The sequence below is a fragment of the Pinus tabuliformis genome, chromosome 1_1 (assembly GCF_031772625.1).
Source record: "Pinus tabuliformis cultivar Carrire ecotype Pingquan chromosome 1_1, CPIR1, whole genome shotgun sequence".
NCBI classification, from domain to species: Eukaryota; Viridiplantae; Streptophyta; class Pinopsida; order Pinales; family Pinaceae; genus Pinus; species Pinus tabuliformis.
The window spans coordinates 409,010,804-409,082,892 of NC_142297.1; the positions used below are offsets into that span (position 1 = coordinate 409,010,804).

A 72,089-nucleotide genomic window follows, 5' to 3' on the forward strand; every position below is an offset into this window, starting at 1 on the left:
TCTCTCTCCTTCCCTCTCTTTCCCCCTCCATCGGTATGATAGAGAATTTTCACTCTATGCAATCAACGCTATATGTAATGTCTAAAATATTTTACATTTTAATTTTTTATTGTGAAATGACTTATGTTTTTTCTCACATATAGTATTGGTAAGTCATAGTACTGACCCATTGTATTGTAACAAAACTTGTTTACAAGTTAATAATATTCATGGTAAAGTGGGGGTGGATATACATGGTGAAGAAACTTGTTATATTGTATGTTTATTATAAGTATTGATTTTTGTGTGCTTATTAATTAAATCTAAAGATGACTATGGAATCATTATTAGATATTTGTGCAGTTATTTTTTATTCTTATGTTTTGCAGAAGACTATCCAAAAACAAAATACTTGGAAATAACTTATACTCAAGTAAATAACATATCTATCATCAATTACTTCCCACCATAATTTACGCAAGTCTTCCCATAAAAAATGGATAGAATGAGATGTAAAAAATATACTTATAAAAGCTACTTCCCACCATTACTTTTGTTTTCCTCATAACTTATGTAGGAGTAAAATTGTGTGTGTAGACTTATAAGTGGTTACTACCCTCCATCACTATGTCACTCTATGTCTCTTTCCTTTCTCTCCCTCTCTCTCTCCACTTCTCTCTGTCTTCCCTTTATTTCCCTCTCTCTCTCCACTTCTCTTTGTCTTCCCTTCTCTCTTCTCTCCCTCTCTCTCCATCTCTCCTTTGTCACTCTCTCTCTCTACCTCTATCTCTTTGAATTTTTTCTCCTTCCCTCTCTCTCCCCCTCTAACTCCATATCTCCCTCCCCTCCTCTCTCTCTTCATTCTTGTATCTCCCTCTCTTTTACACATCCCTCTCTCTCTCTCCCCACCTTTGTCACTTACTATAAATACTAAGTTTTTATATGCTTATTAATTAAATTTAAATATGGTTATGGATTTGTGTAGTGGTTTTTTATTCTTAAACTTTACAAGAAAACTATCTAAAAATAAAATACTTGAAAATAACTTACGGTAAATAACATATCTATGACCCATTACTAATACTAACTATACCCATTTTCAATTTTTAAGAAGAAAAAAAAAAAAAAAAAAACACCCAAATTTTTAATTACATGCATACGAACTATGCCCATTTTCAATTTTTAAGCAAAAACACACAAATTTTTAATCACATGCAAACGAAATATACGTTTAGGTGGCCTTTAAAATAAAATATTTGGTAGCATTATATGTTGCACATTAACAAGAGGCATTCTTATGTCTGTTTTATGCCCAAAATCCACTTTTGCGAAAAAATAGTGACATGCCCAGGTGGATCCTGTTATTATTATTCTTCATCATCCGTTGATAAGCATACTTCTTCATCATCCGTTAATGAGCATAAGCGTTGAAGATGCGAAGGCACGCTCAACATAGTTGAATGGTTGCAACCACTTAAATCAAAATATTGAAGTCCTCTCAGATTCTCGAAGGTATCTGGAAGCTGCTTTAAAAGCGAGTAGTTTGACAGGCTAATGTCTCGCAGATTTGTTAGATGTCGGAAGGTATCTGGAAGGTGCTCTAATCCCGAGCAGTCTGACAGGTAAATCCTTTGCAGATTTGTCAGATTACCGAACGTATCTGGAAGCCGCTTTAATTCCGTAGAGCCTGATAGGCAAATGTGTTGCAGATTTGCTAGATTGCCGAAGGTATCTGGAAGCTGCTCCAAATGCCAGCAGTTTGACAGGTGAAGGTATTGCAAATTTGCTAAATTGCCGAAGGTATCTGGAAGCCCTAAGACCAAGCAATCTGAAAATATAATGCGTTGCAGATTCGCTAGATTGCCGAAGGTATCTGGAAGCTGCTCTAATCCCAAACAGCCCGACATGTCAATGTGTTGCAGATTTGCTAGATTGCCGAAGCCATCTGGAAGCTGCTCTAATCCCGAACAGCCCGACATGTCAATGTGTTGCAGATTTGCTAGATTGCAGAAGCCATCTGGCAGTTGCTTTAATCCCGAACAGACCGACATGTCAATGTGTTGCAGATTTGCTAGATTGCCGAAGCCATCTGGAAGCTGCGTTAATCCCGAACAGCCCGACATGTCAATGTGTTGCAGATTTGCTAGATTGCCGAAGCCATCTGGAAGCTGCTTTAATCCCGAACAGCCCGACATGTAAATGTGTTGCAGATTTGCTAGATTGCCGAAGCCATCTGGAAGCTGCTTTAATACCGAACAGCCCGACATGTCAATGTGTTGCACATTTGCTAGATTGCCGAAGCCATCTGGAAGCTGCTTTAATACCCAACAGCCCGACATGTCAATGTGTTGCAGATTTGCTAGATTGCCGAAGCCATCTGGCAGCTGCTTTAATACCGAACAGCCCGAAATGTCAATGTGTTGCAGATTTGCTAGATTGCCGAAGCCATCTGGAAGCTGCTTTAATTCCCAACAGCCCGACATGTTAACGTGTTGTAGATTTGCTAGATTGCAGAAGCCATCTGGAAGCTGCTTTAATGCCGAACAGCCCGACATGTCAACGTGTTGTAGATTTGCTAGATTGACGAAGTCATCTGGAAGCTGCTTTAATTCCCAACAGCGCGACATGTTAATGTGTTGCAGATTTGCTAGATTGCCGAAGGGCTCTGACAGAGATCTTATTCCAGAGAACGAAATCTGCAACTATTTCAACGAAAGGAGATTATAAAAGTCTTCTAGCGCGTTTTCTAAATTCCAATCTGGAGATATCACAAGCCGTTCCAGATGTTTCAACAGCATTATCCACTAACTGGAGATATCACAAGCCGTTTCACATGTTTCAAATATCTAAACATAGGAGTTTTGTAGCGAGGCGACCGCAAAAATGTTCACATGTTTCAAATATCTTAACGGAGGAGTGGTGCAGCGAGCCGACAAGGAGGGGCATAGGAGGGGCATCCTTAATTCGATTGCTGATTTTTTTGAATATTTGGGCATCTTTTCTGATTTTTTTGAATATTTGGGATATTTAAAGGATATTTGAGATCTTTAAAGGAGGGGCATCCTTAAGTCGATTGCTGATTTTTTTTTGAATATTTGAGCATCTTTAAGTCCAAAAAAAATTTCATTTGGAGAATCAGCAATCTACTTAAACTCACTAGATATGGAGTGGTCCAGGTTAAGCTAACTTTTTTTATTGAAATTGGATGTTTTTTTATTTTGCAAAATTATGATAAAACTGTATAGTTTAACTTAAATTTTCCATTTATTTTTCCAAAAACTAACTGAAAAAATCTATATTTTCATAGCAAAATTTTCTCCAACTTAATCTACTGTCTATAGATATGGATGATTGTCATCTCATTTGTTACACGAAGTATTAAAAATAAATAAATAAATACCTTAAATACCTTTTTCGAATTCATTGGAAACTTGTTGTGCTATAATTCGATTTCAATTTACCTGCGATTCCTCCTGCACCAACGCTGACCAGATCAGGGAGAGTGAATGGTAGCTGTCCACTTCTAAAACCGTCAACTTCATTGATGGAATCCGTGGAGGCAATGAAAAGAAACGATGGCCCTCTAAGCGAAGCCATATGAGATTCGATGACTGTAGTGCATTCATAATTACTTCCCTGCTATCATATGACTGGATAGCACCTCGAACATCAAGAAGTTGCAAGTTATTCATTATGCAGCCTGAAAATGATGGAGCCATCCAATTTGTCCAGCGCATGCTAATTCCCCGCACTTGGGTTACTCCCTGCACATGTTTGAAAAACAACAAACAATCAAAAGCTGTACACAGATTCTATTTAACAAATCATGTTGGAATTTAATTCCAACTGCAACAATGAACAGCTGCACAGGAATCTGATTTGCAGTAAATGTTAAAGGTGTTCGGTGCAGCCAAGTCGCCTTTGATATTTTTGCACATAAATATGCATTAAAGTTTCAGCTGATTTCCCCTGCAGACAGCCGACTTGATTTTGATAAAGGCATCACCGCCTTGCTGCAATAAATTCTGAGATAAACATTAGAAGATATTTTGTAATAGTTTATTGTTTTAATCAGATATTTTTCAGCATATAAATACCGCACAGCAGTTCTGTTTTTAAGGTTAGAGAGAAGAAGCAGCAGCTACAACAGTAGAGTGATACACAGCAGAGAAGAGCACGCAGCAGCGTGAAGATAAATTCTTCCAGAAAGGCACGGCAGTGCACAGCAGTGTAAACGCAACAGTATAGCAGAGAGCGGAAAGGCAAAAATGCACAGCAGTGCAGATTTGTATGTAATTTGTTTTATGTTTGTTTACTAAGAGAGAATACAGATCTTATTTGTATAAAACAGCGGCGTTTTTTTTTAAGCACAATCTCTTATGAAATTCCTGTAACAGTTAGTTTACTTTTAATAAACGCAAGTTATTTTTCCTGTTGCTGTTACACTGTCACCGTTGCTGAAACACGACGATCAGCGTTGCTGAAACAGCACGTAACTCAAAATACTTGACGTCAAAATTTTTACGTTGCTGAAACACCGTTGCTGAAACACCTGTTTCAGCAACTGAAAAAAAACTGTGTTGCTGAAACACCGTTTCCAGCAAGCGAATTTTTCTGTTTTTCTGTGTAAAAACAGAGTGCGATTTTTGTCTGTTTGTTATGGGATTTATCAGAAAATTCCAACATGGTATCAGAGCCAGTCTAGGCACTCAGTGAGTCAAAAACAGAGATTGTTTTTCACTGTAGGAGCTGTAAGAAGTTTGTTAAGCAGATTTTTCTAGCAGAGAAAGTTTTTACTTGTTTTTCAAAATACAGTCAGTATCTTTTCTTTACCAGTACAGGTTAAGATGGCAGATGCTGGAACAGGTTTGACAAATCCCCAACTGCCTCAGTTTAATGGGAAAAATTACAGTTATTGGTCCATAACAATGAAAGCATTGTTTGCTTCTCAAGGAATATGGGAGCTGGTTGAAACAGGTTATGCTGAACCTGCAGATGCAACAGCACTGGCTGCTTTGACAGCAGCAGAAAGAGACCAATTGAAGGGTGACAGAAAGAAGGATGCCAAAGCCCTCTTTTTCCTCTTCCAATCAGTACATGAAAGTGTTTTTCCGCGGATTGCAGCAGCAAAAAAGTCCAAAGAGGCATGGGATATTCTCCAAACTGTCTATCAAGGCATGGAGAAGGTGAAGACTGCAAAGTTGCAGATGTTGAGGAGAGACTTTGAAAATCTCAGCATGAAGGAATCTGATACAATAGATTCATTCTTCACTCAGGTTATTGGATTGATAACCCAGATAAGATCTCATGGTGAGATTCTTGAAGATAGAAGGGTTGTAGAGAAAATCTTGAGATGTTTACCCTCAAGGTTTGAATCTATTGTGGTGGCAATAGAAGAAACAAAAGATCTCTCACAGTTCACGGTAGATGAGCTGAGTGCTTCTCTGTTGTCTCATGAACACAGACTGAGTAGAGGAACAGATTCCTCTTTTGAGCAAGCATTCAAGACTCAGATGTCTTTTGGCCAAAGAAGAGGTAGAGGCAGAGCAAATTACAGAGGTCGTGGAAGAAGCCAAAACAGAGGCAGAAATTATCCAGCTAGCACAAGCGGAAGGAGCTGCAATCAGAACCAAGCTGAAGGTTCAAGCAAACAGCAAGCTCATGGACAAAGGTATGACAAATCCCAAGTCCAATGTCATTATTGTAAAAAATTTGGGCACTATGCCAATGAATGCAAGAAAAAACAAAATGACATGAACAATAGGCAGAATGTTAATTTTGCAAATGAAGAAGATAAGAACCCAAAGAATGTGCTGTTAACATGTAACATAGCACAAGACAAACAAGATGATTTTTGGTTCTTAGACTCAGGTTGTAGTAATCACATGACTGGAAATATTGCAATGTTTGCCAATCTGGATGAAAATGTGAAATCTGAGGTAACAACAGGGACTGATGATAAGATAACTGTCAAGGGTAAGGGCAGTGTCAATATCCGAGCAAAAAATGGAGAACAGATGACAGTGCAAGCTGTATACTATGTACCTGGTCTGAAATGTAATCTTTTGAGCATTGGACAGCTCATGAACAAAGGTTACAACGTGTTCTTCAAAGATGATTTGTGTACTATCAGAGACATACCTCCAAGTAAAAAGATCATTGCACAGGTGCAGATGACCAGCAATAGAATGTTTCCTCTCAAACTCAGGGCAGATTTGAAGGAAGGCAGAACTATTGCGGCTGTAACACAAGAAGTCTTTCAAGAACAGGTGAAAGATGTGAATTGGTTGTGGCATTTGAGATTTGGACATCTCAATTTCGGAGGCCTGAATCTGTTGCACAGAAAGGGCATGGTAAAGGGATTGTCGTTGATTGAGAAACCGGACAGCCTTTGTGAAGGCTGCATCTTGGGCAAGCAACATAAGGAAAGCTTTCCAGCAGGAAAGAGTATAAGGGCAAAAGCACCCTTGGAAATAGTTCACTCTGATGTGTGTGGACCGATGCAAATACCATCATTTGCTGGAAATAGATATGTTTTAACTTTTATTGATGATTACACCAGAAAGACATGGGTGTATATGCTGAAACAGAAGAGTGAAGTGTTTGAGAAATTCCGCCACTTCAAAACTCTTGTTGAAAAGCAGAGTGGGCATTATATCAAAGTGCTCAGAACAGATAGAGGAGGAGAGTACATCTCCCAAGAATTTCTGCGTTTTTGCAGAGAAAATGGCATACAAAAGCAGTTCACAGCAAGGTATACACCTCAGCAAAACGGTGTTGCTGAAAGAAAGAATAGGACCATTCTTGACATGGTCAGAAGTATGCTGAAGGCAAAACATTTGCCGTATGAGTATTGGGCAGAAGCTGTTACTTGCACAGTTTACATCTTGAATAGATGCCCAACTAAAGCTGTTATGAACAGAATACCATAAGAGGCATGGAGTGGTCAAAAGCAAACTGTCACTCACATGAGAGTATTCGGTTGTGTGGCATATGCACATGTACCGGATCAGCTAAGGAAAAAGCTTGATAGTAAGGGGGAGAAGTGTGTCTTTATTGGCTATTGTGATGAGTCAAAAGCATACAAACTCTATAATCCATCCACCAAGAAGTTAATAGTAAGCAGAGATGTGCAGTTCATTGAAGATGAAGCTTGGGATGGAAGCTTGGATAAAACAGTGAATGTGAAGACAATAGTGTCTCATGAAGAAGAAGAGGAAGGGACAGCAGCAAATAATCCTTCCTTGGTGGCTCCTCCTACACCACAGCAAGTACAACAAACCACACCACAAGCTGGAATCCGAACAGCCTTGAGAAGTCAAGGAAGAACAGTTGCTGTTACACCACAAACAGCAACTGCTGAAACAACATAGGGATCAAATACACCCTCAAGTTCGGATGGAACTCCAAGCACACCAAGAAGACCAAGATTCAGAAATCTGAGTGAGATTTATGAACAAGGAGAGGTAAGTAACAATACTGGTCTGAATTCATTATTCGCTTTGTATTGTCATATTGATGACCCAATCCATTTTGAAGATGCTGTAAATGAAGATAAATGGATTGAAGCAATGAATGAAGAAATTGGTGCAATAGAGAAGAGTAAAACATGGGAGTTAGTGGATCTCCCTAAAGGCAAAGATGCCATTGGAGTTAAGTGGGTTTATAAGACCAAGAGTAATGCCGAAGGTAAGATTGACAGGCACAAAGCAAGGCTTGTTGTGAAAGGCTACAAGCAGCAACAAGGCAGAGACTATGATGAAACCTTTGCACCAGTAGCAAGGATGGAAACAGTCAGAACAGTGTTGTCTATTGCAGCACAACACAAATGGAAGATTTATCAGATGGATGTTAAATCTGCATTCCTGAATGGAGTGTTAAAAGAAGAGGTTTATGTTGATCAACCTCTGGGCTATGAAGTTGAAGGACAAGAGCATAAAGTTTGTAAACTGAAGAAGGCTCTTTATGGGCTGAAGCAAGCTCCAAGAGCATGGTATAGCAGAATTGATGCTTATCTGATTGAGAATGGGTTTGATAAGTGTGATGGTGAACCCACACTCTACATAAAGCAGAATGACGGTAAGATTATTATTGTTGTTTTATATGTAGATGATCTGATTTTTACTAGCAATGATGCTTCTCTCATTGCTGATTTTAAAGCAGTCATGAAGAGTGAATTTGAAATGACTGACTTAGGCTTCTTAAGATATTTTCTTGGAATTGAAGTAGACCAAAGTGAAAATGGTGTTTTCATTTCTCAAGATAAATATGTAGAAGCTGTTTTGAAGAGATTTAACATGCAGAACAGCAAGGCTGCTGTGACTCCAACAGTAGTGGGGCTGAAATTAACCAAAGAAGACAGCAGCAAATATTTTGATCCAAAATTGTACAAGAGCATAGTTGGCAGCCTTATGTACTTGACTGCAACTAGGCCGGACATTATGCACGCTGTGAGTTTAATCTCCAGATTTATGGAAAGACCGAAAGAGACTCATTGGCAGGCAGCCAAGAGAATTCTAAGGTATGTGAATGGAACGAAGGGGTTTGGTATTTTATACTCCTCTTCTGAAAGTTTCATGTTGACAGGTTACACTGACAGTGACTGGGCTGGAAGTGTTGATGATAGGAAAAGCACATCGGGATATGTGTTTCATATGGGATCGGGAGCCATCTCATGGGCTTCCAAGAAGCAACCAGTTGTGGCTTTATCAACAGCAGAGGCAGAGTATGTGGCAGCAACAGCAGCAGCATGCCAAGCAGTATGGCTGAGAAGAGTTCTCAAAGATTTGTGTCATGAACAAGAAAATGGCACAACCATTTACTGTGACAATAGCTCAGCAATAGCATTGTCTAAAAACTCTGTTTTTCATAAAAGAACAAAGCACATAGACACCAAATATCACTTCATACGTGAATTGGTTAACAATGGTGAGATTGTTTTGCAGCACTGCAGAACAGAGGATCAGCTTGCAGACATCTTGACAAAACCATTAGCAAAGAAAGGTTTTGATCATTTCAGAAAATGTTTGGGTATGCAGCAGTTGAAATTAAGGGGGAGTGTTGGAATTTAATTCCAACTGCAACAATGAACAGCTGCACAGGAATCTGATTTGCAGTAAATGTTAAAGGTGTTCGGTGCAGCCAAGTCGCCTTTGATATTTTTGCACATAAATATGCATTAAAGTTTCAGCTGATTTCCCCTGCAGACAGCCGACTTGATTTTGATAAAGGCATCACCGCCTTGCTGCAATAAATTCTGAGATAAACATTAGAAGATATTTTGTAATAGTTTATTGTTTTAATCAGATATTTTTCAGCATATAAATACCGCACAGCAGTTCTGTTTTTAAGGTTAGAGAGAAGAAGCAGCAGCTACAGCAGTAGAGTGATACACAGCAGAGAAGAGCACGCAGCAGCGTGAAGATAAATTCTTCCAGAAAGGCACGGCAGTGCACAGCAGTGTAAACGCAACAGTATAGCAGAGAGCGGAAAGGCAAAAATGCACAGCAGTGCAGATTTGTATGTAATTTGTTTTATGTTTGTTTACTAAGAGAGAATACAGATCTTATTTGTATAAAACAACAACGTTTTTTTTTAAGCACAATCTCTTATGAAATTCCTGTAACAGTTAGTTTACTTTTAATAAACGCAAGTTATTTTTCCTGTTGCTGTTACACCGTCACCGTTGCTGAAACATGACGATCAGCGTTGCTGAAACAGCACGTAACTCAAAATACTTGACGTCAAAATTTTTACGTTGCTGAAACACCGTTGCTGAAACACCTGTTTCAGCAACTGAAAAAAAACTGTGTTGCTGAAACACCGTTGCTGAAACACCTGTTTCAGCAACTGAAAAAAAACTGTGTTGTTGAAACACCGTTTCCAGCAAGCGAATTTTTTTGTTTTTCTGTGTAAAAACAGAGTGCGATTTTTGTTTGTTTGTTATGGGATTTATCAGAAAATTCCAACAAATCACTGCAAATATAATGATTGACTACTTACAGATTGTTGTCGCAACAAATCGTCAAGATCCTCATTCCGCCAAATTCGACGAGGCAGAGTTGGATTCTTGGCAAGATCTCTTCCCAGATCTCTGAGATGATCATGCATTATAATCCTAATTTGAGTCCTATCATAACGACTCACCGACCACAACGGGTCTTTCCAGTCTACCTCCACAAGACTCTTATTCTGCAGACATCGAAACCCCAGCGAGCCTTTCCAACCCGATCTGTCCCATATTCTTATTGCAGTATCTCTGCTCTCGCCGATGAAAAAACATGCAATATCTAGGAATATTTGTTTTTCGTCATCTTCAAGAAGATCGTAACTAACTTGTAGACGCATTTTTATGTCTTTCGGGAGTATTTGTTCAAGTCTTTTCAGTTGGTCTTCCCAAAAGGGCTTCTCATGATTTCCATAGAGAAGAGCTCCAAACACCTTCAAAGACAAAGGCAGTCGATCGCACGCTGTTAAAAACTTATCAACGAGATGCTCAAATCCTGGGAGTGGATGTGGCTGGGTGAAGGCATGCAAGCAAAAGAGCTCCTGGGACTGTTGTGGATTAAGGCCAGTTAAGGTATAAATTGATGACTCTTCCACTCTCGACCCTTTGAGAACACCTGTGTCTCGAGATGTAATCAATATTAAACTGTTGGATTGAAGAACATCTCGAACTGGCCTGAGAAGTGCATCTAACTGATTTACATGATCTACATCATCTAAAATTACCAACGCCTGAGAACATAAGAGACGGGATTTAAGCAGTTGTATTCTTTCACTAACATCTTCTATCTTTTCTTTTTTTCCAGTTAAGCTCTCAAGAAGCTTTTCTGCAGTGATTTTAAAGTTTTTTTACGTGCATTCTCTCTTACATCAAATAACATGTAAGATCTATTGTACTGTGAACTCTTCCTATTGAAAAGTTCTTTAGCCAACGTTGTCTTTCCTATACCACCCATCCCTACAATCCTGATAACCTGAGGTTTGTCAGTCTGCTGCCGCTGCAACGCTAAGAGTTTATTTTCAAAATCGTTAATCTTTTCATCTAAACCAATTGGATATTCTGCCACTTCGAAGCGGGGTTTTATCATCTTTTGCCACACAGAATCAATGACATTCTCGAGCAGCTCCCCCTCGTCCCTAGTGAGTCACAAGAAAATAAATAAATTAATAATTAGAAAACAAATGAAACAATAGGTAAAAAAATCTTACATATTGCATCAGTAGAGCGGAAGTTCGACTTCTTACCCGTTAAACTTCTGCAGCTCTAGCCCGCTCATTCCTGCAACAGTAGAGAGAGCAGTCCTCCAATTTTCAATGGTAATGGAGCTGTAACGCGGTTGAGAGTCACGCATTCTTTTTTTTTGGAGGGTGCGTAGGGCTTGACCATACACTCCTTCCCCATGTGTCTGTCGAACCTCAGTGGGCTGGACACGGAAAAACACGGGAATAATGGGAGCCTTTGACTCCACCATCTGGAGGAGCTCATTGAGACACCATTCTGACCCTGCAAATCCGGGAGAAAAGATAACCACGTGGACGGATGCTGTTTTAATAGCGTCTTGTATCTGAGAAGTTAAAGAATCACCCACTTGCATTTCCTCCTTGTCCCAAAAGACTCGGATTCCATGTAAAACCAGGCGACGGTATAGATGGCTGGCAAAATTATTTTTTGTATCAGGGCCACGATGACTTATGAAGACATCGTAGCTAGATTTGGTGGGGGAATCAAAAGCAGTAGAGGTGGAGGCAGATGCCATTGGCAATTGCAATTGAAGTGTATAGATAGAAATGGGGGCCAATGGAAAGGTATGCAAATTGCCTGCTATTATATGAATTTAGGAGTTTGAGAAGCGCAGAGAAACCATGGAAAGATTCCAATGAAAAATATTGGAGTGCAGAGATATAATGTATATATATAAGCTAAACCCTTCAGCCCTAGTTTCTGCAACTTCTGTGAAAGGGTGATACATTCATGATTCCCTAAAAGCTGCTACAACCCATCCCGACGGTCACTTTAAGGAGTGGAAATTGCTTACGAAAAGACGAGATGTTCAAATGTAAAGCAGTGGTCTTGGTAGGCCATTGCCTAATAAAATAGTTGTTTGCGCCGTGAACACCCACATTCCTGTGGAAATTGCATACGAAGACGAGATGTCCAACTATAAAGTAATAGTCTTGGTAGGCCATTTCATAGAAAAGAGTGCCAATTGCAAATTGCATACAAAAGACAAGATGTCCAACTATAAAGAAGTGGTCTTGGTAGGCCATTGCCCAATGAAAAAGTTGTTTGTGCAGTGAACACCCACCTTCCTATGGAAACACGTATTTAAATATGCCCCTTTTTAACATGTCTGGTGACTCAATTCTTTCTTCCCAAAGAATAAATATCTTATCAAAACCAAAAGATTATTGACTTGCAAACTTTATAAGTCACTAAATAATTCATATTACACCAATATCTTCCACACGGCATTAAATGTAATGCAGTTTTGTCATTTCTTTGCATTGCATTGAAGATATCACTAATAATAAATTTATAAAAATCAAGAAGAAGATTTCGAGATGTGACGCGGCACTGTCAACACATTTTAAATTGATTTTTTTTAAATTAATTTTTTTTAATACGTAAAATTATTATATTTATTTCTTAATATGTATATTAAAAGGAATGGGTTTAACGATTAAAAGTTATAAAAATATATTAATTATGCACAATTAAAACATATAGAGTAAGCGAGATAATAATTATTGTACAAGTTTTTATTATGGGAAAATTTAATTTATAATTTTTTTCGTTGTTGAGTAGTTTATCTATTTCTTATATTTAATTAGCTAATTAAAAGTTATTTATTTTTTATATTAAAGTAAAATGAGCTCTTAACCAAGTAAAAACAGCTCTAAAACATAGTCTAAAGTAAAATGAGCTTTTAACCAAGCAAAAACAACTCTAAAACATAGTCTAAAACAAAAATTTGTTTATATGTATACTTATAATTATTAAAATAAAAATTAAATTAATTATAAAACATTCAAATTTTGTAATAATGAATTAATTATGTATATAAAATTTGGCATAATCATTTTTAGAAAAAAAAAATAGTAAAGTTGTTTTGTGAAAAAGCATGGAAAATTAGCCCACCTACCAATAATAGGCACTGAATTTTGGAGTGATCTACTTTTTGGAAAAACCAGAGATGTGATATCATCCATCACGAGTCTAAACCCTTCATCCCACCCTTCATCCCATACCATACACTACAACACAAAGGGGGGTTTTAAGACAATATTTAAGACGCTTTTTGGGTAAATTGTTCTAACTTGAAACAAAAGAAAACTTATGCATTGTCTTAAATATTGTCTTTAAGCCGGTGTCTTAAATTAAATTGTCTTAAAATATTGTCTCTATAAACTTTTGTCTCTCCGTAGAGAATTTCAGTTTTGTCTCTCTAGAGAGAATAGTTGGGGTTAAAGACATATTACCTTTAAACGGACAATGTCTTTGACCCTAACTATTGTCTCTCTAAATACAATAAAAAATTACATTCAAAATAATACAAAATCACTTTTTTCTCTATAGAGACTGTATAAAATAATGAATCAAGAAAAATATCTCACCATTGAAATAAACCAATATTAAAAGTATTTAATTAAAAATAAACCACAATATCATTGATTAATTCATATTAGGACACAGTGGAATCAAACCACCAAGTGCTTTTCCATTAAGCTAACACCCTTTAAAGAACTATGTGAGAGATATTAAATAGTTAAAATAAAAATGCATCTAAATTAAAATCACAACAACTCAAATTATATCAAAATCACTCTCAAAATAAATTTAATAAAAGCACTTTACAAAGCAGTCACAAATATCAGTAAATTGAAAATAATACTTTTGAATGGAATGGTTGAAAACACAATAGCTAGATTTACATTAAAGTTGGACCAAAAATAATAAAACAATAAAAACCCTTGAAACACAAATATGCCAATAACTTTGCAAATAATATAGGCATGATGATCCTTTATTTTTGATGGCTCCTTTGCACTAATGGTGAAGAAAAACATCATCAACATCTAAAACCTAACTCAAGGTGGAAGAGAATAATACCTACTCTTGCTACTAGGTATTTGGCATCACCAAGCTCATGTTATACTACTTAGTCTTGTGAGGAGTTTCCCGAATCAATTCAGTACTGGGATTTAGTCGAGGTTCATACTGCAAGCAGCTTGATGCCAGTCCAACTAGTTCAGTTGCATCTTCATTTTCATACTATCCATCTAAGGACGATTCCATCAACATCATCACATTCTTCCCTTGCATCAAATCTGAAGTCTGCAACAACAGTTCCCATATCATAATTTCTGACAGAATTTCAAATAACCATGGAGATTGGAATCGATAAGTATCATCAGAGAAACTTCAACCTATACTAGACATATATGAAAATGAGGGTAAAAGATACCTGCTTTTCTATCTGTCCCCAAGTATTTGAGATGGAAACCAACAAAGGGAAGGAAATGAGTTTCTGTAAACAAGAACACTCAGGATAGATAGTTTTAGGAAACTACAAGGTAATGGGAGGAAACAATTTTGAAAAAGGTGAAGAGAAATTTTTTTCATTGAAGTTATTTCCCTTCACCTCCCATAAAATATCTTATTTGTTTTACTTGAGCTTTCATGTTTTAGAGATATTGCTTTTGATTTAGTGAGCTAGGGAAGGATTAGAAAACCCTTTATTTCCTTCTTTCTAATTTTTCAACTACAACCTCTAAAAAATTAATGCAAAAACATCGGAAGCTAACAGGAAAATGCAAGAAACCGTTGATGCAATTCCAGGCTTTTGGAAACAATTTCTCGTATCAAGATGTATTTCAAAAATCAAAATACTTTTAGTATTGGCCATAAACAGTTCTCAGAATGCACTGCCGCTTTCAAATACAGTGAAAAAAAGGATATTAAGACCAAATAGATGTTGAAGAACTCCTTAACAGTGAAACATAATAAAGCAAAGCAATCACAGATTGCAAGCTAAGATGTTATAGATTATAGCATATAGAAAATGTTTCATATCCATTATGATTATAAATGACCATGCTACCAGACTAGTAGCAATAAGGAGAGTTTAGAAAATTATCAGAGAAACAATTTATAATTTTAATTTATGATTCTCTTGTAATGGTGATGATCAGAACAATAAATGTATAACATAGGCTGGAAAGTGCTAGTTGACAACATGATCCGGTGGACAACAATAAAAAGTGGAATAGAGTATTGTGAAGACCTGTGTAGGCTGGAAGAGGAGAAAATATTTGACCCTCGAGAATGTCAAAAGAGGAGTAGGGCACTTTTTCATGCCTCAGGAATATGTGGTTTCGAGCGGGCAGCTTAGGGTGGGTAAGTCCACTGGATAACATGAGAAATCACATGGATGGATTAGTGTAAATTTTTTTTTTATTTTTTTTTTCAAAAAGAGTATGAAAAAGTTTGTATATATATATATATATATATATATATATATATATATATATATATATATATATATATATATATATATATATATATATATATATATATATTGATTGGTGTTTTTGGCTTATTATATAATAAGGTTACATTAATTTTAGATGTCTCTTGAGATGGTTTAATTTTCTCAAAAATGGTTTTCATTTTCAATCTCTTCCCATAATTTAATTCCCCAAAAATGGCTTCTATCTTCAACCTCTTCCCATAAGTTAATATTTTGTATTGCCTCAAAACATGAAGTACGATGGAGTTTTGGGTTGCTCTATCACTGACTAGACCCACAATGAGAATGGTGTATGGATGAGCTTATACTTATGATCGAATCTGGGTCAATTATTATCCCCGTCTTTTACCATGTGAACCATACAAACATGTGGTGGAATCCTTTGGACAAAATAAATGGACTCTATGTTGAGGCTCTGCACATCCTCGAAAAGTAAAAAATATTTGACCATGAAACTCATCAAGAGAAGGTGCGATACGAGTTCGATAGTATTGAAAAATGGAAAAAGGCTCTGATGGAAGTTACAGGGAGAGAGGGTTTGAACCTTGAGACATATGATGGGTGAGACATTGACATCCCTCTTCATTTTATCCCTTTCAATTTTTTTGGAATGAGTGGTATATCACAATTTAACTTGGTAAGCGTTTCTTACTGGTAATTTCTTTGTCAATGTTCTTTTTTTAGTGACGAGGGGCAATTGGTCAACAATATCGTGCGAGAAGCTATTAAAACTGTTATGCTCTTAACCTGCAAAATGATACCCAAATATAGAATATGCGAAGAAAAAATACCCAGAACACAGAATAGCAATGATTTTATTATTCAGAGAGTAATGTTCACTTACCTCTTCGAGGGGGCAACCTCCAATAGAGCAGAGCTCGATTACAAAATAAGACACGATGCTCCTCGCAGGGAGTCTCTATCCTTTATATATGACTCATACATGCAATACCACAAATCAATACCATGGGTTTTATTAATACCATCTATCTAAAACTACGACCCATTTGCAACTAACTGTGGTCCCGTCATTAATTGTGGGTTAACCACTTACAAATATTAATATGGGCTTTATTGACTCTTGACTATGACGTGATCCCATTACATAAATAAGGGGGTTAGGGTGGGACCCTAACATGCCCTCCCCCTTAAGACTAGCCTTGTCCTCAAGGCTGAAGTTGCGGAAACTGCTGAAGAATAGTGGTTGGTTCCCAAGTTGCATCTTCCGGAGAGGTGTCTTTCCATTTGACGAGGACTTCCTTAATCATACGGTCACGCAGGTGCTTGTCTCGTGTGTCTAGTACCTATTCGGGTTGAAGCCAGATTGACCCTTCTTCGTCCAATTCAGGTAGACTGGTTTGAATTCTGCAATTGTTCCCAATCACTTTCTTGAGGCACGAGACATGGAAAACTGGATGGATTTTTGCAGTAGGTGGCAAAGCCAACTTGTAAGCCACTTCTCCAATGCGCTGAAGTACTTGGTATGGTCCGTAGAATTTTGGAGATAGTTTCTGACAACCCTTGTCTTTGAGTGATGTTTGCTTATATGGTTGCAGCCTCAAAAATACCTGATCCCCTTCTTGAAATTGGCACTCTGAGCGATGCTGGTCTACCTGTTGCTTCATGCGGTTCTGAGCTTGATAAAGATTCTCTCTAAGATGGGCGAGCATGGTTGCGCGGTGTTGTAGGAGTTGATCCACTGCTTATACTTTTGAGCACCCCTTGAGATAAGAAGTAGGGGAAGGTGGGAGTTGACCATATACTACTTCATAGGGCGTCATTTTGGTGGTGGCATGATAGTTGGTGTTATACCACCATTCAGCCAGAAGTAACCACTATACCCAAAGGTGTTGCTTTTCTGAAGTGAAACACCTAAGGTAGGTTTCTAGACATTTGTTGACGGCTTCGGTTTGACCATCCATTTGCGGATGATAGGAAGTATTGAGTTTTAGTTGAGTGCCTTGTATCCTGAAGAATTCCTGCCAAAAATTACTGGTGAAGATCGGGTCGCGATCAGACACAATAGAAGTGGGCATTCCATGCAATTTGAAGATCTGATCCATGAAAGATTGAGCGACCAAAGTTGGTGTAAATGGGTGGGGTAGGGCACAAAAATGAGCATAATTCGACAGGTGGTCCACAACCACCATGATGATTGACTTGTTCCCTGACTTTGGAAGACCTGTAATGAAATCCATAGAAACCTTCGTCCAAATTGATGTCGGAATAGGCAATGGTTGTAATGTGCCTGGTGTGTTGACTGTTTCCCCTTTGTGGTGTTGACAGACATCGCATTCTGCTACGAAAGTAAGGATGTTCTTTTTCATTCCTGTCCAAAAAAATGATCTTTTGGTGTGAGCATACGTCTTCTGAATGCCCGCATGTCCTGCAATGGGAGATGAGTGCAATTCTGCCAAAATGTGACTTTTGAGGGTGGATGTAGGTGATATTACGACTCTGTCCCTATAGCGAAGAATATCATCTTGCCACGAGTATCCCTTGGTAGAATTTGGATCTACCTGCAATTGAGAAATGAGTTGGGAGAGCCCTGGGTGTGAAAACCATTCCCCGCGAGCCTCTTCAATCCATTCTGGAATGGGGAGGGAAATTGCTAGCAAAGTACTTTCCTCCTCAAGTTGGCGAGATAATACATCTGCTACACTATTGTCTTTCCCTTTCTTGTAAATGATCTCATAATCATATCCCAGCATTTTGGCGAGCCATGTATTTTTTTTTGGGGAGGATAAGCATTGCTCCAAAAAATATTTAAGACTGTGATGATCTGTGCGGATTTGGAAACGTCGCCCCAATAAGTAAGGTCGCCAGGTCTCGACTGCATGTAAGATGGCCATCATTTCCTTCTCGTAGGTAGATTGGCCCAGATGCCTCCCACTTAGTTGTTGGCTTGTGAAGGCCAAAGGTCGCCCTTCCTGCATTAAGACCGCCCCAATACCTGTACCCGAAGCATCACATTCAATGACAAAAGATTTGGTGAAGTCAGGTAGTGGTAAGACTGGAGTGGAACACATGGCATTTTTTAGAGCTGTAAATGCCTGTTGTGCTTCCTCATTCCAGAAGAATGAATTTTTCTTTAGGAGTTGAGTGAGGGGCTTCGCTATGTGACCATAGTTGCGGACAAATTTACGATAATAGCCTGTGAGACCCAAAAATCCTCTCAAGCTCTTCAAGGTCTTAGGTTGAGGCCATTCCTGCATTGCCTGGATCTTTTTGGGGTCCACCTTGACACCTTCACTCCCCACAATGTGGCCCAAATACTCAACTTCTTCCATGCCAAACGAACACTTGGACATCTTGACAAATAATTTATGCTTGCAGAGAAGTTGCAAGAGTAGATCTACATGCTGAAGATGTGCAGCCCAAGTGCAACTATAGATGAGGATTTCATCGAAGAAGACAAGGACAAATTTCCTGAGATATGGTTTGAGAATGTGGTTCATAAGGCTCTGAAAAGTAGAGGGGGCCTTACAAAGACCAAATGGCATGACCAAGAGCTCATAATGGCCTTCATGAGTTCTGAAAGCAGTCTTGGGAATGTTGACTTCCTTCATGCGAATTTGGTGGTAGCCTGAGCGAAGATCCAGCTTAGTGAAGAATTTAGCCCCATTGAGTTCATCCAGCAAATTGTCAAACACTGGGATGGGAAATTTATCTTTGACTGTCAACTTATTGAGGGCCCTCAAGTCGGGACACATCTGCCACTCCCCATCTTTCTTGAGCACCATGACCCCTGGGGATGAATAAGGACTAATGCTGGGACGAATGACACATGCTTCCAAAAGTTCCTTGATTATTTTTTCTATTTCATTCTTTTGGGTGAATGGATATCTGTATGGGCGCACATTTGGGGGTTGGGCCCCTGGAACCAAGGTGATGCTATGATCATGTTCCCCTTGCGAGGGTGGAAGCTCATGAGGCTTCTCAAAGATCGGCAGATGGTTATTTAAAATCTGTTGCATCTCAGGATGAATTGGGAGAGACTTGGTTTCGACTGCCTGGATGGCATTAAATTGAGCTACAACTCCATGATTGCCCTTTTTTAACAATTTTTCCATCCTATGCGAGTTGATGATATTGGGAGCTCCCGCGTGGATTCCACGGAGGGTATGTGTGTAGTTGTTCTGCTTAAAACTCATATATAACTCCTGGAAATCCATTGTGATTGGCCCAAGAGTGCGGAGCCATTCAGCGCCGAGGACAATGTCGCAACCCCCCATGTGTATGGAAAACATGTGGGTTTTCAACTGATAATCCCCCATTTGAAGTTTGACATTTTCACAGCGGCCTCCACATTTCATTATGCCCACATCCGCAATTTGGACTTGGAAGTTAGAAACTGCTCGTACAAAACAATGCACTGCTTCTGCGACTTTTGATGGATGAAATTATGTGTACTTCCACTATCAATCAAGACTACTACTGGGCGATGTTTAATAAAACCTTTGATTTTGAGAGTTTGAGGGAAGAAATCCCTACCAACACATGCAGCGAAATAACTGGTTCGTCAGAGACATTGGCCTTTTGGTTGTCTTCTTCTAACGCCTCATGTTCCTCAAGTGGTGGATCTTCCTCTGTTGAACTGTAGTCAGTGGCATCAATTTGAAAAAATTTGGGCTCTTTGAATTTATGACCTGGGGAGTATTTTTCATCACAGTAGTAACATAGTCCTTGCTTTCTTCTTTCGGCCATTTCCACAGGTGACACCTTTTGGACCTTAAGTGTTTGAGTCGTGTTGTGAGCCTGTGGGGGGCGACCTTTAGCGGAGAAATTTGGGCGACTGTATTGGGCTGCTAATGCGCGTTCCACGTTACGAGCTACCTTGCAAGCCTCCGTCCATGTGGGAGGGTCGTGCAGTAGGACTTGAGTTTTGATGGCTTCTTTAAGACCGCTGATAAAACATTCCGTGTAGAATGCATCTGAGAGACCCCAAGTGCGGAAGGCTAAGGCTTCAAAAGCTATAATATATTCATCCACTGTACCAGTCTGTCGGATCTTAGTAAGATGACCCAAAAAAGAAGATTCATGGTCAAAGCAGTCTTGAAGAGCTTTTGTAAATTTGGTCCAAGTCCTAAAAGGTCCATTGCAACGTTGATGCCATTCCCACCATTGCCACCTTTCATTGTCCAAGTACATGCTCCCCACCATAAGCTAAGTTACATCATCTAAGATGTGATTCAGATTGAAATACTGTTCCATTTGTGCTATCCATGCCGACGGGTGAGAACCGTCAAATTTATGCATATCCAACTTGGGAGGTCACTGACTGGGTTGTTGGTGGGTGTGCCAGACGTGAGGAGAGTGGCTAGATTCATCCTCATTGTGTCCATTGCCATTATACGCCTCCTCATGGGCTTGCTCCTTGCCCTTCGGGAGTATGCTCTCGACCATGCTACATAGTCTGTTAAGCTGAATGTGGAGGGTTTGCATGGATTCTTCAAGTTTGTCCATCCTGTCATTGGCCATCGCTTGAGCTCTAGTTTCTACCATACACCAACCTGATTTTTTTGAAAATTGGGACCGCCTAAAAAATTTTCACTAAGAATTGAATGGTACCACCATGCTCAGCTCGTCGTCCTCATTCTGATGGGATAGATCACCAGTAAGCGCCCCGGAATATCTCAGACTTTTTTTTTCTTCTAAAAACTCCTAACGGAGTTTTACTCCTTCCTTATCAATACTACAGTCTCCAAATCCTCAAAATGTCAATGCGGCCAAAAGTCCTGCGAAAATTATACCCCGGTATAGGAACCCTTCACAACGACTCCGATCTGGTGGATCTGAGAGATCTGAATGGCGGATCTGATAGCTCTGGGCGGTGGAACAGACTGCTGCTGCGGATCTGATGGATCTAATAGATCGGAATGGCTGATTTGCGAACTCGAGACTGCGGGACTGATGTCTGCTGCTGCTGCACCCCTTTGCACCAGCGGATCTGGAAGAGATGATGTGTGATCCCCCGATAGAAAAGGGAACTATGGTCTTGAGGAGTGTCAGGTGCTACAGATCGCAATATACATAAGGGTCTGGCAGTAGTACTCGGCCCAATGTTTCAGGGCTTTAACTAAGGAGGATCGACCGTACCCTTAGCCGTACAACCCGACTACCCTATTGTACGGGCGAGTAATCTCTCTGAGTTCTGTTCTCAGTGTACTATAGCCGCAAGACGGCCGACGGTTTATCTATGGCGAGGTTTCAAGGGAGCCTAGGTGCCTTCCGATATACCCAGAGGGTACGTGGAAGACAGTCCATGCGCGGTTCTGTCTAATGCGCTACTACTTGAAGGGGTACCCACAGGGGTTGCAAGGGAGTCCAACAGATGTGACCACCTCTTGTATTTCATGTGTGCATGCCTTCCCAAATCCGCAGGTTTATGCGCTCAACGACAGATCCCGTGGTTTAAAGACGCCGAAACACATCTCTAGCCAAAAAAAAAAATTTGCTAAGAAATGGAGATCCCACCGGCCCTGGAAAGTGCTCTGATACCACTTGTTATGCTCTTAACCTGCAAAATGATACCCAAATACAGACTATGCGAAGAAAATATACCCAGAACACAGAATAGCAATGATTTTATTATCAGAGAGTAATGTTCACTTGCCTCTTCGAGGGGGCAACCTCCAATAGAGCAGAGCTCGATTACAAAATAAGACACGATGCTCCTCCCAAGGAGTCTCTATCCTTTATATATGACTCATACATGCAATACCACGAATCAATACCGTGGGTTTTATTAATACCATCTATCTAAAACTACGGCCCATTTGTAACTAACTGTGGTCCCGTCATTAATTGCGGGTTAACCACTTACAAATATTAATATGGGCTTTATTGACTCTTGATTATGACGTGATCCCGTTACATAAATAAGGGGGTTAGGGTGGGACCCTAACAAAAACAAAAGTGAAGGATGATGAACCAAAAATTTCAAGAGAACAATGTTAGCAGCAACTAATGGCAACGCTATATAGTTGTGGATGATAGCAACGCCATATGCAGACAGTCCAGTTATTAATTACCAAAAAAAAAAGAACATTTTTTTGTTATTTATGGAAGAGCTTTGTAAAAAACACACTTTTAGAGGTTTTTTATTTTTTATTTTTTCAAATTAAATTTATTGGGGTGTCTCCTAACATACTGGGTTAGACAGGGTGGTTCCCAATATCACAATCTTGTTTTTATGGAAAAGCCATTGGGTTTCCAATTTCTGATTCTAGTTATTAATGGGAGATATCATTGTGTTATAAAAGTTTTTATTTCTTTGTCAACTAATGCTTCTGCACTTTATGGAAATGTTTCTCTATGTGTTTCATTGTCGAGTCTGCTCCATTGGCCACATGCAAGCAACACACACTTCTTGTACAACTCTTCAACGTTTCATGGCCCTGTATCTCCCTTAATATATTCAGAAAGGTATGGCTTCTGGTTCATTTTCTCTCAGTGTATCCATGTATGAAGCTACATGAACTTCAAATATATCAAATATATAGTTTAGATGAAGCTCACCATTGAGGTTTTAGTTTTCTTTGATTTTTATGTGTTGTAATCAAAGTTACAGTTTTCTTTGAGTTTTATGTGTTACCAAGTTTGAATCAATTTTTTTTATTTTATATGAAAAAATGAAAAAGGTATGTTTCCAGTAGCTCGTGGACATCAGAATTTTATATGAATAAATCATGTTTAGACAATTTTATATGAAAAGATGAAAAAATTATGTTCTGAGTAGCTCGTAGACATCAGAATTTTATATGAAGAAATCATGTTTACATGAAGCTCAACATCATAATTTTATATGAAGAAATAGTTTAAAGGAAGCTCAACCTCAAACCTTAGTCTTTTCTTTGTTGTTTTTTGCTGTAATCATAGTTACCAAACTCGAAATAAAATTTTATATGAAAAAATCATGTTTTGAGTAGCTCGCAAACATCAACATCAGAATTTTATATGAACAAATGAAGAAATCATGTTCAGGATTTTATATGAAGAAATGAAGAAATCATGTTTTGCGTAGCTCACATACCTACATAATCCTGTTTAGGAAGGATTGGACCACATTACCTATTCCTTCAATAACATATTTTGCATTGTTAGGGTCCCACCCTAACCCCCTTATTTATGTAATAGGATCGAGTCATAGTTATAGTTAAGTCAAGAGTCAATAAAGCCCATATTAATAATTGTAAGTGGTTAACCCGCATTTAATGATGGGACCACAGTTTGTTGCAAATGGGCCATGGTATTTGATAGATGGTATTAATAAGAACCATGGTATTGCCCCATGGTATTGCATGTATGAATCCTATATAAAGGATAGAGACTCCTTGCGAGGAGAATGGTGTCTTATTTTGTAATTGAGCTCAGCTCTATTGGAGGTTGCCCCCTCGAAGAGGCAAGTGAACTTTACTTTCTGAAAAATAAAATACTTGTTGTTATTGCTCTTGTTCTATGCTCTGGGTATATTTTTTTGCATAGCTGGTATTCTGGTATCGTCTTGTAGGATTAAGTGCATAACAAATGGTATCAAAGCGCTTTCAAGGGCCGGTGGGATCTCCATTTTTTAGCAATTTTTTTTTTTGGCTAGAGACATGTTCTGGTGTCTTTAAACCACGGGATCTGTCATTGAGCGCATAAACCTGGGAGGCATGCATGCAGGAAATACAAGAGGTGGTCATGCCTATTGGACTTCCTTGTAACCCTTGTGGGTACCCCTTCGAGTAGTAGCACATTAGACAGAACCACACACGGACTGTCTTCCAAGTACCTTCTCGGTATATCGGAAGCCCCCTAGCTCCCTTGAAACCTAGCCATAGATAAACCGCCAGCCGTCTTGCTACTACAGTACACTGAGAACAGCACTCGAAGAGATTACTCACCCGTATGATAGGGTAGTCGGGTTGTACGGCTAAGGGTACGATTGATCCTCCTTGGTTAGTGCCCTGAAAAATTGGGCCGAGTACTACTATCAGACCCTTATGTATATTGCGATATATAGCACCTGACACTCCTTGAGACCATAGTTCCCTGATCTCTCTCTAGATCATACATAATCTTTGCTAGATCAGATCTTGCAAGTGGGGTTTTTTGCCGCCGCAACAACAATCAGTTTCGCAGTTCAAATCTATCAGATCAGCCATCCAGATCTCTCAGATCCATCAGATCCACAGCAGTAATCATTTTCGCTGTTCAGATCCATCAAATCCACCATCCATACCCGAGTAGTTGTGTGGGTTCCTATACTTGGGTGTGATTTTCACAGGACTTTTGGCAGCATTGACATTTCAGGGATTTGGCAATTGCAGTATTCCTAAGAAACGAGTAAAACTCCATTAGGAGCAAAAGAAAAATAAAATAAAAAAAGTCTGAGACCCCCCTGGGGTGCTTATTAGTGACTTAGCCCATAAGAACCAGGATGAAGAGTAGAGCAAGGTGGTACCATTCAATTGTTAGTGCCAAAGAAATTGGGTGGTCGATGCATGGTAAAAACTAGAAATCAAGCTATGGCGAATGAAAGGATGGACAAACTTGAAGCATCCTTGCAAAAAATCCAAGATCGGCTAACGAAGTTAACTACAACACTCTCTATGGGCAAGGTGGAAGCCTGCGAGGAGGCATATATTGGCAATGAACATAGTGAGGGTGAGTCTAGCCACTCTCTTCACCTCTAGGGCACCCACCAACAATCCCGTCCGCGACCACCCAAGCTAGACATGCATAAATTTGATGGCTCTCACCCGGCAGCATGGATAGCACAAATGGAGCAATATTTCAATCTGAATTACATCGTGGATAATGACACTCAGCTTAGTGTGGGGATCATGCACTTGGACAATGAAAGATGGCAATGGTGGCAATGGCATCAACGTTGCTCGTTAGATTGGAACAGTGGATGAATATATTACAGCCTTTGAAGCCTTAGCTTTCCGCACTTTAGGTCTATAAGATCAATTCTACATGGAATGTTTTATCAGTGGTCTTAAAGAGGCCATACAAGCCCACGTCCGACTGCACCACCCTCCCTCATGGCTGGAGGCTTGCAAGATAGCTCATGAAGTAGAACGTGCATTAGCATCCCAGTCCAATCACTCAAATTTCACCGCCAAGGGTTGCCCCCCACAGGCCCACAGCACTACCCAAACACTCAAGGTTCAAAAGGTGTCACTTGCAGAAATGGAGAAAAGAAGAAAGCAAAGATTATGTTACTACTGTGATGAAAAATACTTCCCGGGCATAAATGCAAGGAACCCAATTTTTTTCAAATTGATGCTACTAATCACAACTCATTGGAGGAAGCCCCACCACTTGAGGAACCAGAGGAGGAAGAAGAGGACAACTAGAAGGACAATGTACCTGAAGAACTAGTTATTTCGCTGCATGCTTTGGCAGGGATTTCTTCACCTCAAACTCTCAAAATCAGAGGTTTTATTAAGCATCGCCAAGTAGTAGTCTTGATTGATAGTGGAAGTACACATAATTTTATTCATCAAAGAGTCATGGAATCAATGCATTGTTTTGTACGAGTAGTTTCTAACTTCCAAGTCCAAATTGCTGATGGGGGCACAATGAAATGTGAAGGCTGCTGTGAAAATGTCAAACTTCAAATGGGGGATTATCAGCTAAAGACCCACATGTTTGCCATACACATGGGAGGGTGCGACATTGTCCTAGGTGCTGAATGGCTTCATACACTTGGCCCAATCACAATGGATTTCTAGGAGTTATATATGACCTTGAAGCAGAACAACCACACACATACCCTCCGCGGACTTCAGGCGGGAGCTCCCTCTATCATCAGCTCACATCAGATGGAGTTATTGTTAAAAAAGGGCCACGATGGAGTTATAGCTCAATTTAATGCCATCCAGTCCTTCGAACCCAATTCTCCTCTGATTCATCCTGAGATGCAATAGATCTTAAATACCCATCAGCCAGTCTTTGACAAGCCTCATGAGCTTCCACCCTCGAGAGGGGAACATGATCATAGTATCACTTTGGTCCCAGGGGTACAACCACCAACTGTGTGCCCATATAGATATTCGTTCGCTCAAAAGAATGAAATAGAAAAATAATCAAGGAACTTTTGGAAGCAGGTGTTATTCATCCCAGCATTAGTCCTTATTCATCACCGGTGGTCATGGTGCTCAAGAAAGATGAGGAATGGCGTATGTGTCCAAACTTCAGGGCCCTCAATAAGTTGACAGTCAAAGATAAATTTCCCATCCCGGTTGTTGATGATTTACTGGATGAACTAAATTGGGCTCAATTCTTCACTAAGCTTGATCTTCACTCACGCTACCACCAAATTCGCATGAAAGAAGTCGACATGCCAAACACTGCTTTCAGAACTTATGAAGGCCATTATGAGTTCCTGGTCATGCCATTCGGTCTTTGTAATGGCCCATCCACTTTTCAGAGCCTTATGAACCACCTGCTCAAACCATATCTCGGAAAATGTGTTCTTGTTTTCTTTGATGACATCCTCATTTACAGTCGCACTTGGGGCGCACATCTTCAGCATGTAGATCTGCTCTTGAACTGCTCCGCGAGCATAAATTTTTTGTTAAGATGTCCAAGTGTTCTTTTGGCATGGAAGAAGTTGAGTATTTGGGCCACATTGTGGGGCGTGAAGGTGTGAAGGTGGACCCCAAAAAGATCCAGGAAATGCAGGATTGGCCTCAACCTAAGACCTTGAAGAGCCTGAGAGGATTTTTGGGTCTCACGAGCTACTATCGCAAAATTTGTCCGCAATTATGGTCGTATTTCAAGGCCCCTCACTCAACTCCTCAAGAAAAATTCATTCCTCTAGAATGATGAGGCACAATAGGCCTTTACAGCTCTAAAAAATGCCATGTGTTCTACTCCATTCTTAGCACTACCTGACTTCACCAAATATTTTTTCATTGAATGTGATGCTTCAGGTACAGGTATTGGGGCGGTCTTAATGTAGGAAGATCGATCCTTGGCCTTCACAAGCCAAGAACTAAGTGGAAAGAATCTGGGACAATCTACCTATGAGAAGGAGATGATGGCCATCTTACATGCAGTAGATACCTGGTGACCTTACTTATTGGGGCGACGCTTCCAAATCCGCACAGACCATCAAAGCCTTAAATATTTTTTGGAGCAATGCCTATCCTCACCACAACAAAATAAATGGCTCGCCAAAATGCTGGGATATGATTATGAGATAATTTACAAGAAAGGGCGCGAAAATATTGTAGCAGATGCATTATCTCGCCAATTTGAGGAGGAAAGTACCCTGCTCGCCATTTCCCTTCCCATTCCAGAATGGATTGAAGAGGCTTGCAAGGAATGGTTTTCACATCCCTGGCTCTCCCAACTCATTACTCAATTGCAGGTGGATCCAAATTCCACCGAGGGCTACTCATGGCAGGATGAGATTCTTCGCTACAAAGACAGAGTCGTAATATCACCAACATCCACCCTCAAAAGCCGCATTTTGGCGGAGTTGCACTCATCTCCCACTGCAGGACACTCAAGCTTTCAAAAGATGTATGCTCGCACTCGAAGATCATTTTTTTGGACAGGCATGAAAAAGGACATTCTTACTTTTGTAGCTGAATACGATGTCTATCAACACAACAAAGGAGAGACAGTCAAAGCACCAGGCACATTACAACCATTGCCCATCCCACCATCAATATGGACAGAGGTTTCTATGGATTTCATTGCAAGTCTTCCAAAGTCAGGAAACAAGTCAGTCATCATGGTGGTTGTGGACAGACTTTCTAAGTATGCTCATTTTTGCACCCTACCCCACTCTTTTACACCGACTTTAGTCACTCAATATTTCATAGATCAGATATTCAAATTGTGTGGCATGCCCAGTTCCATTGTGTCTGATCGTGACCCAGTCTTCACTAGTAATTTTTGGCAGGAACTCTTCCAGCTACAAGGTACCCAACTAAAACTCAGTACTTCCTATCATCCACAAATTGATGGTAAAATTGAAGTAGACAACAAATGTCTTGAAACCTACCTTAGGTGTTTCACTTCAGAAAAGCAACATCTCTGAGTACAGTGGTTACCTCTAGCTGAATGGTGGTATAACACCAACTATAATGCACCACCAAAATGACTCCATATGAAGCAGTTTATGTTCAACTCCCTCCTTCCCCTACTTCTTATATCAAGGGGTGCTCAAAGGTACAAGCAGTGGATCAACTCCTTCAAAACCGCACAACCATGCTCGCCCATCTTAGAGAGAATCTTCATCAAGCTCAAAACCGCATGAAGCAACAGGTAGATCAGCATCGCTCAGAACGCCAATTTCAAGAAGGGGATCAGGTATTTTTGAGGTTGCAACCATATAAGCAAACATCACTCAAAGACAAGGGTTTTCAGAAACTATCTCCAAAATTCTATAGACCATATCAAGTACTTTAGTGCATTGGAGAAGTGGCCTACAAGCTAGCTTTTCCACCCACTGCAAAAATCCATCCAGTTTTCCATGTCTCATGCCTCAAGAAAGTGATTGGGAACAATTTCAAAATTCAAACCAGTCTACCTGAACTGGATGAAGAAGGGTCAATCTAGCTCCAACTTGAACAGGTCCTAGACACACGAGAATGGCACCTGCGTGGCCGCCTGATCAAGGAAGTCCTCGTCAAGTGGAAAGACAACTCTCTGGAAGATGCAACCTGGTAACCAGCAACTATTCTCCAGCAGTTTCCGTAGCTTCAGCCTTGAGGACAAGGCTATTCTTATGGGGGAGGGCATGTTAGGGTCCCACCCTAACCCCCTTATTTATGTAATAGGATCGAGTCATAGTTATAGTTAAGTGAAGAGTCAATAAATCCCATATTAATAATTGTAAGTGGTTAACCCGCATTTAATTGTGGGACCACAGTTTGCTGCAAATGGACCATGGTATTAGATAGATGGTATTAATAAGAACCATGGTATTGCCCCATGGTATTGCATGTATGAATCCTATATAAAGGATAGAGACTCCCTGTGAGGAACATGGTGTCTTATTTTGTAATCAAGCTCAGCTCTATTGGAGGTTGCCCCATCGAAGAGGCAAGTGAATTTTGCTTTCTGAATAATAAAATACTTGTTGTTATTGCTCTTGTTCTATGCTTTGGTTATATTTTTCACATATTTGGTATTCTGGTATCATCTTGCAGGATTAAGTGCATAACATGCGTCTAGAAAGTCATGGATCTGCAAAAAGAAAATAATATTGATAGCAAGATAATCAACATATTTGGTAGCAACCGGAGATGCCGAAGATGAAATGGCTCATGACATGGTACTGAAGGGCTACCATGGGAGACGGGGCATAGGAATGTCTACACACACTTGTGTAAATGGATAATTCTTCAAGCACCACATGAAAACACGAGTTAATCTGGACGAATCCATGATTACCAACAGATTTCTTGGTGCCCTTTTGGAAAGGAAGAGGAGACAAAGCACAAATAATTCACACATAAAACACGAGCTATAGCTCTTCTATTGATCACACAAAACATGATGATTACAATGAACCTGATGAAGGGTATTTAACCTTCACCAACTATCTAATTGCCTAAAATATCTTGACATGCAACCACATGCAATCACACACTCAAAGTCATCTATCACTTCACTCGACTTGACTCAACACTCAAACACTCAACCGCTCAATCACTCAGTTAACTGACTCTCTATGTATAGCTAACTCCACATGTAGGAGTAATTATCTTATTTTAACATTCCCCCTTAATTGCGACTGCTAAACTAAAGCATGACTCATGACAGCTCAAACATGCCTTCTGGTCTATACCTTAGCTAGACTTACAACACCCAAGTTTCTTTTATGGTAACTCAAACACATCTTGTGCTAATGACTTAGCAAATATATCCGCCAATTAATCACTAGATTTACAAGGCTTCAAGTGAACTTCTTCATTGCTCACAAGTTCTCGAATAAAGTGATATCTAGTATCAATACGATTTCTCTTCTGATGAAACACACTATTCTTGGATAGTGCAATCGTTGAGGTGTTGTCACAATATATTACTGTTGATCCTTGTTGTTTCTACTTGAGTCCATCGAATACTCTTCTTGACCACATTGCTTGACATGATGTTGATGTTGCTACTACATATTCTACTTCTGCTGACGAAGGTATCACAATGGGCTACTTATTAGATGCCAATGAAATCACACTTGAACCAAGGTGGAACACAAAACCATAAGTTCTCTTCCTATCATCCAAACTTCCTGCAAAATCGCTATCTGTGTATCCAATCAAATCCTTCTTTAATGTGCTTGCATACATAATGCCACAATCTCTAGTTCCTGCTATGTATCTCATAGTTCTTTTTCCTGCACTCCAATGTGTGTCTCTTGGAGTCTCCATAAATCTGGAAATCAAACTCACTCCTTGCATGATATCCAGTCTTTTAGCTATGAGATACATGAGGCTCTCAACCAATCTTTTAAATAGAGTTGGATTGACATTATAGATCCTTCATCATCCTTGCTTAACTTTATACCTGTTGCAACTAGTGTAGGGACAGGTTTGCAATTTTCCATCATGAATCTTTTCAATAAATATTTGGCATATTTATTTTGACAAATAAAAATTCCCTTTTCAGATTTCTCAACTTCTATGCGAAGAAAATATTTCATGAGACCAAGATCTATCGTCTCAAATTATTTCATCATGGCTGCTTTAAATTCATCTATCTCAAAATCACCTGTAAAAATCATGTCATCAACATATAAGCAAACAATCAAAATTTGTACATGCTCATATACCTTTGTGTATAACTTAGGCTCAATGTTGCTTATGCAAAATCCATTCTTAATCATGTAGTTGTCAATTCTGCTATACCAAGCTCTAGGTGCTTGCTTCAGTCCATAGAGCGCTTTCTTCAACTTGTAAACTTCCTCTTCATTAATCTCAACTTCATATCCTAGAGGCCGCTACACATAAATTTCTTCTTCTAGAATTCCATTCAAGAAGGCTAATTTCACATCCATGTGATATACTTTCCACTTATTTTGAGTTGTTGTGGCTAGAACTGCTCCTACAGTATCCAATCTGGCTACCAGAGAAAACGTTTCTCCAAAGTATATTCCCAGGTGCTGCGAGAATCCTTTTGCTACAAGTCTTATTTTAAATCTATCAATTTCACATTTTTCATTCAACTTTGTCTTGTAGACCCACTCCACACCATTGAGATTTTTGTCCTTTGGAAAATCAACCAAATCTCATGTATCATTCTTTATAATAGCTTCAATTTCTTCATCCATGGCTTGCACAACAATGCAAAATTCGAACTAACAACCAAATCATCATAAATATCTTTCAAACTTCTCATCTTTCTCTTACCATTTCAGCTTGATTCATCACCTGATTGATTGTTGGGAGAATCTTGATCTATTGATCTGCTTGAGGATCCATGTTGCTCTGAAAATTTTGGATTCCTTGTTGGTGTGTCTCTGTTTGGTGTCTTTACCTGTGATTCTTGCTGCTTCTTTTCTGCTACATCATCTTCTTCCATCAGTGGCAGTTGTTCATCAACTGTTTTGTCTATAGTTCAATTCCGTGACTCTTTTTCCTTGAATACAACATCTCTGCTAATTATGGTCTTCTTTGTGACAGGGTTATAGAATTTGTAAGATTTTTATTGCTCACTATAACCAATGAATACACATTTTTCATTTTTATCATCCAATTTGCCTCTTCATTCCTTAGGCACATGTGCATAAGCTACACATCCAAATACTATGAGATGAGATACCCTGCAATACATACCTGACCATGCTTGTTCTAGTACTCTGTTAATTACACTCTTTGTAGGAGATATGTTGATCACATAAATAGCACATGAAACTGCTTTTGCCTGATACTCATTGGACAAGTTTCTACCTTTCAACATGCTTCATAATTGTCCTATTCTTTCTCTCTGCTACACCATTCTACTGCGGTGTGTACCTGGTTGTAAATTGTCTTCTAATCCCATGTTGTTTACAGTAATCATGGAATTCCTTTGAGTTATATTCTCCACCACGATCTGAACTTAATACCTTGATCTATCGATCACTTTGGTTCTCTACTAAGGCTTTGAATTCTTTTAACTTTGTAAAAGTTTCAGACTTATGCTTCAAGAAGTAAACCCAAGTATTCCTGCTGTAGTCATTAATGAAAGTGAGCAAGTAGCAACTTTCACCAATTGACTGTGTCCTCATAGGTCCACACAAGTCTGTATGCACTAGCTCAAGAGGTTGCTTTGCTCTGTATGCAACTCCCTTTGGAAAACTTTCACGATGTTTTTTTCCCAAGATGCAACACTCACAAGTACTAGCAGGCTCTTTGATGGGAGGTAATCCTCTGACCATCTATTTCTGCTGCAACAATCTTAAACCAAAAAAGTGCAAGTGTCCAAATCAAAAGTGCCATAACCAATAATCATCAGAACATGCAACTGTAAAAGAACTCACCTGACCACTATAATTCAAAATTAGAGGAAAGAGTATGTTCCTCGTCATCTGCACCTTTGCTATCAGCTGCTTATTTGGGGGCTTTTCATATATAACACATTCTTAACCTTAAAAGATAACTATGTATCCTTTATGTGTCAATTGAGCAACACTTAACACATTATGTCAGAATGTTGACCACTCCTTTCCCATCTACTTCCATAGTCTTATCAGTCCCCAACTTTACCTCTGTTTTCACAGATTGATCGGAATTTGCAAACCAATCTATGTTGCCTGTCATGTGGTTACTACAACTACTGTCTAAAAACCACACACTAGCATAAGGTTCATGCATGGTATGGAAAGTTAAGAAGATGGAGTTATAACTCTTTGTAGTGACTTTAGCTCTTTGGTTCCTTTGATGATCTATCTTCTTCCTGCAATCATGAGCATAGTGACCAAATTTATTGCAATAATAACATCTCACCTTTGATTTGTCAACTCTCTGATTATTGTTGAAGCTTCTGTAGTTGCTTCCACTTGCATGTTCATGCTCTTCTCAGCCATATTTCTAACTTCCATATCTTCCACTTCATCCTCTGCCTCTCGATCTACTTCTATCTCGACCTCTATCTCTTGAAATAGAAACGTGGCTTTTGAAAGTGGTCTCTAAAGTGGAATCCTTATTTCTGTCTATGCTTGCCTCATGCGATAGAAGTGATCCCATCAACTCATCAATTGTCAATGATGTCAAATCCTTGACTTCTTCTATCGCTGCTACCACAACATCAAATTTGGTAGAGAAAGATCGGAGGACCTTCTCATCCACTCTTTGATATTTTATATCTTCACCATAAATCTTTAACTGATTTATGATTGTTATGACTCGATTCATGAAAGAATCGATGTCCTTTGTCTCCTTCATCTACAGACCATCAAAATCCTTCCTAGTATTCTGCAACTTAACAATATTGACCTTCTTATACCTTTATAGTTTGTCGCCAAAGTATCCCATGCTACTTTTGTTGAAGACGTGATCATAATATTCTAGAACACTACTCGGTCCACTCCCTACTGAATAAGCTGCAACACATGTGCATTCTTCTTCTTGTTTTTCTTCCATTGTTCCCTCTCTGTATTATTGAGAGCTTTCTCTTCTTCTTCGTTCTTAGGTTCTGAAAACCCAAACTTGACATAATCCCAAACATCATGTGCCTGCAACGTGGTCACCATCTTAATGGCCCACACATAATAATCCTTCCTTGTAAACGGTGTGAACTAGAGCTGGAAATTTGAGAAAGCCATCTTTCTCCAAAAATACCTTTTTGAAAAAAAACCTTAAATTTCTCCTTTGTAAAGCTCTTTAAAAAAAAAAAAAAAAACCCTCCCAATAAAACCCTAAATTTTTTATTAAAAAAAAACTTTTTGCAAAATACCTTTTTGAAAAACTCTTAATTATACAATTTTTTTATATAAAAAAGAAATAAAAAAGAAATATTTATATATAAAAACAATAACCTTTGTATAACACACCCTTCATGAAACTCTTTTTCAAAAAATTAACGTTCTTCAACCGAGCCAAAAAACCTCCATGTACAGGAGTCCAGGTATCGTAGGAAATTGATGGCTATTGAGTGGGGGCTCTACAAGCTACTATGGCGATGGGTGTTCATGGAAGCTGCAGTTGCTTTTTCAAAACAAGTGAGTTTTCTATGCGATCTGCGGACCAAACGAGCTCGACAACTGAGAAAATTTTGATTCTCTTATAACTCACACAATGCGACTCTTAAAGCTGCAGCTGCAGATTTTCTCTGTCTCAAATCTTGCTCACCTTGCTCTGATACTAATTTTTTGGAAAGGTAGAGGAGACAAAACAAAAATAATTCACACATAAAGCATGAGTTGTTGTTCTTCTATTGATTGCACAAAACATGATGATTACAATGAACCCAATGAAGTGTATTTAACCTTTTCCAACTAGCTAATTTCCTAAATATCTTGACATGAAACCACATGCAACCACACACTCAAAGTCATCTATCACTTAACTCGACTTGACTCAACACTCAAACACTCAACCACTCAACCACTCAGTTAACTAACTCTCTATGTTTAGCCAACCCCACATACAGGAGTAATTATCTTATTTTAAGATGCCCAACGAAATTCCAAACGAAACGGGTAGGCAATTGAGATCAATTCAATTCATTGAATATGTGTGAAGATATTTGAAGATATGTGAGGATATTTTTTAGTCTGGCAGTAGTATTCAACCTAAAGTGTGGAGGGAGGCTTTGCAATGTTCTCATAGTATGTCGACATCTAGTTGACATACCTTTCACTCGAAATGAATAAGCTTGGAAGGGAATAATATATTACAAATCTTGGCATGTAGCATAAATCGATATCAACTGTCACTCAAAATGAATAAGATTTTGAAGAGAATATATTAGAAATCTTGACATGTAAAATAAACCGTTAGCATAAGATAATGCCATCCATAATAAAAATGTTTATTAGTGTTAGAGTCCTATATTAATAAGATTCATAATTTTGAATGGGCTATAATTAGTCTTGTAATATTGTACATACCTTTTCTTTTCTACAAATGTTTTCCATATTAAAAAATTAATGAAAGGAAAGAGGGTATGTGCCAAAAGAAATATCAAAGGACAAAAAGAATAAGAAAAGTGAAAAAAAGTGAAAAAATATGAACCCCAAACAAAAACAAATCATGAAAGTGTGCAAGTCTAAGTGCCACTACTTTTTAGTTTACTGTACAAAATAATGGTTGTGTGAAGCTTTTCATAAATGTCACAATTAATGATAATCAATCTGTTTAATCTTGACTACTTCATGCTTTAAATTTCATGTTTATTGTTAGAGAATAAAAGATCTTTCCAAACTATTTAATCTTGGCAGAGCAGTAATTAGGTAAAGAAATAAAATGTGCTCATAAGCTTAATCTGAGCCATTCGAAGATATAAGGTTAGAATTAGATAGTTTACTTTTCAAAAGAAAAAGGAAATAAAGGGTCTGCTAGCTTAAATGCACCCAATAAAGTGAAGAAAAAATGTTAAGGTAAGTAAAGGGTAAGTAGAAGAAAGGTTGCAGAAGTACAAAGATGATTGAAGCAAAAGCACATTTATTATGCTTAATCATATGTTGTACTGTGCAGGAGCAGTTATGAAAGTGAAAGGATGTTCACAAGTTGATTTGGCTAACTTCCCCTCATTCCATTTCACCTGCCACCACATACTTACTAATTTCCCATTATCCCAACATTTCCTAAGAAAATACCCTTTTTCCCTTCATTTTCACCCTTGCCCCATGGTTTCACACTTTTCCCTAGAAAATTACCCTCCAAAATTAATTCCAATACCCAAAAACCCTTTTCACTAGTGTGAAACCCATTCCCCTTTGAAAAGATCATTTTCCCCTTATTAATTTCCCTTGAAAACCCATAAAACCCCCTTTATACTAAGTTTTATTCTCCCCCCGTGCATTATTTAACTAACTCCACAATTCACATTTTCTCCGATTATAAACCTTTTAACCCACCACCCCCGTGTGATTAAAAAGTCCCTCGTTGTATTTTAACCCTGGTCCCACTACATATAACCCATTCATTATACGCTTAATCCCGTTGATTCATTAATTAATTACAATTTAATGGAATTAATTCCCCCGGGCCCCGCAAATCTCTGCCCCTGCTCCCACAATGCAACTTCACCGTGTGAGAGCCATTAGATCTGTCACCCCCAGATCTAATGGCACACATCCATATCACATTCATTCACCTCTCGACTTTTACCTGCCCGAGAGAATGCGAGATTCGTGGTTTTTCTCGGGCCCCTTTTTGCTACATGGCATATCCTTGTTAACTCACGTGCTCTCAGGAAAATAACACCCAACTCCCAAAAGCGCTGCGATGAGCAATGAAACTGCCTCCCTGCGTAAGCCAAAAATCATCACTATTCATTATGAAATTCGCCACCAATTTCTAACCATTTCCAGTTACAAGGCGAGAGATGCCCATTTTCACCCTTTTTCACTCATTTGCTTTGTGAAAGCCTCCTAAGCTTTCCTGCGCCACCTTGAGCCTCTGCAACCAGATTTGACAGCCAATTTCCTCCCAAACCTTCTTTGGAAGCCCAATTCAGGCCTCTAGTGCACGACTGAAGCCACAATACCCTCTGTAGCTACCATTCACACCATTTTGTAGCATATTCCACCATTTCCAGGTATTTTAACAAAAATCCAAACGACCATCTTAGTTTAAAAATGTATAGTGAATGTAAAAAATATTTAATTGAATTTAATTGATTTCCCCTCTAAAATACCCAAACCCCTATCCTGCAAACTGTCAATACCCTATCTTTGTACAGACCTATTCAAAGCTTCACTTATACAATATGTACAAGCCTGATTCCCACATCAGATCCTCAAGATGGTTTCCCAGACCTCTCTAGATGTCAGACCGGTCTTAACCCCTCACCGGGACATTGACCATTTTTCCCTAGCAGATAGGGATTTCTAAATAAAGGACACTGCAACTCCAGCTCACCTTCGAAATCTCCACTGTTGGAGTAAGGACATATTTTTAAACCATTCTGATGACATCAACATTTGGGAATCCAATTTGTCGAACTACACATTCTCAGAAGTTCACCCTTTCCTAGATATTGTACATTATTGTCATGCATGTTATGTCCCTATCCAAAGGGCTATTGTTGCTCCAAACCATGAGTTATTATTCCCCATTACACCTGAGTCAATTAGCTAGATTCTTCAACTCCAATCTAGCCCCAATCTGACCCCTCTATCCATTGGACACCTGTTGGACTTATACATCACATTAGACCAGGTGAAAATCAAGCAAATCTTCGAGAATTTTATCATTGAAGACCGCTATACTCCTACAGATACCCCACCCTATGCTGCCACCTTTTTCTCAGATATTTCTAGGCAGATAATCACCATCCTCTCATGCATCCTTGGATATACCACAGATGAGCATTTGGATGAGGTAATCTTGGCCTTCTTGTACATTTTTACTCCAGGCATGGCTCCTGCTATCATGTTTTATTATGCTTAGTTAATTGCAGACATAATGCATGAACAATTCACTAGACTGCCCACTGAAAGACCACTGAAAGAGTTTTTAAATACTCTTCAGTGTTGTTTCATATGTTCTTATATTACCAGATAGATAAGTTCCCTTTGAGCATCCAGAAGCTGGATACCAAGGGAAAGGAGAGGTCAGTGATCTATTGGACACCCTTGGTACACAAGTTTTCCACAACATTCACCTACAAAGACTTCATAGACTCCTTTGTATACCCTGTCATGAACACGCTGACTTCTAAGACTCAGCCTAGAATCAGCCCAGAGATCAAGAGAGTGCTACAATTGGCAAAGAACAACAAGGTGGGAGACTGGTACCTCTACCAGAACCACACTGAGATCAGAATCTATGGTTGCCAATTAACTCCCTATAAGTTTCCCAAATACCACCCTATGAGCATATTTGGTCTTGAATATTTTAGAAAAATCATCAACTCTGATGAGGTCCACTTCCTAGCTTATAGGAAGAAAACCCAGTTCAAAGTGAAAAACCAATTGGGCCCATTCATTTGCAATAATAGAGAGGCTGGACCAGAGGCTGACAATTTACTACAAAAGATGAAGTTCAGAAACAACTTCATATGGCAGTATGACCCTCAGGGGGTTATAACTAAACTTATACTCAAGGTCAAGTTGGGAGCATACATCCACCACCCAAGACCTGACATTGAACAGTTTTCTAACCAGGATGAGTGGGTGGAGAACACCTTGAATGATATGGACAACACTGTTGTGGAAGTAGAGAACACACTCATTGATCTTGAAAGACAATTTGATCACAACTCTTTCTTGTAGGTTCTAGAACAAGGGAAGCCAATGAACATTCCTCCTGTCCTTCAGACCCCAACCAATGAAGAGAAGAATCCTAAGAGGAACAGGGAGGAGGCATCTAGCTCTGCCATGGAGACTATTGATGAGATGTTTGCGCCAAGTAAAAGGCCCAAGTTGAATCTTGTCTTTGAATAGCAGGAGAACATTTCTTTAGAGGAAATAATAGACACTGAGGCAATGGGGAAGACAACTGAAAAAATAGCTGCATCAGGTGAAACACAACAACCATCAACCTCCAACACACAGACGATAAGGAGACAACAGTGTATGGAGGTTTCTTCCTTTGTCAAGCCAGATGACAAGGAAAAGGATATCAAAGATAGATTCAAAGAGATAAAGATGAGGAATGAAAAATTGAAGGCAAAGACATATGCCCAATAAATCAAGCTTACACCACCAAACCAGACCAGACTGATGTCAGCCTTTGACATCAAAGTAGGGAAAATGTAGGTATCATTTTTGTAGCCCACTGTACAGCAACCAAAGACCTCAGCAGATTATAGGAAGACAAACTTTAAGGTGTTGGCCAGGGATGTTCATCCCATTGATCAGATAGAGTTCCACAAGCAGGCTGGAGAAATGATTTACTCCACCCTTACAGGAAAGGCCATGACTACCCACAGGCTACAGGATTCATTGGATAATGTGACAACCCAATTTAAATTGGAGAAGGACTCCTCACAGGCCAAATACAATAGAATAAAGTCCTTGGAGGACTTGGTAATTGAACTGGGTCATGAACCAAGTGATGTTAAGACCACAGATAAATTAATCAAGAAGAAGAATGAGGACATAGCAGCTCTCAAGAGACAACTGAAATTGCCCCATTTACAACAGCCACAGACAAAGCAGGTCCTGGAAATTCAGAGAAATCATGAAGAGATGATGGAACTAGTGTTGCAACTAAATGATCAGTTGAAGGAGATGGAGAAAGAACTGGATAGCTTGATGAAGCTCAAACAAGCTAGTTTGGATAATGCTCCTGTAACTATCATTCCAACAGTTACCACTGCTATACCTTCTACTCTGGTATCATCCATATCTCCCACTGCTCTAATGGAAACTTCACTCTGGACAACTACATCAGCAACAGGCTCCACATGTGATGAAGTAAACAGGCTAGTCAAAGAAATGGAAGAGATGTCCATTCATACCACTGAGATGAACATACTTAAGGAGAAAGTCACCAGATTTGATACAGGTTACAGATTGGCCCAAATCATGCACACAAAAGAACAACAGAAGGCCACAAGGATGACTGAAAGAATCAAAAGCCTAGAGAAAGAGTTGACACTGAATGAGCCTCTAGGCCACGCCAAGGATCAACTATGGGCCAATATCATTGACTTTGTCAATGATATTTGGTCATCCATTCAGGTCATTTTTGAACAAATTGAATTGATAAAGAAAGCTACAGAAGCCATTTAGAAATTCAAAGAAGAACTTGGAGATATGCCAGAGGAGGCAGCAAGAATCATCCACTTCCTCAACTCCAAGAACAAGTATGAGCTGCAAGAACTAGAGATACTTGACAGGATAGGTACAATTTTTCAAGTTAGAGAGTCCTCACTAAGAGGAATTTGATGTTGAACTTGGAGGATAAGCATCAAACCATGCAATTGGCCATTGACAGGTTCATGGTTAAGTTCGAACTTTTGAGGCAAAAGGGATTACCAAATCCCTTAGTTATAAATGGTAAGCTAAAGACACAAGAATATTACAATAAGAAGATCAGAGAAATGGCCAGATATCAAGTAAACACTTCATCCATGAAGGGCATACTGATAGGAAAAGTATTTTACCAAACTTTTGAAAACTTGTTTTACCTCCAGCATGAGTTAAAACACCTTCTTGTCAATAAGCCTACTTTTGAAAATACATTGAGGTAGACGAAATATATAGAAAGATGCTCAATATCCAATTACCAGATGAGGAAAGATGGGAAAAACTGAATGATTTATTATAGTAAAATACATAGTAAAAATTTAAGTGTACAGTAAAAAGGAAAAGAACACAGTTAAAGGATATTGATAGGTTAGCAAGGTCAAAGAGTATCAGATGAAAGTGTATCAGATGAAAGGTCATAAGTAAATATGACATCCAACGTGAAGACCAAACAACCAAACAGCTTAAAGGGAAAAAGATCGAAGACCAAAAGACAACAGAACCTAAATAAAAAGGACAACAAACAGTAGTTCAATAGTTGTCTCTATCTTCTTGCATGAAGATATTTCCTTTTCCTAGATTCATTATCAATGCAGTTTGAGATATTTTGTGAATTCTTTTTGTATAAATACTTCAGAATTCGAAGTATTGAGGGTGCATTGCTATACATTTGTAGATTTATTTTGATCTTAAACCTAAGGGTGATTGTACCATTTTTCAAGTCAACAGATTGGAGCAAGTAATAAAAAGATTGCGCTAAAGGATTCATGAGATGAGCTATTATAGTGAAGCATCTTCTTTGTCTGATTTTTTACCTTCTTATGTGTTTCATAAACTTATTTTTTTTCTAAATTTTAATGAATTAACTCGAAATATCACTCAAAATTTGTTTCAGTACACTCTCGTTTGCACAGTTAGTCATTTATATGTTTTCCTCTGATACCTGGATTTGAGAACTCTTAATTGCTCTCCCATCTCAGTTGACCTCTTTCATTCTCTTCATGATCTGGCCTAGGGAACCCTTAATTGCTCCCTAGATCTGATTGGAAACCATTTCACCTTCCAGCCTTTGAGATCTAGTAACTCCTCTATCTTTCCCTCTATACACTGTTTTTAGAACTTAATATAGGGTCTTGTTTGTCTGACATTTGATCCCAGAGCCCAATGGTAAAAGACAATCCTTTTTCATCTAAGTAACTTATTCCACCACCCAAATTCAAATCAAAACCCAAGCACAATCATAACTAGCATAAAATTAATTAACTAAAACAAAGTTAAATAAAAAAGAGAGAGCCCTCTCTGAGATTAGGAAGGCTAGGTCCTGATCTCCAAAAGTGGTTAGTGGTTACCTCTATCATTTCTTTTTCTGACAACTTGGAAGAAATTTTAGAGTGATAACATCATTGGTGACTCTGCTGGGGACTTCAATCCTCAGTCTCATAAAACTTTAAGGAAACCTTAAATTTAATCTTAACCCCCTTAAGGTCATTTTTATCAAGTTGTTTTTGAAAATTTTCATAAAAAATAGTTAAAAAAATTTAGAATTTTGGCTCCTAAGAAAACTCACTATACTAGGGCAAACCCAGATCCAAACCCTACTACTATAGTTGATGACCTAGATAGAATTCTAAGAAAATAAAAAAACGTAGAGCTAGTTATTCAATTTAATTTCACAACCTGAGGAGTTGTCAACTTTAGAGGAAATCCCTTTTGATTTGACATTTGACCTCTCATTATTTAGAACTAAATCTGAGAATGCCATCCATGAAACAGTGTTAGACCCTCAGTTTACTCAACTCATTGAATCAAAAATGGTTATCCATCCAGATTTAGATAAATTTGTCTTAGATGCTTTTGAAAAGTTAGAAGCTTTGACCTCTACATTGATAAGCAATATAGATAGTTCTTACCTTCAACAATCCGTTGAACTAGCTGCCCTCACTGTTGCTGCCTCTGAAATTGTTGCACAGTCTTCACTCACTATAAATACACCTTATTTTACCATAACCTCACCAATAGTATCCACCACAATCCAATCCCCTAAACCAGTTATTCGTCAACCATCCTCACCATCATCTAGTTCATCTCCATCCAGTTCAAGCCCTTCCTCAACTACCAGCACTTTACCCTCAAGCCAGAATCCAAGCCATGGTAGACTGATATGCACCTTTGGTTTTACCTGCACAACTCCATTCCATGCCCCAATATTATCAGAGAAAAATCTTTTTTTTGATGCCACTAGTCAGTACAATAGCTAGCAGCATGTAAACAAGATGACTAACGATTTTTAGTTGCATGATATAGATGAATCAGATGTCCAAATGAGGTTGTTTGCCCAAACATTAACTGGGGATGTCAAGAAATGGTTCAAAGCTTTACCTGTCCACCATATTTCAGACTTAGTTAATTTTCATAGATTATTCATTGATAGATGGGAGAGAAAGAAAAACCCTCTGCAAATACTTTCTGAATATGACAACATTAGAAGAGATCCTAATGAGTTAGTCCAAGCTTATTGTACTAGGTTCAATAATATCTACAATGCAATATAATATTAAGCCTCCACCTGACCTAGCGTTAATTAAATTCCCTAATGGTTTTGACATTGACATATCATACCAGTTAAGGGAAAGAAACCCTGAAACATTGGAACAAATGCAAAGCAATGTTGTTAGTGTAGAGGCCAACCTATTAGCCAAGAAAGCCAGAATGAGAAATGAAAAGAGAGTTGTAATTAAAGAGGAAAATTCCACTTCTGATGGAAAGATAGATCATTTAGCCAAGAGTGTAGAGATAATAATGGATAGATTAGAGAATATGGAAAGGAAAACTCAATGGGAGAATCAACAACCACCCCCAATAAGAAACCCCAACTTTAGGAAAAACATTAACACTGGAAAGAATGTTATACCAGATCAGTAGATTAGGCCCACCTTCTAGGATAACTATGCAAAGGGTCCATAGGACCAAGAAGGAGAGGATGATACCCAAATAAACTTACAAGAAACCAAAGACGAAGAGGTTGTTTTTATTACTCAAGAAGAACAAGAGTTATACATGTTGCAATAGTTGCAGTTAGAATCTGGTGAATCCTTTGACTTTAAACAAGGATATGAGTCAACTATATATGAGGTACACAAACAATATAGCTTAATAAGTAAAAATAACAATGAAGCTCCCATTAAGAGATCAATCCAGACCTAGACTAAGAAAATAATAGAAGCTCCTGTCACTAAAAGTTTACAAATCCTCCCTAGGGGAACACTGGAAACTTCTACCTCAAAAATTGTAGATATAACCTCCACTGAAACCCAACATGAAACAATCACTGAAAACATTCCAAATAAGAGAAATCGAGGCAAAACAGTTGAAACACAAACTGAAATGCCTAGTATTGAGAAACAAGATAAAAACACACAAACAACATTTGTTAAGGAGGATCTCACCCAAACAAACAAAGCCCAACTCCCTTTAAACATCAAAACTGAAATAACAAAACTAAATATATTAGTTCCTTTGACCGAACTAGTAAAGAATGAATCCTATAGATCACAGATAACTGAAATTTTAAATATAGGAGAGGGAGAAGATGCTATCAATTTGAATGATGATCAACCTGAATTATGGTTTGGCCCTGAGGTGAATGGTACCCATCAGCAAGGGGGAATCCCTCCTTTCTACATAAGCCTAAACATTCATGACAAAATATTACATAATGCTATGTTAGACTCAGGGGCATCCCATAATTTGATGCCAAAAGCAATTATGGAGAGACTGAACTTAGAAATCACCAGACCATATAAGGACTTGTTTTCCTTTGATTCTAGCCAAGTTAAATGCCTTGGTTTAATCAAGGATTTATGTGTAAATCTAGTCTAATGCCCAACGAAAAGTATTGTAATGGACATAGTAGTTGCAGACATCCTACCCAAATATGGAATGTTGTTATATCGCTCATGAGGAGAAAAATTGCAAGGATCCTTGCAGTTAGATATGTCTTATGTCACAATATCTGTTTCTGGCTAGCAAAGGAAATTATATAGAGAGACCTTGATGAAACACATGGTGAGTAGTGCTAAAAAACCACAAACCTTTCCCATATACTCCATGCATTCTGATATGGACTCTTTCATCTTGTACAATTCAAAACATGATAATAATCAAATCACAACTAAATAACTGAAATACAAAACAGCTGATAGTGAGAACATTTTTCATGAGTCCCTATGGAATCTAGATTTTGATGGATCCATGAATAGTTTAGGGGCTGGTGCAGGAGTGTGGATCCATAATATGGAGAATAATAATTTTGAGGGACATGCATTCAGATTAAAATTCAAGTGTACCAATAACATGGCTCAATATGAAGCCCTGATCTTAGGGTTACAACTGATTAGAAAACTTGGAGCCAAAAGAGTTTCTATACTTGGAGACTCAGAACTGATTATTAACCAAATTAATGGAAAATACTCTATAAACAATCGCAGACTTAGTCAATACAAGGAGACTGTCCTAGATTTGATTAAAGACCTCCTGGAAACAAACTTTGCTGCCATTCCCAGAAAACAAAACATGCAAGCCCATAGTCTTGCCAGTTTTGCTAGTACCTGTAAATTTTTCTTTCAACCCAACCATCAGTACATTGAAGAAGTGAGACATAAGCCTATTATACCAGACAACTTGAAGTATTGGCAAATTTTCTTCCAGGATTCTTAGATTTATAACTTCATGAATACTGAAGGTGAGTTTCAGAATTGTAAAATAGATACAGACTATACAATAGAAAATAACGTAGATAGTGACATAGATAGTGACACAGATGTAAATATTTTAGATATACCTAAACCTACTAACTTCACTAGATTAGAAGTAGATAACTTAGAAAATGTAGAGATAGAAGAAATAATGAATGATGATCTTGAAATTCTTAATCTTAAAAATAATACTTTGCATGAGGGATTAGTCCCCTTAGAGGATTTGTTTGCCTACAACGATGTAGCTAGGAAACCGAAACTAGAGCCTTTAAGAGAAGATATAGAAGAATGTAACATAGGGACTGAGGAAAAACCAAAATTCATTAAAATATCAAAAACATTACCTCCAGAGGAAAAGGTAAAATACATAAGTCTTTTTAAAGAGTTCTAAGATGTATTTTCATGGTGTTATTAAGACTTGAAGTCTTATGACACCATCATAATTCAACACAAAATACCTCTCAAAGAGGATCATAAACCTTTCAAACATAAACTTAGGAGAATTAACCCAGTTCTTATGCCATCTATTGAGAAAGAAGTTAAAAGAATTTATGATGCCCAAATTATAGCCCCCATTAGATACTTAGAGTGGATTTCAAACTTAGTCACTACAAGGAAAAAGACTGGAGAAATCTGACTTTGTGTGGATTTCAGAAATCTAAACAAGGTTTCATTAAAAAACAACTATCCTCTACCAAAAATGGACCGTATCCTTTAGAGGGTCGTAGGTTCATCTAGGATTTCATTGCTTGATGGATTCTCTGGATATAACCAGATCTTAGTTCAACCAGAGGATCAAGCCAAAGCTACATTTACTACTCCTTAGGGTACCTTCATGTATTTGAATATGACTTTTTGATTAATGAACGTAGGAGCAACATTTCAGAGAGCTATGAATATAGCTTTTTCCAAGGAGATCCATGACTTCCTAGTAGTATACCAAGATGACATCACTGTCTTTTCTAAATCTGATAATGAACACCTAGACCATTTGAGAAGAGTTTTCATCAAATGTAGGAAATTTGGGATTTCTTTAAATCCCAAAAAGACACTCTTTGGTTTAGAAGAAGGAAAGCTATTGGGACATATAATATCCAAAGATGGAATTAGAATAGATCCTGCTAGAATAGAGGCCATTTTGACCATTGCCCATCCTAGAAACATTAAAGAGTTACAATCATTTTTAGGCAAGATAAATTTTCTTAGGAGATTCATTTCAAATTTAGCAGAATTGATTAGAGAACTAAATAACATTCTAAGAAAGGACTCAACACTTAAATGGATAGTGGAGGCCAAACAGTCCTTTGAAGCCATCAAGGAAGCCTTAACCAAAACTCCAGTCCTAATAAGTCTTGATTTTCAGAAAGACTTTATAATTTTTTCTTTTTCTTCAGAGCACACCATTGCAGCAGTCTTGCTGCAAAATAATGACCAAGGATATGAACAACCAATTGCATTTTTTAGTAAATCCTTAAGATATGCCAAACTCAAATACAATATTATGGAAAAACAAGCATTAGCTTTAGTAAAGGCCATCAAAGATTTCAAAGTCTACATTCTATATTCTCACATCATTGCTTATGTTCCAAAATCAGTAGTTAGGGACATTTTGACACAAAATGGGCCTGAAGGAAAGAGAAGCAAATGGATTTCCACAATATTGGAATATGACATAGAGATAAAGCCTACTAAGCTTATCAAAGGCTAAGGTTTAGCCAAACTCATGGTTGAATCGAACTGTCAGGCCCTAGATATAAAATTCATTAGTGCCCTTGATGATCAGGAAGAGATGGTGACTCCATAGATTAGTGTACCTTTTACTGTTTCACCCTGGTATGCAAATATTATATTTGTATTACTAAACTTACAAGCTCATCTTGGTTTAACAAGAACTAAAGCTAGATTTTTGAAAATGAAGTCATTGAGATATTGTATTATAAATAATGCTTTGTTTTGGAAAGACATTAGTGGTATTCTCTTAAATTGTTAACTGAAAGATGAAGCTGATAAAATTATGCAAGAATTTCATGTGGGGAATTGTGGAGGAAACTTGTATTGGAAGACTACCGCTGACAAAATTTTGAGGGTTGGTTTCTATTGGCCCACCTTGTTTGTAGATGTTAAGAAACATGTGAACTCTTGTCATAAGTGCTAAATATTTGAGGAAAAGAGAAAACTTTTACCCTTGCCTCTTAAATCAATCTCCATTGAAATGCCATTTCAACAATGGGGGTTAGACTTCATTGGAGAAATACACCCAGCCTCCTCAGCCTAGCGTAAGTGGATTCTGACAACCACTGACTATTTTACCAAATGGATAGAAGCCATCCCCTCTAGACAAGCCACAGACACTGTCATTATCTCCTTCATAGAAAATAAAATCATGTCAAGGTTTGGATGCCCCCAGAAGCTCATTACTAATAATGCAGTTGCCTTTAAATCCAAGAGAATGATAGAATTTTGTAACAAATACCAAATTACCCTCGGCCACTCCACTACATATTACCGTCAAGGTAATGGACTTGCAGAATCCTCTAACAAAATTTTGGTCAATATCATTAAGAAATTACTAGAAGACAACAAAAAGACATGGAACAAAAAGTTGGTCAATGCCTTATGGGCAGATAGACTAACTAAAGAATTCCATTGGCACATCTCCCTATTAGTTAGTCTATGGGATGGGTGCTATTTTTCCATCCTCAATGGGAGTTCCAGTGATGAAGATCATCCAGGAATTATAGGTGGAACCAAACGATATCCAGAGAAGGATAAATCAGACCATACACATGCAACAGACCAGAGAAGAAGTATATGTAAAATCACAGGTAATCCATGACAGAATAAAAAAGTTATTTGATAAAAATACCAAAGCAGATGATTTTTACATAGGTGATAAAGTTATTAAGTGGGATTCAAGAAGGGGAGACAAAGGCAAACATGGCAAATTTGACTTCTTATGGCAAGGGCCTTATGTCATTTATGATTACAGGGGTGAAAATGCCTTTTTCTTGAGAGAGATAGATGGATTAGATCTACTAGGAGGACCTATCAATGGTAGAATACTGAAGCATTACTTTTCCACTGATTAACCATAGTTCACTTTACTTTGCATCATTGTACATAACATTGTAGAGTGTAGATTGGATTGGATGGTAATCCTTTGAAGTTGAAGCCCGGAGAGAAGGCCGTCAGCTTTGAAGGGTTCACCATCATAAGTATCAATAAAATATAAATCACAGAAGAATAGTTTACAAGGTAACTTCAGTCCCAATTCAAAGGCTACTAATCTTTAGAGTTCTTGTCATTTCACCTGGAAATGCCAGCACCATGTGGAGCCACTGTTAGAGTCCTATATTAATAGGATTCATAATTTTGAATGGGATATAGTCAATCTTTTAATACTGTACATACATTTACTTTTCTGCAAATGTTTTCCATATTAAAAAAATAAAAAATGTAAAGAGGGTATGTCCTAAAGGAAATATTGAAGGACAAAAAGAATAAGAAAAGATCAAAAAAGTGAAAAAATATGAACCCCAAACAAAAACAGATCATGAAAGTGTGCAATTTTAAGTGCCACTACATTTTACTTTACTGTACAAAATAATGGTTGTGTGCATCTTGTCATAAATGCCACAATCCATGATAGTCAAACTGTTTAATCTTAACTACTTCATGATTTAAATTTCATGTTTATAGTTAGAATAAAAGATCTTGCCAAACTGTTTAATCTTGGTAGATCAGTAGTTAGGTAGAGAAATAAAATGTGCTCATAAGCTTAATCTGAGCCATTCGAAGATATTAGGTTAGAATTAGATAGTTTACTTTTCAAAAGAGAAAGGAAAGAAAGGGTCTGTTAGCTTAACTGCACCCAATAAAGTGAAGAAAAAATGTTAGGGTAAGTAAAGCGTAAGTAGAAGAAAGGTTGCAGAAATACAAAGTTGATTGAAGAAAAAGCACATTTATTATGCTTAATCATATGTTGCAATGTGCAGGAGCAATTATGAAAGTGAAAAGATGTTCACAAGTTGATTTGGCTTACTTCCCCTCATTCCATTTCACCCCCCACTACATACTTACTAAGTTCCCCATTATCCCATCATTTCCTAAGAAAATACCCTTTTTCCCTTCATTCTCACCCTTGCCCCATGGTTTCACACTTTTCCCTAGCAAATTACCCTCCAGAATTCATTCCCATACCCAAAACCCCTTTTCCCTAGTGTGAAACCCATTCCCCTTTGAAAATATCATTTTCCCCTTATTAATTTCCCTTGAAAACACATAAAACCCCCTTTATCCTAAGTTTTATTCCCCCCCCCACCCCCCGCATTATTTAACTAACTCCACAATTCACATTTTCCTCGACTATAAACCTTTTAACCCACCACCTTAGCACGTTAACAAGTCCCCCGCTATATTTTAACCTCGACCCCGCTACATATAACTCGTTCATTATACACCTAACCCTAGTGATTCATTAATTAATTATAGTTTAGTGTAATTAATTACCCCGGGGCCCCGCAAATCTCCGCCCCTACTCCCACTGCCCAACTTCACCGCGTGACAGTCATTAGATCTGTCACCCCCAGATTTGATGGCGGGCATCCATATCGTGGTCATTCACCTCCCAACCTTTACTCGCCCGAGAGCACATGAGATTCGTAGTTTTGCTCGGGCCCCTTTTGGCTACGTGGCATCTCCTCGTTAACTCGCATGCTCTCAAGAAAATACCACCCCACTCCCAAAAGCGATGCGATGAGCAATGAAACCGCCTCCCCGCGTAAGCCCAAAACCATCACTGTTCATTATGAAATTCCCTGCCAATTTCTAACCATTGCCGGTTAAAAGGAATAAGACACCCATTTTCACCCCTTTTTGCTCATTTGCTCTGTGAAAACCTCCTAAGCTCTCCTGCGCCACCCAGAGCCTCTGTAACCGGATTTGACCGCCAACTGCCTCCCGAACACACTCTGGAAGCCCAATTCAGCCCTTCAGTGCATGACTGAAGCCACAATACCCTTTGCAACCACAATTCACACTAGTTTGCAACCTATACTACCATTTCCAGGTATTTTAACAAAAAACCAGAATGGCCCTCTCAATTTAAAAATGTACTGTGAATGTAAGAAATAATTAATTGAATTTAATTGATTTTCCGGAAATTGAGAATATTTCCCCTCTGAAATACCCAAACCCCTATCTTGCAAACTACCAATACCCTATCTTTGTACAGACCTATTCAAATATTTACTTATACAATCTATACAAGCCTAGTTCCCACATTTTATCCTCAAGATGGCTACCGAGACCTCTCTATATGTCATATCGGTCTCAAACCCTCATCTAGACATTGACCATTTGGCCCTAGTAGAGAGAGATTTCCAAATAAAAGACACAGCAACTCCAACCCACCTTCTGAAGCTCCACTGTTGGAGTAAAGACAGATTTTTAAACCATGCTGATGACATCAACCTTTGGGAATTCAATTTTCCGAAGTACACATTCCCAGAAGTTCACCCTTTACCAAATAATGTACATTATTGTCATCCCTGTTATGTCCCTAGCCAAAGGGCTATTGTTGCCCAAAACCATGAGTTATTATTCACCATTACACCTGAGTCAATTAACTAGATGCTTCAAATCCAATCTAGCCCCAATTGAACCCCTTTATCCATTGGACACCTGTTGGAGTTATACATCACATTAGACCAGGTGAAAATTAAGCAAATCTTTTAGAATTTTATCAGTGAATACTGCCATACTCCTATAGATACCCCACCCTATGCTGCCACCTTTTTCTCAGAGACTGCCAGGCACATAATCTGAAGAGGTGCCCATGTTCATGACATTTATGACATCTGAATGGGACATGTTCATAGTCCAATGCCTGCACCCATTCTTCATCATATACTTCTAGAATGATTTCGTCCAGAAGTGCTCCCGATAGGTCCATTTCTACACATATGTGGGCAAAGGAGGTGTATTTTCCTCGCAGAGTCGCCTCTGATATTTTTAAAAAATGACCTAATTTATTGCCTATGGCTTTTAAGGATTTTGGCAGCCAGTAATCTAAAGGTAGGGAGTAGAGTCTTATCCATACCGGTACTAATGTGAATGTTTCTCATTCTAGGACAAAATTCATCACCCATGGTCACATGTAGAGGCCTGCCGCAACATAAAAATATGGTCCTCCTTCGAACACTTTGTCTTTGTCCTCTAGGTTTGTGAACACCACTGTGAAGAATCCCTTGGACCCAAGGTGAAGGTTTATTTGCCCCTTTGATTTCCAGTGGTTTCTTATCCATATGTTCAAAGCCTTCTCTATTGGCCATATCCCCATAAATTTACATATAATTGCGTGTGCTGCCATGTGATCCTTGTGCTACTGTAGTGTTGGATTATTTAAAACAACTTGATGTTTAATGGCTGACCTGGGTTTATAGAGTCCTGTCACACTCTTGTGCTTAGTTCTTTGACTGTTGCGTCTTGTTCTCTTCTCTCCTCTGACTTCCTCATGATTCTCTTCCTGTTCATGAGAACTGGTGTTTTTTTGCTTTTCTATGCTACTACTCTCTAGTTCTGCCTCCATTGGTTTCTTGAAGAGATTCGAACTAGCTTCCTTGCTTCTGTTCGCAACTACATGATTGTCGGAGGGAGTGGAACTCCCCCCTCCTCACCCCTCCATGGTTACCAGAAATAATCCCCTATTGGTCCAAACCCTCGTTCAGCTCGCTCCCCCGCAGCTCCCGCCCGTCTTCCCACAAGGCAACACACTTTCAAACTTACATGATTTTCGCCCAAAATAATAGTTGATTATGATACTTTCTTGAAAATAAATGCATGAGAACTTTGCTATGATACTTTATTGGAAACAAATGCATAATAACTTTGTACATAAATGATAAAGAAACTATGTTGCATTCTTGAAAATAACTATGTGAAAAGAACACACATGCAGAAGCATAGAAATAATAGTGTGAAGATATAACTATTGTGTTGATAACCTAATTTTGGAAAAATGGAAAAATGGAAAACAAAGATAGGGTTTATTTGTTCAACAATGGGGTTTGGTGCACCGTCGCCATATTTTATCCCTTGGAGAGCTTGCTGGGCAGCAGGGATGCTAATGCTCCAGGACAAAGGCGGCTCGTGATTCCTGGATGGGGTTTATCTGGGGAACTAGTTTGTAGGTTTTAACCCCATACAGAAATTACCTGCATACGAATTCTAAAACACAGAAAATAAATAATGCAAGAGCATAACACATAAAACACATATACACAGAGATTTTCCCCTGGATCCCAAAATCGAGACTACCAGATTGATCTTTCATTATGTTCCTTTCAATGTTACAATACATATTTATACATGCCGAAGCATCTAATACCATGGACTAAAAACCATCACGTCCAAAACCATGGATTGAAAATCATCGTGTCCAAAACCATGTGCGAAAATCATGCACAAAACCATAGGTAGGTATGCCCAATCTAACGTAGGGTCCAAAACCAAAATTTTCTGGGCCGCTGCCTCAAACTCCATAGAGTGGGGTTATATTCACCCCTCAAACCCTTTGTGACTCCCCCCGCTATGCAATCCGTGCAACGAAGGGGGGGCTCTATGTTGAGAATGCAACAAGATGATGGAGCTTAGTGGAAAGGAGTCGCCTTCACTAAGTGGGCCCGCAGGCAAATTATGGTGCAAAGTCTATTTTTAGACTATGTCTATTTTTAGACATATGGATCATGGTCTATGAGTTGCAGGATGTTGTTTATGGATGATTGGTCAAGTTGGGAAAAATATATGGACTTCTATTTCTGGTTCACAGCGGAGTGATCAAAGTCTATTTTTAGACTGCCAGGCTAAAAATAGAAACAGCCAAATATTATTAGCCTTAGTAATATTTGGACTATAAACTTTATCTTATTCTCTTGGAGCACTTCAGTTCGAGCTACGGATGTGGCACATGCAGCTAACAGAAGGAAATACGCTTTTATTATGTGTCAGTTGAGTTATTGCATGGAGGACTTCAGTTAGAACTCATGCATGTGAGTTTTGTGGAGTTGGATGTGGAGTTGATGGAGTTGTGTTCAGTTGAACTAGTTGTATTCAGTCTAATTGGAGAATACACTAGTGATGAGTTGTGTGAATTGATTGTTAATTAATTCACTAATTATTAACTCATAAAGTAACTGAAGAATACATCAATTAACTCAGTGCATGGACAATTCAACAGAGACAAGTGTTAGAGGTAAGTGAAAGGGTGAGTTGTGACTATCAGTTGTGCATGAGATTTGAATAAGTAGGGATTGAGTTATGCCAATGAGGATTGCGCAGTATGGGCCAATGCGCAGTATTATAGCCTATGCTCAGTGTGGGTGATTCTCAGCAAGTATTGTGCAATAGAGGTAGGCAAAGCAGCAGAGGAGATTTGAACCTGTGACTTGTTTGGATCTGAGCTAGTTTTGTGTGTAACAGGTGGAGATAGTGTTGGATACTTGTGAGGAGTATTGTACTGTGTATTGTTACATGTTCTCAATCATGAATATACAGATAGTGTGGGGTTTTCAGCTGTAAGCTTTCCTCGGGTTACATACTGTGTTAATGTGTGCATTCGATTGATGTTTCATTGTTTTTGATGCTGCTAAATTGATGATCAACGTAGAGGAGGTTATGTATTATGCATGTATTCCGGAATAGTGTATAATCAAGATAATCTCTGTGAATAAGTGTCATATTATTCAAAATTTCTTCATGGTATCAGAGCTATTGATCATCAAATCTATTATTCAGGAAGTGTTTACATCTTATTTCTTCAGGCAGAGTCTGTAATCGAGCCAGGTAGCCTCTAGATTCATCCTTCCTTTAGAAGGTGAGATATCTGGTAAAAGCCCATACACTTAATCTCTATACGAGAAATACTTTGTTCTCACGAATTCTAGATTAGAGGCGGTTGAGTTTTGGAGCTGGTGGAATTCAAATTTGTAGTAGTGTTTTCTTGGTATCAACGTGGCAATGTCTTTCAATGGATTGCGATTGGAGTATGCTCTTGAGGGCAGCTCGAACTATATTGCATGGAAGGACAGGATGGAGGCAGTGTTAGATGATAACGGGCTACAGGAGTTCATAGAGGCTGATGTCCCAAAGCCTACTAATGCTGCACAGGTTGATGCTTGGAAAAAGAAGATAGCAAAGTGTCGAAGGATTATGTTGGAGGGCATGAAGGATCACATTGTGTCCAGCCTGCATGGTAAGGCCTCTCCATACTTGATGTGGAAAGCTTTGAAATATCTATTCCAAAGCAAGAGCAATCAGAGGAAGATGGCGCTCAAGGATAAACTAAAAACCATCAAATGTGAGAAGGTAGACAATATGCCCAAGTATCTCACGAAGTTCACTCAGTGCAGGGATGAGCTGGGAAGTGTGGGGGTGACTGTCAATGATGAGGACTTGGTGAGCTTGGCTCTACTTGGTCTTCCGAAGAGTTGGCATTCCTATAAGGACTTTGTCAATGGTCGGGAGAAACTGCCAGGATGGGAGAGACTTTGGTCAGACCTTGTGTAGGAGGAGACTAGGCGGAATACTAGGGACGGATATTCATCAAAGGGAACTTATGAAGAAAATTGCGCTTTGGCTGCCAAAGCAAAGAAGGGGAAGAGAAAGAAAGCTTCTCAGTCTGGTGCAAAATGCAAGAAGCAGGACATGTCCAAGGTGAAGTGCTTTCACCGTCACCAGCACGGACACTATGCCACTAATTGTCCGCAGAAGAAGAAGAACAAGCAAGCTGTTGGATCTGCAGCAGAAGAGGCTCTAGCCTTGCAGTTTGAGCTTGATTTTTCATTGATCACATGCTTGGTTTCAGGTGTGATGAGATCGGTGTGGTTCTTGGACAGTGGTGCGTCTTTTGACATGATAGAATATCGAGATTTGTTTTCTGATCTGGAGGAGAAAGATCTTGGAGTGCACATCGAGATGGGCGATGATGGTAGATACAGTGCAACCGATATTAGTACCATTTCCTTTGAGAGTGAGTCTGGTAAACCCTTCGTATTGAAGGAAGTGATGCATGTTCCAGGATTGAAGAAGAATCTTATCTCTGTGGTGATGTTAGAAGACAAGGGATATGATGTTGTTTTAAGCGAGGGAAAGGCTTTCCTGCGCAGCAAGACAACTGGAGAAACCCGGAAGATAGGGGTTCGAGTGAGGAACTTTATCAGTTGCATGTAGATGGATGCGCAGCAATGGCATGCAAGGCAGAAGGATTGGTGAGCCGAGATGACGGCGAGCTGTGGCACAGGAGATTAGGTCACCTTCACCATGGAGCCTTGAAGATACTGCAACAGGTCACTACAGGGCTTCCTAAAGGCACTTTTGCGCAGTCAGATCAGTGCAAGGGGTGTACTTTGGGAAAGTTTGTGAAAGCCACCTTTCACAAGAAGGATAGTCATGCCACGACGATCCTTGAGAGAATTCACATAGACGTGTGTGGACCTTTCTAGTAGCTTTGACAACAAAACACAGGTATTATGTCATTTTTGTTGATGATTTCTCTAGAAAGTGTTGGATCTTCTTCATGCAGAAGAAGAGCGAGACATACTCAAAGTTCTGTGAGTTCAAAGCACTCGTTGAGAAGGAGTCGGGGAAGAAGGTGAAGGCTCTTAGGAGCGATAATGGTGGTGAATAGATCTGTGGCGAGTTCAAGTATTTCTGCAGTGCAGAAGGGATTCGAAGAGAGCTCATAGCTCCCCATAACCCACAGCAGAACGGGGTTGCTAAGCAGAAGAACAAAATGATCGTGGGTGCTGCATGGGCGATGTTGCATGATCAAGGCCTACCCCTTCACTTGTGGGCGGAGGCATGCAATACTGCAGTATATGTGCAGAACCGTTGTCCTCACAGGATACTTGGCATGAGTACACCCAAGGAGGCTTATTCTAGTAAGAAGCTTGATCTTTCTCATTTGAGGATTTTTGGTGCTAACATTTACATGCATGTGACAAAGGATGCCAGGAAGAAGTTGGAGCCGACCGTAGAGGTTGGGATATTTGTGGGGTACACTGATATGCCCCACAACTATCGTGTGTATTTGCTAGACATTGGTAAGACTGTTGTGTGACGGGATATAAAATTTCAGGAGGAGAAAGCCATGAAGTGTTTGCTTGAGAGGGAGCCACACTTGCATGCAGATGAGGAGCTATTAGTTCGTAAGGATGAGCTTCAGGACATGAATCAACCACAGGACGAAGTTCATGGAGTGGAAGAGACCACTCATGCAACGCCAACCATGAGAGGGCGAAAGCGCTTGACAGAAGCTGAGCGACTGGCTCAAGATGCAGAGAAAGTTGTAGGACCACCTACAGCTCAATGCAGGCAGAGACAGTCACCTGATCGGTACACTGGATACATGGCTCTTGTGAGCAAATGTGTTGTGACTGAGCCATCCTCTTTCGAGGAAGTTGTGGAGGATCCCGCATGGGTGGACACCATGGTAGAAGAGTATGATTCGATTGTCAGAAACAGTGCATGGGAGATTGTCCCAAGACCGGAAGGGAAATCAGTGGTGGGTTCGAGATGGATCTACAAAGTTAAGTAGGCAGCTGATGGGAGTGTGGAGAAGTACAAGGCAAGATTTGTCGCCCGAGGCTTTTCACAGATAGAGGGGATCGATTATGAGGAGACCTTTGCACCTGTCGAAAGGTATTATTTCATAGGGACGATTCTTGCTCTCTCAGCGTAGATGGGATGGCACATTCATCAGATGGATGTGAAGACTGCGTTCCTAAACGAAGTCATTGAGGAGGAGGTGTACATTGAGCAGCCCGAAGGTTTTGAGATCTTCAACAGCGAGTCGTATGTGTGCAGGCTCAAGAGAGTGTTGTATGGGTTGAAACAAGCACCACGTGCTTGGTACACATGGATAGACAATTATTTCACTAGACTTGGATTCTCCAAGAGCAAGGCGGATCCTAACCTATACCAGATTGTGTTGGAGGGTAAGTTTCTTATCATTGTACTTTATGTATATGAATTGATTCTAACGGGTGATGAGCTGTTGATACTTTCATGCAAGGATGATCTTGCTAAGGAGTTTGAGATGAAGGACTTGGGCGTCCTTCATTATTTCCTGGGATTGGAAATTTGGCAGCGCAGTGATGGACTATTTGTTTCTCAGGGTAAGTATGCTCGAGAGATACTGGAGAAGTTCAACATGCATGGCTGCAAGCCTGTTGATACTCCTCCTCCTGGAGGTTGGAGGAAGGAGGAGGCCACTTCAGCAGAAGAAGTGGATGCCACTGTTTATCGACAGTTGGTGGGGTCGCTTATGTATCTTGTCAATACACGACCCGATATATGCTATGCTGTTAACCAGCTTTCACAAGCTATGGTAAAGCCTACCAAGCTCTTCTGGAAGGCGGGCAAGCATGTATTGCGTTATTTGAGAGGCACATCGGGATATGGTTTGTGGTACAGACGGGAGGATGAGGTGAAGCTATGTGGCTTCACGGATGCAGATTGGGCAGGGAGCCTAATGGACAGAAAGAGCACATCAGGAGGGGTCTTCAGTATCGGATCGACAGCAGTTTCTTGGTACAGCAGGAATCAGAGATCCGTGGCACTCAGTTCAGCAGAGGTCGAGTATATGGCAGCAAGTTTGGTTGCATGCGAGGCTATATGGATGAGGAAGATCCTGGTCGGTTTGTTCGGTTCTCACTTGGATCCTATTGTGATTTACTGTGATAACTAGAGTTACATTAAACTCTCAGCTAATCTTGCATTTCATGATAGATCTAAGCACATTGACATCAGGTACCATCATATCAGAGATTGTGTGCAGCGGAGAATCATGTTACTTTCATACATTCCAACAAAGGATTAGGATGCTGATATCTTGACGAAGGCGCTCACCAAGAGAAAATTAGAATACCACCGAGGCAGGATAGGGGTTGTTGATAATCCATATCTTGTTGAGAGAGAGTGTTGAGAATGCAACAAGATGATGGAGCTTAGTGGAAAGGAGTCACCTTCACTAAGTGGGCCCGCAGGAAAATTATTGCGCAAAGTCTATTTTTAGACATATGGATCATGGTCTATGAGTTGCAGGATACTGTTTATGGATGATTGGTCATGTTGGGAAAAATAGATGGACTTCTATTTCTGGTTGACAACGGAGTGATCAAAGTCTATTTTTAGACTTCCAGGCTAAAAATAGAAACAATCAAATATTATTAGCCCTTACTAATATTTGGACTATAAACTTTATCTTATTAGTTATTCTCTTGGAGCACTTCAGTTCGAGCTACAAATGTGGCACATGACAGAAGGAAATACGCTTTTCTTATGTATCAGTTGAGCTATTGCATGTAGGACTTCAGTTAGAACTCATGCATGTGAGTTCAGTGGAGTTGGATGTGGAGTTTATGGAGTTGTGTTCAGTTGAACTAGTTGTATTCAGTCTAACTGGAGAATACACCAGTGATGAGTTGTGTGAATTGATTGTTAATTAATTCACTAATTATTAACTCAAAAAGTAACTAAAGAATACATCAATTAACTCAGTGCATGGACAGTTCAACAGAGACAGGTGTTAGAGGTAAGTGAAAGGGTGAGTTGTGACTATCAGTTGTGCATGAGATTTGCACAAGCAGGGATTGAGTTATGCCAATGAGGATTGTGCAGTATGGGCCAATGCCCAGTATTATAGCCTGTGCTCACATTATTTTTAGTGTGGGTGATTCTCAGCAGGTATTGTGCAATAGAGGCGGGCAAAGCAATGGAGGAGATTTGAACCTGTGACTTGTTCGGATCTGAGCTAGTTTTGTGTGTAACAGGTGGAGATAGTGCTGGATACTTGTGAGGAGTATTGTACTATGTATTGTTACATGTTCTCAATCATTAATATACAGATAGTGTGGGGTTTTCAGCTGTAAGCATTCCCCCGGTTACATACTGTGTTAATGTGTGCATTCGATTGATGTTTCATTGTTTTTGATGCTGCTAAATTGATGATCAACATAGAGGAGGTTATGTATTATGCATGTATTCCACAATAGTGTATAATCGGGATAATCTCTGTGAATAAGTGTCGTATTATTCAAAATTTCTACACTCTGACCCCCTTCTAACCCCACAATTAACTACGTGGGCTAGTCATGGAAATTATATAACACAACCCAACATTCTCCCACTTGTTGGTTTCTTTCCACAGGGGGCCACAAGAGAGCTTAGTCATTTATTTAGCCTTGCAATGCCCATTGTCTCTCTACACCAAGAGAACTTCTCAGAGCTCACAGATTTTGTCAATGCATCTGCAGTATTCTTCAAAGTATCCACCTTTACCAGCAACACCCTTTTGTCTTCTATCATATCCCTCACAAAGTGATACTAAACATCAATGTGCTTTGTCTTTGAATGATATGCAGGGTTCTTTGCCAAGAAAATTGCACTTTGGCTGTCACAATCTATCCTTATAGCTCCCTGTACTAACCCCATATTTGAACACAATCTCTGCAACCAAATTTCTTCCTTGCTTGCATGAGTGGACGCCATGTATTCTGCCTTTGTAGTTGATAGTGCCACTATAGAGTGTTTCTTACTAATCCAACTAAATGCACCTCCAAATAGGTTAAACACATATGCACTTGTAGATCTTCTTTGATCCAGATCTCTAGTCTAGTCTGCATCAACAAAGCCACGAATATCCAACACTCTTTCCAATCCTAGTCTTCCTTGGTAGCACAAACCATAATCACTAGTGCCACGCAAATACTTGAAAACCCACTTCAATTCTGTCTAGTGCTCCTTCCCCGGTTTTGACATAAACCTGCTCAATACTCCCACTGCATGTGCAATGTCCGGTCTAGTACAGACCACCGCATACTTTAGGCTACCGACTACACTTGCATATGGAACACGGGACATGTCCTCTTCCTCTTCCTGTGTCTTGGGACACTATTCAGCGAATAACTTTACACCTACAGGAATAGGAACCTTCACCGGTTTACTATCCTGTATATTAAACCTATGTAACATTGTGTCGACATTCTTCCTCGGGTTTAACCAGAGCTTCCTCTTTGCCTGATCTCTTTTAATTTCCATGCTGAAAATATAGTTTACAACACCAAGATATTTCATGTCAAATTTGGAGGACAAATGGGTCTTCAAATCCTGGATAATTTCTTTGTCCATTCCAACCAACAACATATCATCCACATATAAGACCAGATAAATAACACAGTCAGCAATTAATTTAAAATAGACAAAATGATTTTCTTTGCTTCTGGTGAAGCCAAGTCCCCGTATAAATGTATCAAGCTTCTGATACCACATCCTTGGTGACTGTTTTAACCCATACAGAAACTTCTTTAACTTGCATACCAATTATTTCTTACCCTTCACCCCAAAGCCTTCAGGTTGCTTCATGTAGATCTCCTCTTCCAAATCCCCGTGAAGAAATGTTGTCTTCACATCCATCTGTTCTACCTCAAAATCAAAAGCAACAACAACAGATAAAATTTATCCAATAGAAGTTACCTTAGTAACAGGAGAAAAAATATCACCAAAATCAATTCCCGACACCTGGGAATAACGTTTTGCTACCAACCGAGATTTGTATTTCTCCACCTTTCCTTTTGCATTTGTCTTCTTATTGAACACCCATTTGTTGCCAATAGGTTTCCTTCTAGCCAACAACTCCACCAAATCCCAAGCCTCATTTTTGTGAAAATATACCATTTCATCAACTATGGCCTCTTTCTAGAGTTTTCCATCCTCTGAATCTACTGCTTCCTTCACAGTTCCAAGATCATCATCAGTAATAGATAAAGAAAAATTTGAACAGAAAGCAGATGGACTATACCTTTATGGCTTCCTTCTTTCTCTAACTGATCTTCTCACACTCGGAGTTTGTGGCTCTTTGTCTTCTGATTCGTCCTCTATTGTAGAGTATGATTCTTCCTCCTTTAGCTCAAACTCTATCTTCTCATGTTCCTTTAGTTGGACTTCATGTTTAATAACATCTTTTACCTTTCTGAACACCACATCTTGGTTGTACACAACCTTCCTTGTTAGCGGGTTCCAAACATTATAACCCTTTAAACCATCCTTATACCCAATAAAGATGCACTTTTCAGATTTACTATCCAACTTGGTTCGTTTCTCCTTTGGAACATGTACATATGCATCACATCCAAATACCCTCAGATGTGAAAGAGAGGGTTTCTTATCTGTCCATACCTCTTGTGGAGTCTTATCCTCCAACACTTATGAAGGTGATCTATTGACCAGGTAACATGTTGTCTCCATCGCCTCTATCCAGAATTCTTGTCCTAACTTGGTACCACTGAGCATGCTTCTTGCCCTTTCCATCAACGTCTTATTCATTCTTTCTGCAACTCCATTTTTGTGAGGTGTATATGCAATAGTATTCTCTCATGCTATATCACACTTCTTACAAAATTCTTCAAATTCCTTTCTGCAAAACTCTCCACCGCTATCTGTCCTCATCACTTTTATCTTCTTCTCTGTCTAGTTTTCCACCAAAGCCTTAAATTATTTAGACCTATCAAAGTCTTCAAATTTCTTCTTAAGGAAATATATCCATGTATTCCTTGATAAGTCATCTATAAATGATACATAGTACACAGACTTACCCAGTGATGGAACCTTCACAGGTCCAAACACATCACTGTGCACAAGCTCTAATATCTGTTTCACCCTCTTACCACCAGATGGCAAACTCACCCAATTTTGCTTCCCATATACACAATTTTCACAAAAATCAAAATCCAGAGAGCTATTACTCATACCTTCTACCATATCTTTACCATGAAGTATTCAAAGGCCCTTCTCTCCAATATGTCAAAGCCTTTGATGCCACAACATGGTCTTCTCACTAGAGACCACTAGATTTCCTACTCCACTTTCAGGAACGATGGAATTGTTGCACCCATCAATAACAGTGCTACCTTGTAGCTTGTACAGAGTTCCAATTCAAGATCCCTGCATTAATACCAGTGCCCGCTAAACCATCTTACAGGTATCCTTCTCGAACACTATTTTTACACCTGCATCATCCAACTTGCTTACAGAAATCGGATTTCTGGCCAATGCAAGAATATGTCGAACACCCGAAACTATTCTAACCCTTCCACCTTGCAACTTCAACTTTACGTTTCTGCGACCAACGATTCTAGCCTTCCTATAATCACCTAAGAAGACATCACCACCATCATATTTCTCATACTTGCAGAACCACTCTCTATGGGGAGTGAAGTGAAAGGATGCACCTGAGTCAATCAACCATGCCTCATGATCTACATGTGTACTTGAAGAAGCCAAGTACACATCCCCACCTTCATCTGAGGTGGTTTTTGCCTCTGCAGAAGGAGCATCATCAGATCCCTTTCCCTTATCAGGAGCTTTAGATTTACAGTCCCTTTTGTAGTGCCCTTCCTTTCTGCATTTCCAGCACACCACCTTTACAAGTTCTCCTGGAGATTTAGATCTCCCTCTAGATTTAGATCTCCCACTCGATGACTCATTTTTGTTCCTGTTCTGGGACCGTCCTCGTACAGACAAGGCATCACCATTCTGGCTCTCCATATTTTTCCATCTCATCTCCTCCGTCAGCAAGGATGAGACTATTTCATCAAACTGTAAGGTAGTTATATTGCTACCTATTGCAATAACCAAACCCTCCCACGAATTTGGTAGAGAACACAACAAACTGATGCACTTATCTTCATCTGAAATTTTAATATCAACAGATAATAACTGACTTAACATAATATTAAATGTGTTCAGATGCTCTGTCACCGAGTCTCCATCTTTCATCCTTAGGTTATACAACTTTTTCCACAGGAACAATTTATTCACCAGAGACTTAGATTGGTACAAAGTCCCTAACTTGTTCCACAAAGCCTTAGCCATGGCTTCCCCTGATACATTCAGCAATACTGAATCTAAGACACACAATCGTATTGTGCTCTTTGCCTTCTGATCTAACTTCTTCCATTCTTCATTGGACACTCTTGTTGGTTTAGTACCTGGATCTACCGCGTTCCACTGATCTTTATCCACCAACAGATCCTCCATCTTGAGTTTCCACAACTCAAAACTCTCACCATTAAATTTCTCAATCTCTATCTTTCCACTGCTCGCCATCTTCTTTCACCACCAGAATCGATCTCACAGATCTCCCACTGAACAGGGTCTACCACAAGCCCGAGTGAAACCCCTCAGCAACAAAGGCATCCCCTTGAAGCCAAAACAACACTGATATCAAACGTAGGTTTTAACCCTATACAGAAATTACCTGCATACGAATTCAAAAACACAAAAAATAAACAATGCGAGAGCATAACACATAAAACACATGTACACAGAGATTTTCCCCTTGATCCCAAAATCGGGACTACCACCTTGATTTTTCATTATGTTCCTTTCAATGCTACAATACATATTTATACATGCTGAAGCATCCAATACCATGGACCAAAAACCATCACATCCAAAACCATGGACCGAAAACCATCGCGTCCAAAACCATGTGCGAAAATCATGCACAAAACCATAGGTAGGTTCGCCCAACCTAACATAGGGTCCGAAACCAAAATTTTCTAGGCTGCTGCCCTGGACCCCCTAGAGTGGGGTTATCTACACCCCTCAAACCCCCTGTGACTCCCCCCGCTACGCAATAGGCACAACGAAGGGGGGGCTCCGCCCCCTTTCTAACCCCCTAGTTAACTACATGGGCTAGTCATGGAAAGAATATAACACAACCCAACACAGTTCAATGGGAATAAATAGGGCTGCTTTAGCGCAGATGATTTCGCTATCTCTCTCAGCCCATAGATGTCGAATCCTTTAGGATAGATTGGCCACCACAGCTATTTTGGATGGTTTTATGGTTAGCGAAGACTATATTTTCCTCCAGGCACAAAGCATTTGAATGTCGCCGCATTGGTGAAATGCTCCCCTGTCGTGGTCTGCCTTTGACTAAAGGCTTTGTAAGGGGGAATGGATCAACAGGGGGTGGATTCAATGGATGGATCTTTGGGATTGCGGTGCCAAGGTGGAGGCTGGACCATCCGGCTGGTCTTTCCCTAAACTCTTTGCAATCGTCGACTACCAGGATTGCTCACTATTTCAGCGCTTCAACATCAAACATACTCCTATGCCTTGGTTGGTCCTGCTTTACTGACTGTATGTGGGGGAACAAATAATGCTCCCTACCATCACACGATCACCAGGGCCTTCTGCACTATTCATGCTACCTATATTTGGGTGGTCTATTGATCATAAAAGGGAGACTCGCTACGAGAAACAGGGAAATAGATTCCAGAAGTAGTCGACAGAGGCATCAATACAATGTTATGCACCTGACGCTGCTCAGCCTAGCCATCTCTAGACGGAAATGAAACCCTCACCTTTGGTAAATTCTCTTTGATTTTAATCTTTTATTAAAACCCCTTCGGGGATGTCACTTTTGGTTTTGGTTCACGCAACAGACGGTGTGTTACATTTGAAGAATCTCATCTTCCATCATATTGGATATCCTGTTGGATTACAACATCTGATTTTTGGGGGCAGAGCACTCCAGGTCCCCAGACCCCTCACAAACTACAATCTTTTTCCTATGTCTACTATAAAACCCAATCTGACGTTGAGAGGTGGTGTAACAGACTACAGTAAAACAAATCATATAGTAGGAGGCATTGGGAGCAGCTTAACAAAAAATACATAAACACATCAGAAGCACAAAAATGGATGAATTTTTTTCAAGAACATCCTCCAAGGGAGAAATACACTTTCATCAACACCAAAGCAAGATGCAACCAAACCCAGTCCATATATTGTGGAGAAACTAAATTATATCCCATAATTAAACATAGATATACTAGAAACAGATGAGCATTGTAATACATCAGAAAAACAAGCTATTATTTGTCGATTCCACTCTTTTTGGCCAAAACCTGTTGAGCTTTTTCATTGGATTTTCACAAACTGGACTACTCATTGTGAATTTCACCTTTGTTCCAAGGGGTTTTTCATTGTGAATTCTTTAACAGAGGCTAGAGACATTATATTATGGGAAGGACCATGGTTCTTGGGGTCCACAAGTCTCTTCATCACACCATAGTTTCTGGAATTTGATGTAAATACTAGGGTTATTTCCAAGATGCTAGTTTGGGTTCGTTTGCGCAATCTCCCATTACATCTTTGGAACCAACAAGTCCTTGTCGGCATAGGAAACACCATTGGGCGATACATTAAAATGGACACACAAAGACTGGAGGAAAGAATTTCCACATTCACACAAATTTGTGTGGAAGTAGACTCAACAAAGGCTTTCTAAACGCATACACATAAAGCACAAATAGAGGTGCTGGATACAGATACTAGACTATGAAAATACAACATCTAGATGTAGAATATCCTGACAAACATGACACCTACAAAATACGTGCCCTGAATCCAAAAAAGATACCTAAAGAAAAAATAAAACAGGGAAACAGCCCAAGGGATGGAAATTTCCCCCACCAATCTCTAATGAGGAGGAGGAAGTTGATGTGGAATATGCCATACCGAACGAGAACAATCAGATGAAAAAAGAGCCAGAATTAGAGGAATTGAATCCACAAGATCCAATGGAATCACAGCTGGCAAAGATACCAAATACAATGGATACCAGTTGATCCAAATGACTACATACATTAGACAACTCTAATTCTGATAAAGATAACCCTCGACCTGAGGCTGATACTTCACTTGCACTTATATCTTCATTGCCAACTCAAGGGGAGTGGCACATGGTTGAGAAGAAAAAAAGGAGAAAAGCGTGATTTTCTCCCCATTTGTACATTAATTTTTTCTTTCATTGAATTTGTGATCAATTGTTGTTGACTTTCCGATGAAATGCATCACAGCATATGCAACATGTAATTTTATTTTCATTAATAAAATTACGATTTTTCTTTTGGGAAAAAAAACTATTGTGTTAGATATTTTAAAGAGAAACATGGATTTGTAGAACTATTGTGTTAGATCTTTTAAAGAGAAATATGGATTTGTGTGCAGAAAAGAGTAAGTATTATGGAAAGTAAAACAAGTAGTTACTTGGAATAAATGTACTAGCTTTCCTTTGTAAAATACATATATCCGCATGCAAGAAATAATGACTAACACATTAGTTCTAGTTTAGAACAATGCATGTCTTTGTGCATACAATAGATTTTGTAAATAGCTCTATCTTGGAAAAGATGTTTTTCGAAAAGGGACTTACATTTACATCATTTTAGGTTCCTCTTAGAAGGGAACATCTACTGTATTGGAAATATTACTTAGTTACATGCACAAAGAAGAAGCAAAGGGGATAGCGCTTTTCTTCGAATAAATTTTTATCTAATTATATAGATGTATATTTCACATATTGCATCTTATTTTTCTCTTTTATCTTTTTTTCTGCATTTACATTCTTTGAACACTTGTTTGTGATTCTTGTCTAAGGGTTAAGGATCGCTACAAAAAGAGCACGCTACATATTGTAGGAGATATTGTTGCTAAATTTCAAACCCCCCAATTCCACATACTTCACATAACTTCCCCCCTATAGTTCCTTTGGTTACTCCCCTCTTCCTATACCACATCTCAATATGGACGAGTTGGTTCTTAGTTGTGCTATTACAAATTTCTCATGCCATAGGATGTTAAGCTTCAAGTAGTTTTTCACTTTGATATACTCGTGTATGTTCAAGTTGTTTATGTCATATTGATGTTTTCTTTTAATTTGTTTTTTCACTTTTTACCTCTTATATCAATCTTTTACATAGATTTTCAACACCTTTTGTTCAATGGGTATATTTCTTCTTCTATGTCCCACTCTTCATACATGTTCTTGAACTATTAGTTCAATGCTTTATTCATCCTTTTTAGCTCATCTTCACTAAATTTCACTAAATTATTTTCATTGTACATGGATGTCATTTTTTGTATTTAAGGTAATCGAAATGACCTTGGACAACCCCAACAAAAGCACAAAAGACAAGATCTTTCATTAAATTGATTCCTGTTCAAATTCGAACCATAATCAATTTTTGGTGCCTCTAATTCTATTAGATATGGCCATGTTTGGGTTATGAATATCATATAAGGGGTGGTGTGTTTAACTCTTGCATAAATGTTTATCAATTTTTTTTGGATTTTCCCAATATGATTTCATTTATTTCTAGATCTACATAGTATAAACACTTTCCATCCATAAAAGAGTCTTTGGGATTATGAGTGTTTTAAAGTGGGCTAACATAATTCACTAGTGCAAACTTCCATTTTCCTACTTCATTTTTTGTAAATTGAAGAATAAATCCCACTATAGATGTAATTTTTTTCTTAATCATGTGCCCCAAATCAACTTCTCATTAAAATCTAGTACCAAATATTTATAGTTCTAGTTTAATTATGGTTGTGATGTGTTGGATGATAGAATCCTTTCCTCATTTCTAGTATTATGATTACATTCCTTCAATGTCTTTTGCTTTTCCCAAGGCCATTCTTCTTAATACGTATGTGCACATCTTCTTCCATGACGACTTTCTCTATCTTGATTCTTGATGGTTTCTTTCTCTTTGTTAGGTTTTCATACAAATTTCTCGCATGAGATAAACCATTAGGACTTGTCTGAGATCATTAGTTACCCCTTATTTTTGGATTTAGAGTGCGCTCCAAAAGGCTTTTCGGATTTTCTTTACCATTATAAATTTTTTTTGTTTGTTGTTTTAACCTTGCAAATTTACCTTTTTGCTTCTTCATAATCAACTTATATATAACAAGAATCTCTTTTGCCTTATATTTCTTATGCATTCCCTTGTCACCTTCCATTCTTTGTTGGACCATGGATTCACTTGCAAATAGTTTGAAATTGCCTATTCTTTAATTATTTTTCATCTTTCCAACTCTTTAATAGTGTTTGGATTGCCTCAATTAGCTCCTTCCATAAACATGTTGTTTGATTAATGAAATTGAGTAGGGAGGTGGTTCATAAAATTTATGCTCTAAAGTGCTTAGGTCTTAGGTCTTGGTTCATTATCTCTCACAACATCATTTATTTAAACTTAATTTCTACCAACAATAAACCATAGTTCGTCAACATTTCCTCATAACAATTATGGATTGTGAATGCTACCATCTTATCCATTATGCTCACTAAAATAATTATGTAATCTAATACAATTTGACCATTATGTATATAGCATGTAACCTCCTATAATTATTTCAGTTATATAAATATAACATCTCTTATCCAAAATATGTCATTTTCTCATTATCATTTATTAATTTTCTTTTCGAATCTCCATCTTTAATGAACCATAAGGAGTGCACACTATTGTAAAACTCAAGATTCGAAAAATTATGTATTACATTTGTGCATATAACATGTAGTTTTGGGCTTGAAGTATGCCCTAAAACTACTTCTACTTGGCTAAGAGCTCGTCCTCCTCAGATGTAAGGAAATAGGTTAACGACCCAAGACCGAGAGGCATCTAGCAATGGTGACCACCAACGGGTTATTCCGAATGATGTGGTTTTCCTTATATAATAGTGATGAGTTAGTCTACATTTGCGAATAACAACTAGAGATAATTGTCCTCCTTACTAATTTAACAATTCAATTATGATAAATTTTCTCACCAATAAAAAAAAAGCATGTTACCTTCTCTAATCCTTTCCATTGCATAAATATAAAATTTCTTAACCAATATTGGTTAAATATGTTGTTTTGTTCTTGACATTTATTAATTTTCTTTTTGAATCCCATCTTCAATGAACCATAAAAAGTGCACCTTTTTTTTAACTTAAGACTTGAAAATTCCATATTACCATTATGCATATAACATGTAACCTTCTCTAATTCTTTCAGTTGTATAAATATAAGTCACTTAGTCCTGTCCCTATTATCATTTATTAATTTCCTTTTTGAATCCCCATCTTCAATGAACCATAAGGAGTGCACTTTTTGTAAAACTCAAGCTTTGAAAAATTTCATATTCTTTCAATTAAGTCCCCTACAAGCATTACGAACCCCTTTACTTTATATTCACCGATATCCTTTGTTAAACGGTGTGACTGTTCCCCTTTTCTTTGTATTTACCTATATCATTTAATAAATGGTGGGACCACCTTTTACTTTTTAAATATATATTCCTCATTTCGTATAGGATTTTGATTTGAAAAGCAAACTGACAAATATAAAATAGATGTCCTATTTTGTTAGGCTGTACATGTGGATAGTTTTTTTTTCCAATTTTCCACAACTTTATTTTTTGCTAAAACTTTTTCTTTATGACCATGCCCTCTATAATTATTTTAGCCATAACTTTATATTTTATGTTTTAAATTTAATTTTTAAAATTCTAAGCCTCCTTGTTCATGAATTTGAATTTCAACTACTATTATGATGTTGCACGCAGCCTTACAATGTGACTCCGTCAAGATATTCCATACCTTTTAAATTGTTTTTTCTTGACGCGTCATTTTGGAGTTTGCGTGTAAACTCTTCCCATTTAATTTTATCGTACTAGACTAATCATGTCGGTTGGACGCATACCCACGACTAATGGGTGAGTGGCGTCGGGCTGGTTACAGCTACATGCAATTATTCAAACCACTAATGTCGTATCTCTTGGATGAAAGAGGCCTCACCCACTAAGTCCAAAAGGTAGGGGAGAATTGTAATGGGAGACAGCTATATATTGAATATAAATCATAAAGGTAAGGTTAGGTTTGATTGGGTGGGGTTAGATTCAATGAATTATTTTGTTGGGTGGGGCCAGGATCAAAACAATAAAAGTCATGTCTAACTAACCAATGGAACCCATCTTAGCTGGATGATAGAGACCACACCTAAAAAGTCAAAAACCCTGAATTCTAATGGACACTCATATATTGAATAGCATAAAGGTCCACTCAAATTTCCTAATGTAAACAAAATTTAAATTCTAATCCTTCCCCGTCTCTATACATATGCATATGGGGTTGGAAATATATATAATGGGATTGAATTTAATGCTACATAGATAAAAGTATATATAATAATAAAATTGAATTTAAATAAATATTAATTATGTAATTAAATAAAAGTTGTGGGAAGTAATAACATTTTAAGGATGATGGAATTAATTTATATATTAATTAATTAATTAGACTAACTCTTCCCCTATAATTTTAATTATTGATAATTTATTTATTTTTGAAAATTAAATTGAATTTAATGCTACATAGATAAAAGTATATATAATAATAAAATTGAATTTAAATAAATATTAATTATGTAATTAAATAAAAGTGGTGGGAAGTAATAACTTTTTAAGGAGGATGGAATTAATATATATATGAATTAATTAATTAGACTAATTCTTCACATATAATTTTAATTATAGATAATTTATTTATTTTTGAAAATTAAATAAATATTTTTTAATATATTATTTTATTTTTAATTTACAAATTTTTTAATTTCAAGTTTTTGATTTCACCATCAATAACATGATTCTTCCTCTAAAATCATCATATTAAAAATGTATTTAAATATTAAGCAAAAAGAGTAATGCTTTGTTTTTCATCCCATCAATAAAATAAAACTAGAAATTGCCTAAAATAAAAATAAATAAAACTAAGATGAAGTGAGAAAAATAAATTTTATAAATAATATTTTTTTTCCAAAATCTCATTAAAAAATACAACCAATTAGAAAAGTGATTGGTCTAGTGTATAATTTTAAAATTAATCTTTAAAATATTATTAAATTAATCTTTTTTTGGTAAACCACTGTATTTCTATTAACTACATCAAATTTAAATATACAAACTAAGAAACCTCAATCCGCCCAAATGGGAAACCGGATCTATTGGTTCCTCTTCATCAAACATTCAATACTGTTTTTCGTTCTACATACTGTCATTAAAAACTTACAGGACAATAAACCTTTTTACTCAAAATGTTTCCAAAACTGATCTTTCAAAGATCTGCTAAAAGACCTTGTTGTGTGTGGAGCATGATTGTTCAGAGGTCTTTGTTTCAGCCGGATGTATACCCCAGGAAGTTTGTACACCCTTTCACGCGGGGGGGTGCGGGGGGACTTGTCCCCACCGCGGGGGTCCGTGGGGGCCCATCCCCCCCGGCTGGGGGGTCCGAGGGCCAGCGGTCCCCGGCGGGGGCTCGGGGGCAGCGCCCCCGAAGCTAAAAACAAATGTAAAATTTCCTTGTAAAAGTATAGTAATTTCTAGTCAATCTGGGCCGTTCATTAGGCGGATGATCTGACGGTAGAACTTATGTTTAGTTTAGGGTTTTTTGCCCTAGAAGGCAACCCCTCTCTTTGTATGAGGGTATTGTATTTGAGGCTGTGAAATAGATGTGTATTCTGTGAGCGAGAAACAGAGAGGTGAGACTGTGAGAGAAAACAGAGGATATTACAGCGGATTTGCTGTAGGTTGTGTCTCTTCATTTTGCTGGATAATAGAAAGGGAGGATTGGCTGTTCGGGGTGGACGTAGCCCAAACTGGGTGAACCACATATATCTGTGTCTCTCTTGTTTTGTGTGTTTTCTGTGTTTATATTTCTGCAATATTTTATGTGTTCCATTGCTCCGTAATATATAATTTTCTAACAACTGGTATGAGAGCCGAAGGTCTATTTGGCTGATAAACTTGCAGGAAAGAAGGGTTCCTGGTTCGAGTGGGAGCAATGGCGGAA

At 38.6% G+C, this 72,089-nt stretch overlaps 1 pseudogene across 1 annotated transcript; it reads right to left on the reverse strand.

Moving 5' to 3' along the window:
* Positions 1-1,272: 1,272 nt before the first annotated feature.
* LOC149213419 (disease resistance protein RPV1-like) lies at positions 1,273-12,041 on the reverse strand (annotated as a pseudogene). Its single transcript, XR_016250323.1, has 4 exons — positions 11,230-12,041; positions 9,982-11,121; positions 3,441-3,743; positions 1,273-2,675 (listed from the first exon to the last, which is right to left on the reverse strand). The product of XR_016250323.1 is annotated as a disease resistance protein RPV1-like (transcript).
* Positions 12,042-72,089: the final 60,048 nt, after the last annotated feature.